This window comes from Simochromis diagramma, unplaced genomic scaffold (genome assembly GCF_900408965.1).
Source record: "Simochromis diagramma unplaced genomic scaffold, fSimDia1.1 OVJJ01000044.1, whole genome shotgun sequence".
Lineage (NCBI taxonomy): Eukaryota > Metazoa > Chordata > Actinopteri > Cichliformes > Cichlidae > Simochromis > Simochromis diagramma.
In genome coordinates, this window is record NW_024386942.1 from 451,866 (window position 1) to 513,063 (window position 61,198).

General features: G+C 43.3%; 1 protein-coding gene across 1 annotated transcript; it reads right to left on the minus strand.

The window, feature by feature from the left end:
- Positions 1-32,388: 32,388 nt before the first annotated feature.
- On the minus strand, positions 32,389-57,607 carry LOC120737298. The gene is made up of 4 exons (XM_040037912.1): positions 57,285-57,607; positions 35,155-35,180; positions 32,903-33,197; positions 32,389-32,392 (listed from the first exon to the last, which is right to left on the minus strand). Exons 1-4 carry the CDS (start codon positions 57,605-57,607, stop codon positions 32,389-32,391), a joined length of 648 nt encoding a protein of 215 aa, XP_039893846.1.
- Between the last annotated feature and the right edge of the window lie 3,591 nt (positions 57,608-61,198).

Here is a 61,198-nt window from a genome sequence, read left to right on the forward strand (position 1 = left end):
CCCCTCTGTTGGTCTTCCTTGGTCTCTTGTGCTCTGGGGGCCTCTGGATGTCTGGAGTTTTGATCTCCTCCATACCTGCTTCATACCCTGGAGGACGGGGCTGTGGCTCCCCACACTCCCTAGCAGATCGTTACATGGAGAAACCTTTGGAATGCAAGCATGCTGATCCACACAGGTATGCACACAGGTGTACACACGGGTATTCACAGACGCGGACTACAGCTTTCTTGGCTGCTGCCTCAAAGCACATTGTGCGCTGTCTATCTTGCGTGCTGCACAATATCGTTTATTATTTAGTATCTACTGATATCTACTGCTAGCTAGTTTATTGTGATGGTGCCGTTTTTTTTATTATGTTGCTCTTTGTTGTTTGCTTTCTCTTCTGTTTTTTTTCTCCATACAGGTGACCCAGGTGTTTTTTTGGTTTTTTTTCTCTTTCTTCCCCCCCTTCTCACCGTCTCTTCTCCCCTTTGGTTTTCTTTCTCTCCCTCTCTTTCTTTCATTCTTTCTCCCTGTCCTATCCCCCAGTCATGTCTGTCCCGTTTGTAGCAACTGAAAATAAAATAAATTCATAATTATAATAAAGGTCAATCAAATGGACCAATATGGCAAGGCCATGATGATCCACTTGGTAAAATAAATCCGCTTGGCATCTTTCTTGGCCTTAAGACAACAATTCTGATGGCTAAAGATCCAAACGGGACACAAAAAAAAAAAAAAAAAAAAAAAGGAGAAGGCAGGGGCAGAGAGAAACAAGGGATTGGGCAATAAAGAAGGAAGAGGAGAGGGAGAGGACAACACCACGCCCACATGTAACAACAGGTTAGTTATACAATACGGGATTATCAAGAATAGCTTTTGATAAAAGCAACAAATTAAATCTTTAGCTAAAAAAAATGGGCCTTAGGGTGGGCACTGAACAGCATCCGGGAACTGCTTAATCAGCCTCATGTCTAGTGCTAGTTCCCACTTTTAATGCAAACATAGGTTTTAAAGCTTTGTCAAAACCTTTTTTTACATTTACATCATTTTGTCTGTGAGGTTTCCTTCTTCACACCTGCAGCGAGGATGTGCCGACAGACTCCTGATTATGTCCAGGAGAGATGTTGAAAAGATGAGAAAGCTCCATCAAGGACACAGAAACTGTTAGTGCCCACTCGGTTCTGTGAAACAGTCAGAGTCAACACCAGGAAGTCCAAAATAACTACATCAGTTCTCATTTGTTCGTCTCAGTCCTGTGATAATTTTTCAAATCTGATCCTTACTGTGCTCTCCTTTGTTCTAAAGAAAACACAACACGGCTCCATTTACAGCAGAAAACATTTTCCTGATGAGTTTACAGGCTGACTTTAATGTGTTTCTGCACATGCTTGTCCTCTGGTCATGTGATCATGTGGTTTGTAGGAACGCTCCTCTTCCTCAGAGGATCCACCTGTGCTTGCTCTCCTCTCTCCTCCACCTGTTACAGTGAGGGAACGTCCTCCATGATGGAGGAGCTGCTGGAAAGTGCTGAGAGTTTCCTCCAGAGTGAGACCTCTGTCACAGTTCAGAGGATCTACGGCAGCAGAGACCTTCATGGACACTAAAAGTCTCAAACACACAACAACAACATCACACTGACTCCACTCTGACATCACTGATCAATAATCAAAGAACACACAGATCAAACTGATTGATCAGCCATCAGAGGAGTCGGATCAATGGAGCTGCTTCTGTTCCTGATGTCCCCTGTTTGATCCTGGACCTGAACTCTCCCTGCAGAGGAGACACAAGACAGTCAGAGACACACACACACACACACACACACACACACACACACACACACACACACACACACACACACACACACACAAACCTTTGACTTTAAGCAGCACAGTTTTATATCTAAATCGTCCTTTCCTCCTCACATCACACACATATTTCCCACTGTCTCCATCTGTGGGGTGTTTCAGGGTCAGACTGAGGTCTCCAGTTTTCAGCAGGTCTTCATTCATCTTCGTTCGGTCTCTGTAAACCTGGTGCTGTTCTTCAGGCTGGTCAGAGCCGTTCTGATACACGTGGACCTTCCTGTATTCAGGTTCATAGCGTTCCCACTCCACTTCAGCATCTTCAGGCAGGTTTTGTGTGGTTTTGAAGGGCAGCTGGACAGACTCCGCCCCCTCCTCCACCTCCACCTGACACACTGAGAGGACAACAAACACAACATGAGCTGTACAAAGTGTGATTGGTGTTCAGAGCAGCATCATGTGACTCTTGTTCTGCACTAAATGAAGCGATGGAGTGGCGCCTCCTTCAGGCAGAGAAACAGCTCATGGAGAGAAATAATTATTAGAGCAAAAACAAGAGTGGAGCTGCAAATAAGGCCGAGAGGAACGCTGCAGAAAACTGTTCATGTGTGAATTCATCACTTCATAGATTTCTTTGAGCACTAAAATCAGAGCTGCTTCTATTTCTAATATGACAGCTGTACATTAGAGCTGCAACACTTTAAATGTGAGCCATAAAAACATGATACTCTACAAGTGCATTCAGCTCTGACACTGTCACATCATGAAGGAGACGTGGAAATCACTTTGTTACACAAATCAAAGTCAAATCAATTCTATTGATGGAATATTGTGTGATCAATAGACTGATCAGTTTCTAATCTGTCATCTATCAGCTGGAAATCCAGCATGTCAAACAGACAGGCAGCAGATTAGGACCAAACACAAACACAGTGAGACTTTTTCTTCACAGCAGTTGCAGGTAAACTGCAGCAACAATGCGACTCAGACAGTTTCTCTGTAACTGCAGGGCTTCCTGCGCTGCTGTTAGTCAGACACGGATCAACAGGTTGTGGATAGAAAGCAGATTCCTTCAGCAGAGGATCCATATCACACTTGAAGCATGTCGTCGGGAAAACAATCAGTGAAAATGGGACACTTTGAGCCTCAAACTCTGAACATGACCTGCTGCAGACCAGCTGATGTGTTCAGTTACCATGGTGAGGAATTTCACAATAAAGCAGGCGTGCACTCTGTCTTTTCCCGGCCCGACGCTCTGGGACATTTTAGACAAGTTTCCTGGCAGAATACGATCCCGTCCGGAGGCCGACACCATCCTTATCCACATGGGCACAAACCGGACTCCAAACAGCGCTCCCACTTCCTCAAACTGGACTTTGTGTGTCTTTGTGAGGCTGTGAAACAAGCCCACCGTAGTGTTTGTATCTCCGGCCCCACTCCCACCTGTGGCTGTGGGGCGTTTGGGCGGCTGCTCGGCCTCCACACCTGGCTCTCCTCTGTGTGTGACTCCCACAGCCTGGGCTTTAGAGACAACTTCAGTGTTTTCTGGGACAGGAGGCATCTTTCTGCAGCAGATGGGCTCCACTTCAACCAATCAGGAGCCAGATCCTCTCTGCTAACAGATCATATGGAGTCCAGCAGGAAACACTCCATCAAGTACCTGTCCACACCTGCCCACACCTGCTGACCGCTCCGTCACTGACTGACGTCCCCCAGGTCCTAGTCCCTATCACCTCAGTTCCATTCTAAACACTAATACATGTTCAGCTGGACTCGGAGCCTCTGGAGACATTTTGGATGTTCCAGTCATAATAACTAACAGGACAGTTTGTGCAAGGTGGAGAAAATCTGCTGCATCATCCCACTGATGAAGCATTCAGCTCCACCCTACAGTTTCTCTGCTGCCTCCATCCACCTTGGTTCACTTTGCTCTTCTTAATGTTGGAGCTCTGAATAGTCAGGCTTTTATTCTGAAGGATTCTACAACTTCCCATCAGCTTGATTTGATGTTTTGAACAGAAACATGATGAAACCTGGAGAGGACTGTCTAGTCTGTGAACTCTGACCCCACATATGATTGTTTCAGTCAGCCCAGAGAAAGTGGCTGGGTGGGTGGAGCTTTGGCTTCAAATGCTCCCCTATTAAGGTGGATGAAGGGTGTAGTTTGGAGGTGCTGCTTGTTAAAGTGTGAAACACCTATCTGTGCAGGTATCTCCGCCCTCCTAAGACTCCATCAGAGTTGCAGCTGAACTCTCAGATGTTTCCTGCTCCATGGTTCTTATGTGTGATCACATGATCTGAGCTGCTGATTTTAAGATCCATGTTGATGATCTTACTGACTCATTTGAGTTCCTCAGTACAGTAAATTCATTGGTTTCAAACAGCGTGTTGTTGGCCTACATATAACTGTGGGCTTCAGTATGAACTCCAGGCTTTGAGCTGATGTGTTTCTATCTGATCATTGATGGATTCTGTTTGAGATCATTTTTCCAAGTGATCAGGCAGAAGCAGCTGTGTCAGTACGCTGACGCTCTTTTCATGAGGAAGCAGGAGAAACATGTTCATCAGTGTTTCTACCACCACTGGTGTTCCTCCTCCCTCACACACACAAACACTCTGAATGATCTGAACCTCCTTTGTACATCCACTTTAGATTCAACTGCACCTTTAAGATCAGGACTAAACGTGGTGCTCGCTCGCTGACCTGGATCCACAAAGACATTCACAGTCTGAAAAGACAATGCCGGAGGGCAGAAAGGAGACGGAAGAAGGTGAATCTTCAGCTGCGTCATCAAGAAATGAAAGCATGAACGACTGCTTTCAATGAACAGGTGAACGAGGCGAGGCTATTTCTCTCCTTTAATTCATTCTAATAAGCACAGCCCAGAGCTCTTTGGAGCTCAGTGGAGCGTCTTTGAAATCCTGCAAGTTTTCATCAGATTACGGCATCGAGTGAAGAACGTCTTCACTTTCTGAAGGATCAAATGAATGAGAGGAAATCCAAAACAGCAGCTCCTGATTCTTTTCTTGATGTCCCCGACCCCAGCCACCATATCTGATCTTCTTTTGTGCCAGTCTCTGTGGAGGAGCTTTGAAGGACTGTGGCACAACTGAAACGCTCATCAAGCTGTGTAGATATGATTCCTCCAAAGTTCCTGAGTGAAGTTTGGGATGTCCCTGCCCCTCGGCTGCTTCCAATAATGAACACTTGTCTGTCCTCTGGCTGTGTCCCAGAATACTTAAAGACAGCCTGTGTGCAAGCACTCATCAAAGATCCAGCCTCCATCCTTCTGACTACAACAATCACAGAGCCAGCTCAAAGTTTCCTTTTAGAGCAGAACTTTTGGAGAACACTGTCTGTCTGAAGCTTCTTGAAGCGTCACGTCCATGCTAGAACTCCACTTTGACTCTGACTGTGGATCCTGCTGAAGCTTCTCCAAATAGTGGAGAAATGAAGACAAGATCAGCAGAGCCAGCTCAACAATGTCTGCAGGTGCTAACAGGTCAATCTTTGAGACGCTGAATGTTCCCAGTTTGCTGCTGTGAAACTAGAAGTGATGACTATTATTGTAACAGTACTGCAGCTGGAACTGCTGACAGGGCTGGAGATGAACTGGATTCTGATTTCAGGGACAGTTTTGGCTTTCAGTCGTCATCAAAACACTTTGTTTCATTCATGTTGCTCTGAAGCTTTCCTTTCTTCTCATTGACGTGTTATGAACCAATCACAGCCCTTTCCTTTACAGCGCTCTGCTTTCAACATGTTGCCCCTTGAGGCAGACGTGTTTGTTTGCTCCGCTCTCAGATGCCAACTTGTTGTTTGTTTTTGCTTACTTTTTGCTTTGTTTGCACTTGATAAGTGCAGTGCACTATTAACATACCCGAGACAGGCACTACTTGACATCGGTAACACATACAATCCTCTGGACTTCACCCTTCCACTGCAACTTCAAGTCATTGTTCGCCGTGGCAGACACCGCCACCACCACTCCCTGAAACACCGAGCCCTAGTGACTCAGCTGACCCCAGGATAGCACTTTGGAAATGACAACATAAGCAACGCAAGAGGGGGAGGCGAGGGAATTAGAGAATGCTGCGCTCTTATTTTCACCGAGACCTGGCTCTCAGACAAAGTGTGCACCATTCAACTGCAGACCCATTCCATATACCGAGGAGACCGGACTGCAGCCTCCCGTAAGGGTATTGGGGGAGGTGTGTCTGCGTTGATTAATAAATCATGGTGTGGAGACGTACAGACTGTCCACAAGTACTGTTCGCCAGATATGGAGTTTTTAATGCTGAAATGCTGCCCCTACTATCTGCCGCGGGAGTTCTCAGCTGTGCTTCTGGCCATTGTTTACATCCTGCCGTGAGCTGACTCCACAGCAGCGCTCGGCAAACTATGACATCATCAGTGCATTAGAGACTACTCATTTAGATGCTGTTTTTATTGTTGCTGGTGACTTTAATAAATGCAACTTACAGACTGCACTCCCAAAATACCACCAATACGTGGCCATTGCTTCCCGTGACAAGAACACCCTGTCTACAGCATTCAGGGCTGCACCACATCTCTCTGTTCAAGTACCCGACTTTCAGGCAAAAACTGAAACAATCGAACCCTGTCACTAAACCTGTGAAACTCTGGACACCAGAGACTGAGAGCATCCTACAGGACTGCTTTGTCCAAACAGACTGGGATGTGTTTCAAACTGCAGCCAGCATGGAGAACTGCTGTACAAAGCTGCAAAGTCCGGACTGAGGAAAGCCATCACAGCGGAACAGAGGCAGTACAGAGAGAAGCTGGATGGCTTCTATTCTTCTGCTGACCGCAGGCGCATGTGGCAAGGCCTGCAGCACAGAGTTTAGGGCCAGCACCAGCACCAGCACCATCAGCTCTGCAGGCAGTCTGCTGGATGATCTCAATGCATTCTACATCCGCTTTGAGACATCCCAGATCCTCCAGACCACCCAACCCCCACCCCTGCCAGCAGTCTCAATAGACCAGGTGCACAAAGCCCTGAGGAGGATCAACCCTCAAAGGCAGCAGGACCAGGCAACATGGTGGGACGGGTTCTTAAAGCATTTGCAAATGAGCTGGCTGAGGTTCTTACCTCCATCTTCAACCTCTCCCAGAACACTGTCCCCACATGTTTAAGGTCACAACCATCATCCCTCTCCCCAAGAAAAGCCCAGCCACCTGCCTGAACAACTACAGAACAGTTGCACTCACTCCAATCATTGCAAAGTGCTTTGAGAGAGTGGTGCTGGCCTACATCCAGAGCAACATCACAGACACTCTGGATCCCCTGCAGTATGCCTACAGGCCCAATAGGTCCACATCAGACGCCATCACTGCTGCCCTTCACTATTCACTCACCTACCTAGAAAACACAGACTCATACATCAGGGTACTTTTTGTTGATTACAGCTCCGCCTTCGGAGGTTGCGTCCTCAGCCCCATCCTCTACACCCTGTACACTCACGACTGTGTCACCTCCAACAAAGATAACATTATTTTGAAGTTCGCATCACTGGAGGGGACAAAGCGGCTTATAGGAGAGAGGTGGTCAGTTTGGTGTCATGGTGTGAGGACGACAACCTCAAACTCCTGTAGAACGCTTACGTACAGCTGCTTCTGTCTCTGATTTCTGAGTATCTCTCAGCTTCAGCTGGGACTCCACCCAGGTGTTGGTTGGTTGACATTTGACAACATCTAATTGACTGGATCAAAGTGTCTCAGGAGCTTTAAAATTATTGATATCTATACGTTTACATTGATTTAGACTAAACTAACAAAACTATTGATTTGATCTGAACTCAAATCATGCCAGAGGCTTTTATTTTGAAGTTAGGATCATTTCAACTCAATTTTTAATGGTCTTCTTAGTCTGTTCATTTAAATGCTCAGTTGCTCCGCCTGACACTTTTTGCTTTTAGATCAAAACATCAAAGAATTTATTTTATTTGAATGAACTGAAAATAGATTCAAACTAAAAGCTTTTAGAGAATAAACTCCTGCATGACCTGTGACCTTTGACCTGTGTCTACAGCACTGACCTCTGACTTTCAGCTCCACTTGTTTCATCATCAGGATGTTTCCCTCCCTGCTGTAGACGGTGCAGGTGTAGGTCCAGTTGTGTCTATCTGTGGGGTATTTCAGGGTCAGACTGAGGTCTCCAGTTTTCAGCAGGTCTTCGTTCATCTTCGTTCGGTCTCTGTAAATCTCGTCCTGTTCTTCAGGCTGGTCAGAGCCGTTCTCATACACGTGGACCTTTGTATTGTTATCCTTCCACTCCACTTTAGCGTCTTCAGGCAGGTGAAGTGTGGTTTTGAGGGGCAGCTGGACAGACTTCACCCCTGACTCCACCTCCACCTGGGGGACTGAGAGGACAACAAAGCACAACATGAGCTTGGATGGAGACATTTGTGTTGACTCTAACAGGCTGAATGCTGCTGCTTCACTGGGAGAAGTACACTACACTGCATTAGAAAAACTGCTGCTTTCAAGTGCAGAGCAACAAGCTATTTGAACTGATCCAACTTTGTTAACACAGACAAAGATTTGTGGATCAGCTGCTGTTTGCTGCTATAGACTTTTGACCTGTATCTACAGCACTGACCTCTGACTTTCAGCTCCACTTGTTTCTTCAGCAGGATGTTTCCCTCCCTGCTGTAGACGGTGCAGGTGTAGGTGGAGTTATCTCCATCTGTGGGGTATTTCAGGGTCAGACTGAGGTCTCCAGGTTTCAGTAAATTTCTCTTCATCTTTGTTCGGTTCTTGTATTTATCGTCCTGTTCTTCAGGCTGGTCAGAGCCGTTCTCATACACGTGGACCTTCCTGTTGTATAACTCATAATTGTCCTTCCACTCCACTTTAGTGTCTTCAGGCAGGTGAAGTGTGGTGTTTAAGGGCAGCTGCACAGACTCCACCCCTGAATCCACCTCCACCTGGGGGACTGAGAGGACAACAAAGCACAACATGAGCTTGGATGGAGACATTTGTGTTGACTCTAACAGGCTGAATGCTGCTGCTTCACTGGGAGCTCACTGTTAGATAGAAAGTGGTCAGTGTGAAGAGGAGACGCAGCAGAAAGATGAAGACTGACAGGAAGAAAGCAGTGAACAGACTGTTGGAGCTGCTGTTAGTGGGACAGGACTTTATTCAGTCTCTGAGGACCAGATTTGACTTGATGAAGCAGAGAAACACAGTCTGAGTGTTTCTGTCACACTCACTTCATCACACAGCTCAGTTTGACAACATTTGGAAGAATTTGATAGAAGCCTTCCTTAGTAAAAGCACCAAGAAAACACCATGAAAACACCTCACTACACACAAAACTGCAGTACTGGCAAATTGTACATAAAGTATGAAAAGTCAAAGTACTTATTGTGCAGAAAAATGTTCCCATCAGTGTCTATGGATCAATATTACTGCTGCACATGTTTAAGGCTGAGCTCATTTCAAATCCTTTCTATTGTGTTGAATCTGCAGTAATGCATCATATTCTATAAAATCATATGTTTGTAGTGGCTGTCCTGTGAGGACCACGTCTCTCTAAACAAACAGCTGTTAATGAGCTCACAAACACAGGCCTACAGCTGGATTTGAAAAAGTCCATTCAATAGAAAATCAACAATCACAGCTGGACTCACTACTCCATTCATACAAAACTGCTCAAAGAAGTCCTGACATTAATTCATGCTTCAAATCATATGATCAACCTATCTCTAATAATTATGTACCACAGACCTTCAAGCTGACAGTAGGTAAAGCGTTACTTTAAAAAGGTCTTAGCTAATTATAGGCCAATCTTCAACCTTCCATTCATATCAAAATATCCTATTAGAGTGATTAGAACATGCTGTAGGTATTATGGGTACTGCACTGCAGTGGTTTGTATCATATCTATCTAATAGACTCCAAATTGTTTATGTAAATGGAGAGTCCTCTTCACACACTGAGGTTAATTATGGTGTTCCACAGGGTTCAGTGCTAGGACCAATTCTGTTTACATTATACATGCTTCATTTAGGCAGCATCATTAGAAGGCATAGCATACATTATGAGCTGTGGAGATGACACCCAACTCTATCATTGCTAAACTCTACATCCACATCACTAACAAACATTATTCTCTGCTAACCTTATCCATGTTTACAGCTCGTGGTTAAATGCCAAAAGGTCAACTCCACATCCCTCCCCCACAGTCTCCTGATTGGTCTGAATGTTCTTGATTGGCTCACTAACAGCCAATAAAATCTAATGTACAGAATTACAGTATTAGTTAGGAAACTGTACAAGCTGCTTTCAAGTGCAGAGCAACAAACTGTTTGAACTGATCCAACTTTATTAACACAGACAAAGATTTGTGCATCAGCTGCTGTTTGCTGCTATAGATATAATCCAGCTGATGTGGAGAACTACATGTGACACTGTGATGCAGCCATGAATCTGACTGATTTCTTTCCATTTTCAAAGGTTGATGCATCAGTTAAAGTCCTTAAAAAGCTCAGAAATAAAGAGAAAGGTTGGTTACAGCAAAGAGAGGCACTGGCAGCCTTTAAGACACTAAACAAGAGAAACAGATCAGAGAACATCAGACTGAATAAGTGGAATAAAGTGAAACAGAGAACTAACGCTCCCTAAGAATGGAGCTGTCAGAGGAAGAGAGCAGCAAACTGAAAGTCTCTGTTAGCTGCAGAGCTCTGAAACTTCACACAGCTTTGGATGATAACATGGAGAAAGGATGTGGAGATGTTCACACTTCTGCTAGAAATCATCTTCTAGTTATTGTGACTCAGATATGACTGATTATAGATGAGGACCAAAGAAGGTTTTTACTGAGATTTGAGCTGACTTAGCTTAGCCTGTGTTTTAGCCACATGCTAAACAAACACATGTTCAGAAACTAGAAGATGTTACCTTTCAGATGAAGTCTCACACATGAACTTTGCTCCTACAGTTCATCTGCTGAAGCTTTTACATTTGGCTGGAAATCAAATAAAAACCAAAACAGCCACAAACATCAGACATGCTAACACTGTAACATTATTGGATGGAGCCACTGAGACTGAACCACCATCATGAGTCTGACCTCTGACCGTTGACCTGTATCTACAGCACTGACCTCTGACTTTCAGCTCCACTTGTTTCTTCATCAGGATGTTTCCCTCCCTGCTGTAGACGGTGCAGGTGTAGGTGGAGTTGTCTCCATCTGTGGGGTGTTTCAGGGTCAGACTGAGGTCTCCAGGTTCCAGTAAGTTTCTCTTCGCCTTTGTTCGGTTCTTGTATTTATCGTCCTGTTCTTCAGGCTGGTCAGGGCCGTTCTCATACACGTGGACCTTCCTGTTGTTTGCATCCTTCCACTCCACTTTAGCATCTTTAGGCAGACAAACCGTGGCTTTGCAGATCAGCTGGACAGACTCCACTTCTGAATCCACCCCCACATGGTAAACTGAGAGGACAACAAAGCACAACATGAGCTGTAGTGAAGTTACTAATGTTCTCCTTATGACCTGTTACAGAGGACTTATTCCTGTGCTTGTCCTGTTAGACCTCAGTGTAGACCACAACATTTTACTACAAACACTAGAACACACCAGAGTTAATAAAGGAAATTCACTGCAGTGATTTGAATCATATCTGATAGATTCCAGTTTGTTCATGTAAATGAGGAGTTTCCTTCACAAACAAAAATTATTCATAGATGTGTATGATTGCTCTCCAGATGATACACATTCGATTTTCATGATTAATACCTGTCAAATCATTTACAGGCACGTTTTAAAGACACAAAGGCCTGGATCAACTCTAATTTACTGCTTCTAAATTCATCACATTGATCCAGGACCTGTACATAACTAGAACTAACACACACATATTAGTGTTTTTCAAATGAGGTCAGTGACCACTGTGTGATCGCTGCAGTTAGACAATTGAAGCTCCCAAAATCAAAGCCTCAAATAGTTTTTAAGAGATTTTAAGAATTTCTGTGAGCAAAATTTCTTTTATGATTTCTGGGACAACAACTGGAACAGAATCCACCTCATTACTGATGTAGAGCTGGCATGGAATATTTACAGAATGCTTAGTTTTGTCCTTGGAGTTCTGCAGAAATCATTAAACCTTCTAAAATTAAAAAAGGCCAAATCAGAGTTTTAGCTTTGAAAAATCATTAAACATCTTAATGATCCTAAAAAGTTCTGGAAAATAATAAAATCTTATTAAGGGGATATAGCCACCAAAATACCAGATTTTGTTTTAAAAGGCTAACGTACTTTACTGAAAAATTTTATATTTTAAGTGCTTTATACATTTTGTTTCTTCAGGGTCTTTATTTGAATCTTTACATCAGATTTCAAACAGCTTAATAAACAGGAGGCTCTCTCTGTAACAACTCAAACTCAGTCTGTGCTTCAGGCCTTCAGCTTTTCTCCTCTGAATCCAACAGATTTAAGGTCCACCGGACTGGATCCCAATGAATCTGCAGGACCAAATCAACCTGATCCTTATTTTCTTAAACTGGCTGCAGATTTTATAACAGAATCGCCAACTTGTAATTTTAGTTTTAGTCTTTTGAACACTGAACACTGAAATATGGAAATCTACCAATGTTCTCTCTTTGATGAAAAGAGGTGATGTTAATAACTACAGGCCCACATCTAAATACTGTGTTTAAGTTTACAAAAGCTTATTAATGAACAACCCCAAGAATTTTACAAATTAATTATTTCCCAACATCAGGATTCAGTAAACAACACAGCACAATAACTGCTGCTATTAAAGTGGTGAACGACATCATTAATGCAATGGACTGAAAAAACTACTGAGCTGTTCTTTATCTTGGTTTGTCGGAGGCTTTTGACACAGTTGTCCTGCCATTTTAGTAAACAGACTAAACAATATTGGTGTAGCTGTAAATGCTGTGAGTTGGTTATCAAATTATTTGTCAGCTAGAACACAGTGTGTCCAAAGGAGTTCCCCAGGGCTCCATATTAGAACCACTGCTCTTCTATGTACATAGATAAAAATGCTGCATTACATTTTTATTCAGATGAAGTGCAAAAACTTGAGTTTCTGCAGTCTGCCTTTGATGATGTTCAGTCCCATTTGACTCAAATTAAGTTGGCGTTAAATTCAGATAAGTTCAAGTTCAAGTGGCGAAGACACTTCCTAAGAACAAAACCAGTTAAAGGATTAAAAATAAAAAATAGTCACATCTTATAAATATCTAGGTATCATTATAGATCTGTCATGGTCGTGGGTCAGTGACCCAGATGCAGACCGTGACAAGATCATAATTTGTCATTTAAAGCTCACACTGAAAGGCTGCTGAGCTGAAATTTATACTAAGTTTTCTTTGAGGCATAAATGTTGTTTCTTCTCCAAATGAGTAAACACTTCATCTCTGTAACTTTTTACCTTTAGTGGATTACAGTGATCTGCTTCTATGAATGCACCTGGTCAATAGTTAAAGAGTTATTGGATTGAATAAAGAGGTTGGACACTTTCCATTATTGTGTTTTATATTTTATTACTGGCTGTGGAAGTCATGTATATCACTGTTCTCTGTATGCTGCTGCTAAATGTCCAACTCTGTATATCTGAAGATTTTCTCATTGGTTGATTTTTATCTATAAATCTCTGCTTGGGTTTGTTCTTTCTTATTTGTGTGTATATGTGTGTCCTTAGAGTCAGAACAGAATTGGGGGAAAAAGCTTTTGACTAAGTTGCCTCTGTCCTCTGTTGCCTCTGGAAAAATCTACAGAAGAAGTTTAAAGTCCATTTTAAAGAAGTGAGAGAATGGCTCCATTTGATCAGTGTGAATTTTGTTATTGCTGTTTTTATAATGACCTGTTATTTTATAAGATTCATGATTCATGTTTGTGTTGTGGTTTTTTTCTGTATTATTGTGGAATCTATGACTTGAACCTTGAGGTGACCGTTGTTATGATTTGCACTATGTAAAGAAAACTGAGTTCACAGATCAATGCAGTGAAGCACACACACTGTTTAGTAAAGTCATGTTGTGGAGCTGTTTCACTGATCAATGACTGAGTCTGAAGGAGGTTTTCTGACTTCTGGAACAAACCTGGAAGTTTCTCTTCAGCTCTCTGTATCAGCTGTTTGTAACTCTCAACTCTTTCAGCTTCTGGAACAAGTTTGTGTGAGCCACAGTCAAGGAGCCACCAGAGGACACCTGCTAACCATCGGCATTATGGGTAGTGTAGTAGGAGACACTCACCTGACATGAAATAGTGCCGGAAATAAAATAAAAGACCTCCAGAAACCACAAGAAGAACCAGGAGAACCAGGAAAGCTGTGGCCCAAGGAGGAAACTGTTCTGTGGAAAATTACAAAAACAACATGACCTTTGAACTCTGACCTCAGTCCTGCACTGTATCCTGGTTTTTATCTACACCTCTGACCTTTGACCTGCAGCACTACTTTCTGTCTCAGGATGTCTTTGTCCCTGTAGATGGTGCAGATGTATCCTCCACTGTCTCTCTCTGTGGGGTATTTCAGGGTCAGACTGAGGTCTCCAGTTCTCAGCAGGTCTTTGTTCATCTTTGTGCGACCACAGTAACGGTCGTCCTGGTTCTTAAGTTGGTCACTTCCATTTGAATACTCATGGACCATCATGATTTCTTGGTCAAATCTCGTCCACTTTACTCTGGTGTCCTCGGGCAGGTCAGGTGTTGTGTTGCATTGCAGGATGACAGACTCTGATCCTTCAACGACCTCCACCTCAACCTGTTGGTCTGAGAGGACAATAAACCAAAATATAAAAATTGCATCTGGAAAGTATTCCCAGTGCTTTATTTGTTCCACATTTTGTTATTCCAACATGGATTAGATTGAGTTTCACCTCACATTTCTACACACACAATACCTGGGGATTCCCATGATGCACTGAGTTTTTCCCCTTTCCAGACACCTTCCTCACTCACTATGTGTTAATGCAGAGAGGTTTATGTATTAACAGACCTCTCTGCATTGAATCATACTTGTTATTAACCTCTGTCTCTCTTCCACAGCATGTCTTTATCCTGTCTTCCTTCTCTCACACCAACCGGTCGCAGCAGATGGCCCCGCCCCTCCCTGAGCCTGGTTCTGCCGGAGGTTTCTTCCTGTTAAAAGGGAGTTTTTCCTTCCCACTGTCGCCAAAGTGCTTGCTCATAGGGGGTCATATGATTGTTGGGTTTTCTCTGTATGTATTATTGTAGGGTCTACCTTACAATATAAAGCGCCTTGAGGCGACTGTTGTTGTGGTTTGGCGCTGTATAAATAAAATTGAATTGAATTGAACAATACCTCACAATGACAGGGTACTGTTTAAATGATTGCAAATGTATTAAAAATAAAAAAATGAGAATAACATGTAATCACAAACTTTGCTCAGTGCTTTATTGAAGCAACTTTGGCAGCAATTACAGCCTTGAGTCTTTTCTCAGTATGGCAGCTATTTTTAGGCATTTTCTTTATTCTTCTTTGCTGACCCTCTTAAGCACCATCAGGCTGGATGGGGAGTGTCAGTGCAAAGGCATTGTCTAATCTCTCCAGAGATGTTTGATTGGGTTCCTGCCTGGGCTCTGGCTGGACCACTCAAGAACAAACACCACAAAGTGGTCCTAAAGCTCTCCTTTGTTATCTTGTCTCTATGTTCATTTTCCTGTTGGAAGATAAACCTTCACCCAGTCTAAGGTCCAAAGCACTCTGGAGCAGGTTGTAATCAAGGAGGTCTCTACACATTGGTGCATTTGGGAAAACCTTTAGTTCTTCCTCTGTAAAATGTCCCACAGCATGATGCTGCCACCACCAGTGGTGCCTGTTTTTTTCCAGACATGACACTTGGCATTCAGGCGAAAGAGTTCAATATTGGTTTCATCAGACCAGAGAATTTTCTTTCTCATGATCTGAGAGTCCTTCAGGGGCTTTTTGGCAAACTCGATTCAATGCATACTGTCTCAGAGGTCTGCAGACAATTCCTTGGACTTCAAGGCTCGATTTGTGTTCTGACATGTACTGTCCACCATGGGACCTTATACAGACAGGTGTGTGCCTGTCCAAATCATGTCCAATCAACTGCATCGACCACAGGTGGACTCCAATCAACAAACATCTGGCAGATTATCAAAGGGAACAAGATTCAACTGAGCTCAAGTTTTAGTGTCCCAGAAAAGGCTGCAAGTACTTCTGTCCATCTGTTAATTTTAGCTTTTTTAAATACACCTGGACAAATTTTAAGCAAATGTTTTTCCATATTCATTATGGGGATTTTGTGCAGGTAGAATTTGGAGGTGAAAAACTGATTCCATCCATTTTGGAATAAGGCTGTTACATAACAAAATGTGGGGAAAAAGGAAGGGCTGAGAGTATTTTCTGGATGTTCTGTAACTAAAGAAGCAGATTCAGTCACATTGATTTTAATCATAGAATCGATCTGATCTGAGCATCTGTGTTACTGACCTCTGACTCTGCTGTCAGTTAAAATAAATATCAATAATAAAGACATTAAAATCTCTATTCTGCATGATAAACTATCAGGACAGATTGTGAGCCAAAACTGTGCCAGGTCTTCACAGTACTACTGTTAGTAATCACACTTAAGTAACAGTCATGTTGTGTTATTGTCTGTCCGTATTAGGCCTGTCAGGTGCTGGTTTTCCTGCGCATGTAAGAATTTCTGGATCAAATCATCCAGATTTAGTAGATACACCAAAAATTTTACCAATAAGATTCTATTTTCTTCTTCTTTGGTGTTCATGTTTTTATTTTTCCAGTGTGGTTGCTTCTAGAAAACATTACCACTATTTTATCAGCTTTCAGAACTAGAAAGATCTTTTGTTACTCTTTAGTTTGACCTCTGACCTTCATAATCACAGGTGTTGGGTTTTGTACCTTTGACATGCAGCTGTATGTCTTTCAGTTTCAGTTCTGCCCTTTCATTTCTGATGGAGCAGGTGTAGTTGCCACTATCAGTCATTTGGGGTTTTCTCAGAGTGAGGCTGAAGTCTGAAGTGTCCAGAGCATCAGGCCTCATTGATGTGCGCCCTCTGTAACGCTGGTTTTGCCCTTTCAGATCATCTGTTTCCTCTCGTCGTAGGTGGACAGATTTGGGGTTGAGATCATTGCGAGTCCACAGCACTGTGGGATTTTCCTCAGGTATAATACCTGAGTACTTGCAAGGCAACAGGACAGATTTTTCCCCCTCATACACCTCCACCACCGGAGCCAGGGCATGCTGGGAAACTGGAAGGAGACGCAAGCACACACAACAAAAACATGTTTATGTATTTGCAGTGGATTTTCTCCTTGGGTTCATACAAAGTCGTTTCAGAAAGTGTATGTAACGTAATGTAATTATGAAAAGCATTCAAACATGTATCCTTCCTATCCAACAAACACTGAAAGGACATCAAAGATGTTAAAGAAAACTGATGGATGTCTGAACAACACTGAGGTGAAAGGAGGAAACCATCTCTTATTTATATCTACATTTGGTTGAAAAATGAACACAGATACAAGCAGATCTGAGCCCAGAAACCTTTTTATGAGACAACAGCGCTAATAATGACACCGCAGTCCATCAATTTTTAACACATAACCTCACCATGCAACAACATCAAATGAGGCAGAAACAGTCACACACAGAGAAAACAGTTTATTAGTAAATAAACATCTTAGTGTTACAATATAGAAAAGTGTCACCACTGACAATGTTACACACAACTGGCAACACAACCAATTTTCATCTGTATCATTGGACAAGTTTTTCTTTTTTTTTGCCATAGTCGTTAATCTTGTCAAACGTCACTACACTCTGGCAGGTTTGTGTTTCTATCAGTAAGAAACAGAGACGTCTGGAACACACAGATAGTTCATCTTAAACAGATATGAACTCAGCTGTAACCCTGTGAGCGCCCTGCATGAAGTCCCAGAGGGGGTTATAAGGAATAAAGTCAAGTAGAGTCAGTTTACATCCAGTAAACTCATGTTAGACTTTGTTGTCTAAAAGCACAAACAGCTGTGTCGTTGTGTTTGCATTCAAAGAGCGCTCTTACCGAGTACGAGGAGCAGGAGTGGCAGCAACATCTTCATCTCCAGTTAAAGTCCTGATAACAACAACACGCAGCTGCTGATGCACTAAAAGTTTGGTCCTCTTAAGTTAGACAGAGGAACACTGATAATTTCCTTTTGATCCTTCAAAATAAAATATTTTTTATAGCAAATGACTTTCACAATTAAACTCAGAGGAGAAACAACATGCAGCAAGGATGTGTAGTGCTGTTTGAGTCATGTGTCATATTTTGAAGACATAACTTTGTTTGTTTTTTCAGTTTTTATGTATTGAAGTAAAATAAAAAAACAGTGCTGAACACAGAGTCATAAAAAGAATATATATGCATTCTGATTGAGCTAAAAGTAAATCATACGATATTGACAATGAATCAGAGTTTTAAAACAGAAAAATAAGTAATAATTTTGTAATAATTGTTCTAGATTTTCAATATCAGTGTTTAAGTGACTCATCAGGAAGTTAGACCGTGACCGTTTGGATGTGGTGAAAAGAGGTAAAAAACATAACAGGAAAAGTGTTAGAAGTAAGAAGAGTGGGGTAAGAGTGAGAGGCGGAGGAAGGAGGGACAACCGTGGACAACCGTATAAAAACACTCCAAGTATAGAACCTACGCATGTGTTAACCACACCTTACACCACAGGGGAGGGACCATGCTGGAACACAGCTGGCTCCTCTAAATACAGAGGACTTACAGTGGTTTATAGTGTGGTTACTCACCTCTGTATGGTCAGTCTGCTGTTTCTGCGTTTGCCTTCTTTGCCCTCTTTTCCTCCCAGGAGCCAGTTTCAGCCTGACTTACCTGCTGAGATTGTTGGACATACAGACCGTGGACTTTCCTTTAAAGTTTTTTGAGTCCAGCCTGTAACTTCAGCTAAGACATTTTTTCTCAACCTGGACTCTGATCATCTATAGATTTGAACATTCTTTAAACCTCAAACAGATTTTATTTTCATCTCATTATATTTGTTATGTTCTGTATCACTTTGAATTTGTTTCCTCCTCCTATTGTGAACATGACTGAGACGTGTTTGAGTCTTCAGGTCAAGCTGTCCTTTGTTTCCTTTGTAAGACACAGGTAAGCAATAAGTGCCTGACTTAACCCAGAAGACGACGAAACCACTTAGATCTGTTTTTATGAATTACATGATGATTTGTGTTAATGCAGGAGTAATGTTCCATAATTAAATGAAGAATTCATTACGCCCTGATACCTTACTAACGCCTCATGGTGTGTATTTATAGTTGACGTGCATGCATTTTCTTTTGATAGCCTCCAAAGCATTGTGAGAGCTGAAGTTTCACAACTCTGAGCGTGTTCATTTAATAAATGTAATTTGCCCAAAAACATACAAACTGAGAAGAAACATGTAAATATGAAACCATGAATATAAATCTGAAATCAGTGTAACTACAGTACGATTTAGAATTAGTTCAACTTAGTCCGTTTCCTTGCAGTTTATTACTGATATCAAGTTTCACATAGACCAGTGCTTCTCAAACTTTTCACAATGAGTACCACCTCATAAAATATATGGCTCGTGAAGTATCACCCTACGGTGGCCCCTAGAGACAAAACACTTGCAAACTCCAAAACACAACAGAAGTGCTGCAGGACGCTAGGGGCAGTGTTGAGCTTTTTTTACCTAGTAACTACACAAGCCAGGAAGTACCAATGACCGGATTTGGGCTGTATCCCAATTCAGGGTCTGCAGCCTTAAAGGCCGCATTTTAAGGCCGATTACGTCACAGCGACACGACGAAGGCTGTCCCAATTCAAATGCTGCTCGAAATGCGGCCCTCAAATGCGTCCTTAATTTCCCTGAATTTTAAGGATGGGCCCAACATATCCCAGATTTTATAGCGCGGCGGTGGTGTGGATAATTTTGCCGAAAAAAACGCTGGAAGCGGAGCCGCCGGAGAGTAAACTTTCAGAAGTAAGTACTGAATATTATGTCACTTATTTATGCGCAAATGTTTTTATAATGAAGAACATTAAAACATTACTGTTGGCCACATGTTGGGAAAGTTATGTGACATTAGCGATGTTTGTACTAACTTGGTTTTAAAGCCTTTACTTCAAAATATACGCCGTTCAATAGTTGACTTTAATCTTACAGAGATGTGATGATTTTATGGATAATTAAAGTCAGTCATATATCCACAAACACAACAAGCTGAAAGTCAGTGATGCTGCTCGGTTTGCAGTCCTGAATATCACGGCACAAGCAGGATTCACTGCACTGTTAATGTTAGCTATGTTATATTGCTGCCTCTGTTCGGTGGTGTCGAGCCAAACGGACTTTAACATGTGTTTGAACGAGCTGACGGTTCACTCGTTAAGCTGAAAGAAAGATGCTTTAATCACAGCAGTCACACATGTGTCCACTGCACTATCTGGAACTCTTCTTGTTTCGTAATAACACAAACTAAATCCTCCTTCTCTGGTGCTGTTGTGTAGCAGTGTGTACACCTGAGACTGTCACCTGTCTGTCTGTCCTGCACTCTCTCTCTGTTTCTTTCTCTCTGATTGTGGAATAAAAGTATGAACATGTGTTTATAAGTTACACTTGTGTTTGAATCCTGCAGCTTATCACACATTTGATTTCCATGTGTGACGACTGCAAGTGTCCAGAGTGAGGACAGACTGAGGGACCCACTGCTGCACATCATCTGTGAGGCTTTGCACCCCTGATGATCCACCAGGACAAACTCAGCAGTGTGTGAGGAAGAGGAGGAGGAAGAGCCAGCAGCAGCTGACAGATGGAGAGAATAGACAGACTGTTCCCTGTTTGTGAAGGACTGCTAGGAAAGTTTAACATAACTGTCTGTGCTGAATCAGTCTTATTAGGTAATGTTCAAATAATGTTATCATCCCAGTGTTTTCAGTGTGGGAGAAAGTACTCAGGGCCTTCAAGTTACACACTATGAAAGGCAGCAACAAGTTTAATGTTCAGAAACCTAAAGTCTGTATCAGCAGCAGAATGGAGCTAAAATAAATGTTGGTTTCAGTTCTATGAAGCTTTGAGTATTTTGGATCAGTAGCTGCTGTGTTTGTTGCATCATATTGCTGTAACTGTTTATATGCTTTATATATTCTGAGCTAAGTTGATCTATAGTGTTACATCATATTCTATAAGGATGTTATGTGTTTGTAGACTTTCTGCCCAGTTTGACCCATTTAGCAGAAGTCAGCCTGTTTAAGGCTCTGATATCTATTCTGTATGACTTAAAGCAGTTATGACATGGTCTGATTTTCTCACCCAATAAAGGAATATTTCATATATCAGTCTACTCTTCATTCTATCAGAAACAGTTATCACAGCTTGTACATTTTCTTTTTATAAATATATGTAAGCAATGAGCCAAATTTAGTAATGCCAACATACTGAAGGAACAACATTTGTCTCTTATATATGATAAACCTATATATGCACTGTCAAAGATACTTGTCTTTGAGTGAAGATTTAAGGTGATAAGACATGTACAGTGGGGCAAAAAAGTATTTAGTCAGCCACCGATTGTGCAAGTTCCCCCACCTAAAATGATGACAGAGGTCAGTAATTTGCACCAGAGGTACACTTCAACTGTGAGAGACAGAATGTGAAAAAAAAATCCATGAATTCACATGGTAGGATTTGTAAAGAATTTATTCGTAAATCAGGGTGGAAAATAAGTATTTGGTCACCTCAAACAAGGAAAATCTCTGGCTCTCAGAGACCTGTAACGTCTTCTGTAAGAAGCTTTTCTGTCCCCCACTCGTTACCTGTATGAATGGCACCTGTTTGAACTCATCATCTTTATAAAAGACACCTGTCCACAGCCTCAAACAGTCAGACTCCAAACTCCGCCATGGCCAAGACCAAAGAGCTTTCGAAGGACACCAGGAAAAGTATTGTAGACCTGCACCAGACTGGGAAGAGTGAATCTACAATAGGCAAGCAGCTTGGTGTGAAAAAATCAACTGTGGGAGCAATCATCAGAAAATGGAAGACATACAAGACCACTGATAATCTCCCTCGATCTGGGGCTCCACGCAAGATCTCATCCTGTGGGGTCAAAATGATCATGAGAACGGTGAGCAAAGATCCCAGAACCACACGGGGGGACCTGGTAAATGACCTGCAGAGAGCTGGGACCAAAGTAACAAAGGTCACCATCAGTAACACACTACAACGGCAGGGAATCAAATCCCGCAGTGCCAGACGTGTTCCGCTGCTGAAGCCAGTGCATGTCCAGGCCCGTCTGAAGTTTGCCAGAGAGCACATGGATGATACAGCAGAGGATTGGGAGAATGCCATGTGGTCAGATGAAACCAAAGTAGAACTTTTTGGTATAAACTCAACTCGTCGTGTTTGGAGGAAGAAGAATACTGAGTTGCATCCCAAGAACACCATACCTACTGTGAAGCATGGGGGTGGAAACATCATGCTATGGGGCTGTTTTTCTGCCAAAGGAACAGGACGACTGATCCGTGTTAAGGACAGAATGAATGGGGCCATGTATCGTGAGATTTTGAGCCAAAACCTCCTTCCATCAGTGGGAACTTTGAAGATGAAACGAGGCTGGGTCTTCCAACATGACAATGATCCAAAACACACCGCCCGGGCAACAAAGGAGTGGCTCCGTAAGAAGCATTTGAAAGTCCTGGAGTGGCCTAGCCAGTCTCCAGACCTCAACCCCATAGAAAATCTGTGGCGGGAGTTGAAAGTCCGTGTTGCTAGGCGACAGCCCCAAAACATCACGGCTCTCGAGAAGATCTGCATGGAGGAATGGGCCAAAATACCAGCTACTGTGTGTGCAAACCTGGTAAAGACCTATAGTAAACATTTGACCTCTGTTATTGCCAACAAAGGTTATGTTACAAAGTATTGAGCTGTATTTTTGTTATTGACCAAATACTTATTTTCCACCCTGATTTACGAATAAATTCTTTACAAATCCTACCATGTGGATTCATGGATTTTTTTTTCACATTCTGTCTCTCACAGTTGAAGTGTACCTCTGGTGCAAATTACTGACCTCTGTCATCATTTTAGGTGGGGGAACTTGCACAATCGGTGGCTGACTAAATACTTTTTTGCCCCACTGTAAATAACTGCAACTTGAATCTGTACTGAGGCTCAGTATTAGACAGAGTTCATGTTCACTGCTGTAATAGCTAATAATGATTAATATAATAACTATAATATTGGCCATATTATATTTACATTACCAAAGTGATATGACTTTAGTCTCATGAACAACATTAGCTAATTGTTATTTACCAACTAATCTTAAATGACTGTTCAGTTCAGAAATGAAGCCCAACAATCATGTTTTACTGTCCTGTGGTCTCAGCCTCAGAGACTTATCAAACCACACAAAGCTCATGTAGAAACAAACAAACGAACAAAATATGTTCACCTTCATTTCTGTCAAACAAAGTTGTATGACACGTTTCCAGCGGTTAGTATCATGGTTGCTAGGCAACCTGGGAAGCGAGACGGAGACTAGACCGTCCCATACAGACAAACTTGCCGTTTATTTTGCAAATCGAGCTCAACACTGCCCCTAGCGTCCTGGAGCACGTCCGTTGCGTTTTGGAGTTTGCAAGTGTTTTGGAGTTTGTACGTGCTTTGTCTCTAGGGGCCACCGTACCATCCTTATGACCAACATTATAGTACAGTAGTATAGGCCAATTTAACACCACATACAGTTTACATGAGACAATTTTATTTCTTATATGAATGTTATTTATTTTAACTGTCATAAACAGGATGTGACATAATGATAATAACAACAACTGTACTGCATTAAAACATTCACAGCAGGTGGGATAACCAATAACCAATTTTTAAACAATGACCTGATGAATCCTGCGTCCGGGTTCAACCTACTCTGAGTTTTATAATAAGGCTGTTGTGTTTTTAACATGTTTTAATGCTTTGGATCTTGTTCTATTTAATCTAAACAAGCCCCTACTGTCACGGCCTGGGGGTTCAGCTGGTCGCTGATCAGCTGTCTCCCCCTCTTTCTCTCCCACGCCCTCGGAGGAAGAAACACCTGTGCCTCATCAGTGTGGTATTTAAGACTGGAAGCAACGGCTGTTCTTCGCTGGATCGTTGTGAGAATCGCGTCAGTGAAAGTCAAGCGCCCCAGCAAGTATTTTCCCATGCAGTGTGTGTTTAGCATTTAACAAGCGTCTCTTTGTGTACAGATTCCCTGGACTGTTTTCCTGGTGTGCGAGTGGATTCGTGCCTGGATTGTGTGGAGAGAAACGAGCGTGTTCCCCTGGATTTTCCCCGGACCCCTGCCCCCCTCACCTTTTGTACATAGCACTGCCCCGCACCCTTGTAAATAGCACTGCCCCGTATCTGTGTATATACACTCATTGGACATTGTTCTGTAATAAATTCTCTTGTGTACATCATCCCCGGAGTCCTGCGCGTGAGTCCACCTTGTACGTCGTGACACCTACAAAAGGTCAGTGATCACTGTCGGCCTCTCTCGGTTTTTATTACCACTGTTCATTTTAAAGCTCAGTTTTTAAACCCTTACGATGTAACTACAGCCCAGCCCATGCAGCAGTGTATTAATGGCTAACCTCATATTGTGGATGGATTAGCTCAGTCGTTCTCCTGACTGAAGTGTGATCCGTTTACAGCATCCTGCCATTTGATGCTTGATTACATTTGTCCCTGACCTTTGGGAACCCTCACGTTAGCTTTTATCTAGTGGAAAAAAAAGTTAGCGTTCACCCTCCAGCTTCACTGTGTTTATATTATGCTAACCATAGCTGTGTAGCTAGCTCCACATACCAGCTAGCCCAACTTCAGTAACACTACAAACACCACACTGTTTAGTTTTTCAATTCAATTCAATTTATCTATCGCCAAATCACAACAACAGTCGCTCAAGGTGATTTATATGTTTTCTGTCTTCATTTAACCTCGCTGGATCCACTGTCCACCTGCCGTGTGATGACCCTCCTCCAGGAACCCCCCATCCAAGGGAAATACACCACTCTCAAGGCGCTGCTTCTGCGGTGTTATTTCCTCTCCGACGCAGAGCGGGCCGAGAAACTCCTCTCTTTCTGGGGCCTGGATGATGGTACCGCTCTCGAGCTCATAGAGAGCGCGCTGTCTTTTTTAGGAATGGATGATTCTGGATTCCTCTTTACTCATGTCTTCCTCTGACAGTTATCGGCACCAGTGCGAGCTGGCCTCATCAACTCCCTGCTGCTGGCCTCGAAGGATTATCGCTCTTCTGGGTACTAGGAGCTTCAGCATCCAGGTGATAGTTCCGACGGCATCTCCCACCGATTCTCCTGGGGACTCCGACTCATCGATGGTGGTTGGGATCGCGGCACCGTGGAAAAGGGCTGTGTTTTTACCACCAGCGTTTTGGCTGCCTTGTAGTTTTAAGGCCTGGGGAAATGAGTCCGCCCAGCCAGCGCTCTGTAGCGGCCGTGACCGCTGGCGATAAGAAAAGGCTGCTCTTCATAGAGGACTCACATACGGGGAGATGTTTTCTGGATCCCAGAGGAGCCTCGGGAACCCTCGTGTCATCTTTGCATACCTCCACAATGGTATATTATTTCATCTTAATTTTGGGGGCCGGGGGGATATTTCCCACGTACCACCACTGGTACGCGTACCACGGTTTGAGAATGACTGTCATAGAGTTTATCTTCTTACACCAGCTGCTGTTAACTGTGAAGAAAGATTATGTCCAGCAGAGATGTGGAGAAGATGAGAGAGCTCCATCGAGGAAACAGAAACTGTTAGCATCCACTCGTCACCTCAGTCAGAGTCAGCATCAGGAAGTGCCAAACTAACTTCATCTGTTCTCATGTCTTCATCTCAGTCCTTACTGTGCTCAGCTTTGTTCTAAAGAAAATACAACACGGCTCCATTTACAGCAGAAAAACTCATGATGAGTTTACAGGCTGACTTTAATGTGTTTCTGCACATGCTTGTCCTCTGGTCATGTGATCATGTGGTTTGTAGGAACGCTCCTCTTCCTCAGAGGATCCACCTGTGCTTCCTCTCCTCTCTCCTCCACCTGTTACAGTGAGGGAACGTCCTCCATGATGGAGGAGCTGCTGGAAAGTGCTGAGAGTTTCCTCCAGAGTGAGACCTCTGTCACAGTTCAGAGGATCTACGGCAGCAGAGACCTTCATGCACACTAAAAGTCTCAAACACACAACAACAACATCACACTGACTCCACTCTGACATCACTGATCAATAATCAAAGAACACACAGATCAAACTGATTGATCAGCCATCAGAGGAGTCGGATCAATGGAGCTGCTTCTGTTCCTGATGTCCCCTGTTTGATCCTGGACCTGAACTCTCCCTGCAGAGGAGACACAAGACAGTCAGAGACACACACACACACACACACACACACACACACACACACACACAAACAAACCTTTGACTTTGAGCTGCACAGTTTTATATCTAAATCGTCCGTTCCTCCTGACTTCACATTCATATCTCCCACTGTCTCTCTCTGTGGGCTGTTTCAGGGTCAGACTGAGGTCTCCAGTTTTCAGCAGGTCTTCATTCATCTTTGTTCGGTCTCTGTAAACCACTTCCTGTTCTCCAGGCTGGTCAGAGCCGTTTTTATACACGTGGACCTTCCTGTATTCAGGTTCAAAGCGTTCCCACTCCACTTCAACATCTTCAGGCAAGTTTTGTGTGGTTTTGAAGGGCAGCTGGACAGACTCCGCCCCCTCCTCCACCTCCACCTGATGGACTGAGAGGACAACAAACACAACATGAGCTGTACAAAGTGTGATTGGTGTTCACAGAGCAGCATCATGTGACTCTTGTTCTGCACTAAATGAAGCGATGGAGTGGCGCCTCCTTCAGGCAGAGAAACAGCTCATGGAGAGAAATAATTATTAGAGCAAAAACAAGAGTGGAGCTGCAAATAAGGCCGAGAGGAACGCTGCAGAAAACTGTTCATGTGTGAATTCATCACTTCATAGATTTCTTTGAGCACTAAAATCAGAGCTGCTTCTATTTCTAATATGACAGCTGTACATTAGAGCTGCAACACTTTAAATGTGAGCCATAAAAACATGATACTCTACAAGTGCATTCAGCTCTGACACTGTCACATCATGAAGGAGACGTGGAAATCACTTTGTTACACAAATCAAAGTCCAATCAATTCTATTGATGGAATATTGTGTGATCAATAGACTGATCAGTTTCTAATCTGTCATCTATCAGCTGGAAATCCAGCATGTCAAACAGACAGGCAGCAGATTAGGACCAAACACAAACACATTGAGACTTTTTCTTCACAGCAGTTGCAGGTAAACTGCAGCAACAATGCGACTCAGACAGTTTCTCTGTAACTGCAGGGCTTCCTGCGCTGCTGTTAGTCAGATACGGATCAACAGGTTGTGGATAGAAAGCAGATTCCTTCAGCAGAGGATCCATATCACACGTGAAACAATCAGTGAAAATGGGACACTTTGAGCCTCAAACTCTGAACATGACCTGCTGCAGACCAGCTGATGTGTTCAGCATCAGTTACCATGGTGAGGAATTTCACAATAAAGGAGGCGTATGCTCGGTCTTTTCCCGGCCCGACGCTCTGGGACATTTTAGACAAGTTTCCTGGCAGAATACGATCCCGTCCGGAGGCCGACACCATCCTTATCCACATGGGCACAAACCGGATTCCAAACAGCGCTCCCACTTCCTCAAACTGGACTTTGTGTGTCTTTGTGAGGCTGTGAAACAAGCCCACCGCAGAGTTTGTATCTGCGGCCCCACTCCCACCTGTGGCCATGGGACGTTTGGGCGGCTGCTCGGCCTCCACACCTGGCTCTCCTCTGTGTGTGACGACCACAGCCTGGGCTTTAGAGACAACTTCAATGTTTTCTGGGACAGGAGGCATCTTTCTGCAGAAGACGGGCTCCACTTCAACCAATCAGGAGCCAGATCCTCTCTGCTAACAGATCATATGGAGTCCAGCAGGAAACACTCCATCAAGTACCTGTCCACACCTGCCCACACCTGCTGACCGCTCCGTCACTGACTGACGTCCCCCAGGTCCTAGTCCCTATCATCTCAGTTCCACTCTAAACACTAATACATGTTCAGCTGGACTCGGAGCCTCTGGAGACATTTTGGATGTTCCAGTCATGATAACTAACAGGACAGTTTGTGCAAGGTGGAGAAAATCTGCTGCATCATCCCACTGATGAAGCATTCAGCTCCACCCTACAGTTTCTCTGCTGCCTCCATCCACCTTGGTTCACTTTGCTCTTCTTAATGTTGGAGCTCTGAATAGTCAGGCTTTTATTCTGAAGGATTCTACAACTTCCCATCAGCTTGATTTGATGTTTTGAACAGAAACAGGATGAAATCTGGAGAGGACTGTCTAGTCTGTGAACTCTGACCCCACATATGATTGTTTCAGTCAGCCCAGAGGAAGTGGCTGGGTGGGTGGAGCTTTGGCTTCAAATGCTCCCCTATTAAGGTGGATGAAGGGTGTAGTTTGGAGGTGCTGCTTGTTAAAGTGTGAAACAGCTCCTATCTGTGCAGGTATCTCCGCCCTCCTAAGACTCCATCAGAGTTGCAGCTGAACTCTCAGATGTTTCCTGCTCCATGGTTCTTATGTGTGATCACATGATCTGAGCTGCTGATTTTAAGATCCATGTTGATGATCTTACTGACTCATTTGAGTTCCTCAGTACAGTAAATTCATTGGTTTCAAACAGCGTGTTGTTGGCCTACATATAACTGTGGGCTTCAGTATGAACTCCAGGCTTTGAGCTGATGTGTTTCTCTCTGATCATTGATGGATTCTGTTTGAGATCATTTTTCCAAGTGATCAGGCAAAAGCAGCTGTGTCAGTACGCTGACGCTCTTTTCACGAGGAAGCAGGAGAAACATGTTCATCAGTGTTTCTACCACCACTGGTGTTCCTCCTCCCTCACACACACAAACACTCTGAATGATCTGAACCTCCTTTGTACATCCACTTTAGATTCAACTGCACCTTTAAGATCAGGACTAAACGTGGTGCTCGCTCGCTGCCCTGGATCCACAAAGACATTCACAGTCTGAAAAGACAATGCCGGAGGGCAGAAAGGAGACGGAAGAAGGTGAATCTTCAGCTCCGTCATCAAGAAATGAAAGCATGAACGACTGCTTTCAATGAACAGGTGAAGGAGGCGAGGCTATTTCTCTCCTTTAATTCATTCTAATAAGCACAGCCCAGAGCTCTTTGGAGCTCAGTGGAGCGTCTTTGAAATCCTGCAAGTTTTCATCAGATTACGGCATCGAGTGAGGAACGTCTTCACTTTCTAAACTTTCTGAAGCATCAAATGAATGAGAGGAAATCCAAAACAGCAGCTCCTGATTCTTTTCTTGATGTCCCCGACCCCAGCCACAATATCTGATCTTCTTTTGTTCCAGTCTCTGTGGAGGAGCTTTGAAGGACTGTGGCACAACTGAAACGCTCATCAAGCTGTGTAGATATGATTCCTCCAAAGTTCCTGAGTGAAGTTTGGGATGTCCCTGCCCCTCGGCTGCTTCCAATAATGAACACTCGTCTGTCCTCTGGCTGTGTCCCAGAATACTTAAAGACAGCCTGTGTGCAAGCACTCATCAAAGATCCAGCCTCCATCCTTCTGACTACAACAATCACAGAGCCAGCTCAAAGTTTCCTTTTAGAGCAGAACTTTTGGAGAACACTGTCTGTCTGAAGCTTCTTGAAGCGTCACGTCCATGCTAGAACTCCACTTTGACTCTGACTGTGGATCCTGCTGAAGCTTCTCCAAATAGTGGAGAAATGAAGACAAGATCAGCAGAGCCAGCTCAACAATGTCTGCAGGTGCTAACAGGTCAATCTTTGAGACGCTGAATGTTCCCAGTTTGCTGCTGTGAAACTAGAAGTGATGACTATTATTGTAACAGCACTACAGCTGGAACTGCTGACAGGGCTGGAGATGAACTGGATTCTGATTTCAGGGACAGTTTTGGCTTTCAGTCGTCATCAAAACACTTTGTTTCATTCATGTTGCTCTGAAGCTTTCCTTTCTTCTCATTGACGTGTTCTGAACCAATCACAGCCCTTTCCTTTACAGCGCTCTGCTTTCAACATATTGCCCCTTGAGGCAGACGTGTTTGTTTGCTCCGCTCTCAGATGCCAACTTGTTGTTTGTTTTTGCTTACTTTTTGCTTTGTTTGCACTTGATAAGTGCAGTGCACTATTAACATACCCGAGACAGGCACTACTTGACATCAGTAACACATACAATCCTCTGGACTTCACCCTTCCACCGCAACTTCAAGTCATTGTTCGCCGTGGCAGACACCGCCACCACCACTCCCTGAAACACCGAGCCCTAGTGACTCAGCCGACCCCAGGATAGCACTTCGGAAATGACAACATAAGCAACGCAAGAGGGGGAGGCGGGGGAATTAGAGAATGCTGCGCTCTTATTTTCACTGAGACCTGGCTCAAGACAAAGTGTGCACCATTCAACTGCAGACCCATTCCATATACCAAGGAGCCTCCTTGGAGCCTACAGCCTCCGGTAAGGGTATTGGGGGAGGTGTGTGTGTGCGTTGATTAATAAATCATGGTGTGGAGACGTACAGACTGTCAACAAGTACTGTTCGCCAGATATGGAGTTTTTAATGCTGAAATGCTGCCCCTACTATCTGCCGCGGGAGTTCTCAGCTGTGCTTCTGGCCATTGTTTACATCCTGCCGTGAGCTGACTCCACAGCAGCGCTCGGCAAACTATGACATCATCAGTGCATTAGAGACTACTCATTTAGATGCTGTTTTTATTGTTGCTGGTGACTTTAATAAATGCAACTTACAGACTGCACTCCCAAAATACCACCAATACGTGGCCATTGCTTCCCGTGACAAGAACACCCTGTCTACAGCATTCAGGGCTGCACCACATCTCTCTGTTCAAGTACACAACTTTCAGGCAAAAACTGAAACAATCGAACCCTGTCACTAAACCTGTGAAACTCTGGACACCAGAGACTGAGAGCATCCTACAGGACCGCTTTGTCCAAACAGACTGGGATGTGTTTCAAACTGCAGCCAGCATGGAGAACTGCTGTACAAAGCTGCAAAGTCTTGACTGAGGAAAGCCATCACAGCGGAACAGAGGCAGTACAGAGAGAAGCTGGATGGCTTCTATTCTTCTGCTGACCGCAGGCGCATGTGGCAAGGCCTGCAGCACAGAGTATAGGGCCAGCACCAGCACCAGCACCATCAGCTGTCCAGGCAGTCTGCTGGATGATCTCAATGCATTCTACATCCGCTTTGAGACCTCCCAAATCCTCCAGACCCTCCAGACCACCCAACCCCCACCCCTGCCAGCAGTCTCAATAGACCAGGTGCACAAAGCCCTGAGGAGGATCAACCCTCAAAGGCAGCAGGACCAGGCAACATGGTGGGACGGGTTCTTAAAGCATTTGCAAATGAGCTGGCTGAGGTTCTTACCTCCATCTTCAACCTCTCCACAGAACACTGTCCCCACATGTTTAAGGTCACAACCATCATCCCTCTCCCCAAGAAAAGCCCAGGCCACCCTGCCTGAACAACTCGACAGACAGTTGCACTCACTCCACTCATTGCAAAGTGCTTTGAGAGAGTGGTGCTGGCCTACATCCAGAGCAACATCACAGACATGCTGGTTCCCCTGCAGTATGCCTACAGGCCAAATAGGTCCACATCAGACACCATCACTGCTGCCCTTCACTATTCACTCACCCACCTAGAAAACACAGACTCATACATCAGGGTACTTTTTGTTGATTACAGCTCCGCCTTCGGAGGTTGCGTCCTCAGCCCCATCCTCTACACCCTGTACACTCACGACTGTGTCACCTCCAACAAAGATAACATTATTTTGAAGTTCGCATCACTGGAGGGGACAAAGCGGCTTATAGGAGAGAGGTGGTCAGTTTGGTGTCATGGTGTGAGGACGACAACCTCAAACTCCTGTAGAACGCTTACATACAGCTGCTTCTGTCTCTGATTTCTGAGTATCTCTCAGCTTCAGCTGGGACTCCACCCAGGTGTTGGTTGGTTGACATTTGACAACATCTAATTGACTGGATCAAAGTGTCTCAGGAGCTTTAAAATTATTGATATCTATACGTTTACATTGATTTACACTAAACTAACAAAACTATTGATTTGATCTGAACTCAAATCATGCCAGAGGCTTTTATTTTGAAGTTAGGATCATTTCAACTCAATTTTTAATGGTCTTCTTAGTCTGTTCATTTAAATGCTCAGTTGCTCCGCCTGACACTTTTTGCTTTTAGATCAAAACATCAAAGAATTTATTTTATTTGAATGAACTGAAAATAGATTCAAACTAAAAGCTTTTAGAGAATAAACTCCTGCATGACCTGTGACCTTTGACCTGTATCTACAGCACTGACCTCTGACTTTCAGCTCCACTTGTTTCTTCAGCAGGATGTTTCCCTCCCTGCTGTAGACGGTGCAGGTGTAGGTCCAGTTGTCTCTATCTGCGGGGTGTTTCAGGGTCAGACTGAGGTCTCCAGTTTTCAGCAGGTCTTCATTCATCTTAGTTCGGTCTCTGTAAACCTGGTGCTGTTCTTCAGGCTGGTCAGAGCCGTTCTCATACACGTGGACCTTTGTATTGTTATCCTTCCACTCCACTTTAGTGTCTTCAGGCAGGTGAGGTGTGGTTTTGAGGGGCAGCTGGACAGACTCCACCCCTGACTCCACCTCCACCTGGGGCACTGAGAGGACAACAAAGCACAACATGAGCTTGGATGGAGACATTTGTGTTGACTCTAAACAGGCTGAATGCTGCTGCTTCACTGGGAGAAGTACACTACACTGCATTAGAAAAACTGCTGCTTTCAAGTGCAGAGCAACAAGCTATTTGAACTGATCCAACTTTGTTAACACAGACAAAGATTTGTGGATCAGCTGCTGTTTGCTGCTATAGGACCTTTGACCTGTATCTACAGCACTGACCTCTGACTTTCAGCTCCACTTGTTTCTTCAGCAGGATGTTTCCCTCCCCTCTGTAGGCGGTGCAGGTGTAGGTGGAGTTGTCTCCATCTGTGGGGTGTTTCAGGGTCAGACTGAGGTCTCCAGGTTCCAGTAAGTTTCTCTTCATCTTTGTTCGGTTCTTGTATTTATCGTCCTGTTCTTCAGGCTGGTCAGAGCCGTTCTCATACACGTGGACCTTCCTGTTGTTTCTGTCCTTCCACTCCACTTTAGCATATTTACGCAGGTGAAGTGTGGTTTTGATGGGCAGCTGGACAGACTCCACCCCTGAATCCACCTCCACCTGGGGGACTGAGAGGACAACAAAGTAAGAAACACAGTCTGAGTGTTTCTGTCACACTCACTTCATCACACAGCTCAGTTTGACAACATGTGGAAGAATTTGATAGAAGCCTTCCTTTAGTAAAAGCACCAAGAAAACACCATGAAAACACCTCACTACACACAAAACTGCAGTACTGGCAAATTGTACATAAAGTATGAAAAGTCAAAGTACTTATTGTGCAGAAAAATGTTCCCATCAGTGTCTATGGATCAATATTACTGCTGCACATGTTTAAGGCTGAGCTCATTTCAAATCCTTTCTATTGTGTTGAATCTGCAGTAATGCATCATATTCTAAAAATCATATGTTTGTAGTGGCTGTCCTGTGAGGACCACGTCTCTCTAAACAAACAGCTGTTAATGAGCTCACAAACACAGGCCTACGCTGGATTTGAAAAAGTCCATTCAATAGAAAATCAACATCACAGCTGGACTCACTACCCATTCATACAAAACTGCTCAAAGAAGTCCTGACATTAATTCACGCTTCAAATCATATGATCAACCTATCTCTAATAATTATGTACCACAGGCCTTCAAGCTGACAGTAGGTAAAGCGTTACTTTAAAAGCATCTCTAGACCCAGTGGTCCTTAGCTAATATAGGCCAATCTTCAACCTTCCATTCATATCAAAATATTCTATTAGAGTGATTAGAACATGCTGTAGGTATTATGGGTACTGCACTGCAGTGGTTTGTATCATATCTAATAGACTCCAGTTTGTTCATGTAAATGGAGAGTCCTCTTCACACACTGAGGTTAATTATGGTGTTCCACAGGGTTCAGTGCTAGGACCAATTTTGTTTACATTATACATGCTTCATTTAGGCAGTATCATCAGAAGGCATAGCATACATTATGAGCTGTGGAGATGACACCAAACTCTATCATTGCTAAACTCTACATCCACCTCACTAACAGACATTATTCTCTGCTAACTTTATCCATGTTTACAGCTCGTGGTTAAATGCCAAAAGGTCAACTCCACATCCCTCCCCCACAGTCTCCTGATTGGTCTGAATGTTCTTGATTGGCTCACTAACAGCCAATAAAATCTCATGTACAGAATTACAGTATTAGTTAGGAAACTGTACAAGCTGCTTTCAAGTGCAGAGCAACAAACTGTTTGAACTGATCCAACTTTATTAACACAGACAAAGATTTGTGCATCAGCTGCTGTTTGCTGCTATAGATATAATCCAGCTGATGTGGAGAACTACATGTGACACTGTGATGCAGCCATGAATCTGACTGATTTCTTTCCATTTTCAAAGGTTGATGCATCAGTTAAAGTCCTTAAAAAGCTCAGAAATAAAGAGAAAGGTTGGTTAAAGCAAAGAGAGGCACTGGCAGCATTGAAGACACTAAACAAGAGAAACAGATCAGAGAACATCAGACTGAATAAGTGGAATAAAGTGAAACAGAGAACTAACGCTCCCTAAGAATGGAGCTGTCAGAGGAAGAGAGCAGCAAACTGAAAGTCTCTGTTAGCTGCAGAGCTCTGAAACTTCACACAGCTTTGGATGATAACATGGAGAAAGGATGTGGAGATGTTCACACTTCTGCTAGAAATCATCTTCTAGTTATTGTGACTCAGATATGACTGATTATAGATGAGGACCAAAGAAGGTTTTTACTGAGATTTGAGCTGACTTAGCTTAGCCTGTGTTTTAGCCACATGCTAAACAAACACATGTTCAGAAACTAGAAGATGTTACCTTTCAGATGAAGTCTCACACATGAACTTTGCTCCTACAGTTCATCTGCTGAAGCTTTTACATTTGGCTGGAAATCAAATAAAAACCAAAACAGCCACAAACATCAGACATGCTAACACTGTAACATTATTGGATGGAGCCACTGAGACTGAACCACCATCATGAGTCTGACCTCTGACCTTCGACCTGTATCTACAGCACTGACCTCTGACTTTCAGCTCCACTTGTTTCCATCAGGATGTTTCCCTCCCTGCTGTAGACGGTGCAGGTGTAGGTGGAGTTGTCTCCATCTGTGGGGTGTTTCAGGGTCAGACTGAGGTCTCCAGGTTCCAGTAAGTTTCTCTTCATCTTTGTTCGGTTCTTGTATTTATCGTCCTGTTCTTCAGGCCGGTCAGAGCCGTTCTCATACACGTGGACCTTCCTGTTGTTTGCATCCTTCCACTCCACTTTAGCATCTTTAGGCAGGCAAACCGTGGCTTTGCAGATCAGCTGGACAGACTCCACCCCTGAATCCACCCCCACATGGGGGACTGAGAGGACAACAAAGCACAACATGAGCTGTAGTGAAGGTTACTAATGTTCTTCTTATGACCTGTTACAGAGGACTTATTTCTGTGCTTGTCCTGTTAGACCTCAGTGTAGACCACAACATTTTACTACAAACACTAGAACACACCAGAGTTAATAAAGGAAATTCACTGCAGTGATTTGAATCATATCTGATAGATTCCAGTTTGTTCATGTAAATGAGGAGTTTCCTTCACAAACAAAAATTATTCATAGATGTGTATGATTGCTCTCCAGATGATACACATTCGATTTTCATGAATAATACCTGTCAAATCATTTACAGGCACGTTTTAAAGACACAAAGGCCTGGATCAACTCTAATTTACTGCTTCTAAATTCATCACATTGATCCAGGACCTGTACATAACTAGAACTAACACACACATATTAGTGTTTTTCAAATGAGGTCAGTGACCACTGTGTGATCGCTACAGTCAGACAATTGAAGCTCCCAAAATCAAAGCCTCAAATAGTTTTTAAGAGATTTTAAGAATTTCTGTGAGCAAAATTTATTTTATGATTTCTGGGACAACAACTGGAACAGAATCCACCTCATTACTGATGTAGAGCTGGCATGGAATATTTACAGAATGCTTAGTTTTGTCCTTGGAGTTCTGCAGAAATCATTAAACCTTCTAAAATTAAAAAAGGCCAAATCAGAGTTTTAGCTTTGAAAAATCATTAAACATCTTAATGATCCTAAAAAGTTCTGGAAAATAATAAAATCTTATTAAGGGGATATAGCCACCAAAATACCAGATTTTGTTTTAAAAGGCTGACGTACTTTACTGAAAATTTTTAGATTTTAATATTTTAAGTGCTTTATACATTTTGTTTCTTCAGGGTCTTTATTTGAATCTTTACATCAGATTTCAAACAGCTTAATAAACAGGAGGCTCTCTCTGTAACAACTCAAACTCAGTCCTTCAGGCCTTCAGCTTTTCTCCTCTGACTCCAAGATTTAAGGTCCACCGGACTGATCCCAATGAATCTGCAGGACCAAATCAAACCTGATCCTTATTTTCTTAACTGGCTGCAGATTTTATAACAGAATCGCCAACTTGTAATTTTAGTTTTAGTCTTTTGAACACTGAACACTGAAATATGGAAATCTACCAATGTTCTCTCTTGATGAAAAGAGGTGATGTTATAACTACAGGCCCACATCTAAATACTGTGTTTAAGTTTACAAAAGCTTATTAATGAACAACCCCAAAATTTTAAAATTAATTATTTCCCATCAGGATTCAGTAAACAACACAGCACAATAACTGCTGCTATTAAAGTGGTGACACATCATTAATGCAATGGACTGAAAAAAATACTGAGCTGTTCTTTGTCTTGGTTTGTCGGAGGCTTTTGACACAGTTGTCCTGCCATTTTAGTAAACAGACTAAAGAAATTGGTGTAGCTGTAAATGCTGTGAGTTGGTTATCAAATTATTTGTCAGCTAGAACACAGTGTGTCCAAAGGAGTTCCCCAGGGCTCCATATTAGGACCACTGCTCTTCTGTGTACATAGATAAAAATGTTGCATTACATTTTTATTCAGATGAAGTGCAAAAACTTGAATTTGTGCAGTCTGCCTTTGATGATGTTCAGTCCCATTTGACTCAAATTAAGTTGGCGTTAAATTCAGATAAATTCAAGTTCAAGTGGCAAGACACTTCCTAAGAACAAAACCAGTTAAAGGATTAAAAATAAAAAATAGTGACATCTTATAAATATCTAGGTATCATTAAAGATCTGTCATGGTCGTGGGTCAGTGACCCAGATGCAGACCGTGACAAGATCATAATTTGTCATTAAAGCTCACACTGAAAGGCTGCTGAGCTGAAATTATACTAAGTTTTCTTTGAGGCATAAATGTGTTTCTTCTCCAAATGAGTAAACACTTCATCTCTGTAACTTTTTACCTTTAGTGGACAGTGATCTGCTTCTATGAATGCACCTGGTCAATAGTTAAAGAGTTATTGGATTGAATAAAGAGGTTGGACACTTTCCATTATTGTGTTTTAATTTTATTACTGGCTGTGGAAGTCATGTATATCACTGTTCTCTGTATGCTGCTGCTAAATGTCCAACTCTGTATATCTGAAGATTTTCTCATTGGTTGATTTTTCTATAAATCTCTGCTTGGGTTTGTTCTTTCTTAGTGTGTATATGTGTGTCCTTAGAGTCAGAACAGAATTGGGGGAAAAAGCTTTTGACTAAGTTGCCTCTGTCCCTGTTGCCTCTGGAAAAATCTACAGAAGAAGTTAAAGTCCTTTTAAAGAAGTGAGAGAATGGCTCCATTTGATCAGTGTGAATTTTGTTATTGCTGTTTTTATAATGACCTGTTATTTATAAGATTCATGATTCATGTTTGTGTTGTGGTTTTTTCTGTATTATTGTGGAATCTATGACTTGAACCTTGAGGTGACCGTTGTTATGATTTGCACTACATAGAAAACTGAGTTCACAGATCAAGCAGTGAAGCACACACACTGTTAGTAAAGTCATGTTGTGGAGCTGTTTCACTGATCAATGACTGAGTCTGAAGGAGGTTTTCTGACTTCTGGAACAAACCTGGAAGTTCTCAGCTCTCTGTATCAGCTGTTTGTAACTCTCAACTCTTTCAGCTTCTGGAACAAGTTGTGTGAGCCACAGTCAAGGAGCCACCAGAGGACACCTGATAACCATCGGCATTATGGGTAGTGTAGTAGGAGACACTCACCTGACATGAAATAGTGCCCGGAAATAAAATAAAAGACCTCCAGAACCCAAGAAGAACCAAGGAGAACCAGGGAAGCTGTGGCCCAAGGAGGCAACTGTTCTGTGGAAAATTACAAAACAACATGACCTTTGAACTCTGACCTCAGTCCTGCACTGTATCCTGGTTTTTATCTACATCTCTGACCTTTGACCTGCAGCACTACTTTCTGTCTCAGGATGTCTTTGTCCCTGGAGATGGTGCAGATGTATCCTCCACTGTCTCTCTCTGTGGGGTATTCCAGGGTCAGACTGAGGTCTCCAGTTCTCAGCAGGTCTTTGTTCATCTTTGTGCGACCACAGTAAAGTCGTCCGGTTCTTAAGTTGGTCACTTCCATTTGAATACTCGTGGACCATCATGATTTCTTGGTCAAATCTCGTCCACTTCACTGTGGTGTCCTCAGGCAGGTCAGGTGTTGTGTTGCATTGCAGGATGACAGACTCTGATCCTTCAACGACCTCCACCTCAACCTGTTGGTCTGAGAGGACAGTAAACCAAAATATAAAAATTGCATCTGGAAAGTATTCCCAGTGCTTTATTTGTTCCACATTTTGTTATTCCAACATGGATTAGATTGAGTTTCACCTCACATTTCTACACACAACAATACCTGGGGATTCCCATGATGCATTGAGTTTTTCCCTTTCCAGACACCTTCCTCCACTCACTATGTGTTAATGCAGAGAGGTCTATGTGTTAACAGACCTCTCTGCATTTCATACTTGTTATTAACCTCTGTCTCTCTCCACAGCATGTCTTCATCCTGTCTTCCTTCTCTCACACCAAACCGGTCGCAGCAGATGGCCCCGCCCCTCCCTGAGCCTGGTTCTGCCGGAGGTTTCTTCCTGTTAAAAGGGAGTTTTTTCCTTCCCACTGTCGCCAAAGTGCTTGCTCATAGGGGTCATAGATTGTTGGGTTTTCTCTGTATGTATTATTGTAGGGTCTACCTTACAATATAAAGAGCCTTGAGGCGACTGTTGTTGTGATTTGGCGCTGTATAAATAAAATTGAATTGAATTGAACAATACCTCACAATGACAGGGTACTGTTTAAATGATTGCAATGTTAAATAAAAAAATGAGAATAACATGTAATCACAAACTTTGCTCAGTGCTTTGTTGAAGCAACTTTGGCAGCAATTACAGCCTTCAGTCTTCTCTCAGTATGGCAGCTATTTTTAGGCATTTTCTTTATTCTTCTTTGCAGACCCTCTTAAGCACCATCAGGCTGGATGGGGAGTGTCAGTGCAAAGGCATTGTCTAATCTCTCCAGAGATGTTTGATTGGGTTCCTGCCTGGGCTCTGGCTGGACCACTCAAGACACACCACAAAGTGGTCCTAAAGCTCTCCTTTGTTATCTTGTCTCTATGTTCATTTTCCTGTTGGAAGATAACCTTCACCCAGTCTAAGGTCCAGAGCACGCTGGAGCAGGTTGTAATCAAGGAGGTCTCTACACATTGGTGTATTCGGGAAAACCTTTAGTTCTTCCTCTGTAAAATGTCCCACAGCATGATGCTGCCACCACCAGTGGTGCCTGTTTTTTTCCAGACACGACACTTGGCATTCAGGCCAAAGAGTTCAATATTGGTTTCATCAGACCAGAGAATTTTCTTTCTCATGATCTGAGAGTCCTTCAGGGGCTTTTTGGCAAACTCGATTCAATGCATACTGTCTCAGAGGTCTGCAGACAATTCCTTGGACTTCAAGGCTCGATTTGTGTTCTGACATGTACTGTCCACCATGGGACCTTATACAGACAGGTGTGTGCCTGTCCAAATCATGTCCAATCAACTGCATCGACCACAGGTGGACTCCAATCAACAACTCTGACATATTCTCAAAGGGAACAAGATTCAACTGAGCTCAACTTTTAGTGTCCCAGAAAAGGCTGCAAGTACTTCTGTCCATCTGTTAATTTTAGCTTTTTTAAATATACCTGGACAATTTTAAGCAAATGTTTTTCCGTATTCATTATGGGGATTTTGTGCAGGTAGAATTTGGAGGTGAAAAACTGATTCCATCCATTTTGGAATAAGACTGTTACATAACAAAATGTGGGGAAAAAGGAAGGGCTGAGAGTATTTCTGGATGTTCTGTAACTAAGAAGCAGATTCAGTCACACTGATTTTAATCATAGAATCGATCTGATCTGAGCATCTGTGTTACTGACCTCTGACTCTGCTGTCAGTTAAAAGATATCAATAATAAAGTCATTAAAATCTCTATTCTGCATGATAAACTATCAGGACAGATTGTGAGCCAAAACTGTGCCAGGTCTTCACAGTACTACTGTTAGTAATCAACTAAGTAACAGTCAGTTGTGTTATTGTCTGTCCGTATTAGGCCTGTCAGGTGCTGGTTTTCCTGCACATGTAAGAATTTCTGGATCAAGTTATCCAGATTTAGTAGACACCAAAAATTGTACCAATAAGATTCTATTTTCTTCTTCTTTGGTGTTCATGTTTTTATTTTTCCAGTGTGGTTTGCTTCTAGAAAACATTACCACTAGTTTTATCAGCTTTCAGAACTAGAAAGATCTTTTGTTACTCTTTAGTTTGACCTCTGACCTTCATAATCACAGGTGTTGGGTTTCTTACCTTTGACATGCAGCTGTATGTCTGTCAGTTTCCGTTCCTCTCTTTCATTCCGATGGAGCAGGTGTAGTTGCCACTATCAGTCATTTGGGGTTTTCTCAGAGTGAGGCTGAAGTCTGAACTGTCCAGAGCATCAGGCCTCATTGATGTGCGCCCCTCTGTAACGCTGGTTTTGCCCTTTCAGATCATCTGTTTCCTCTCGTCGTAGGTGGACAGATTTGGGGTTGAGATCATTGCGAGTCCACAGCACTGTGGGGGTTTTCAGGTATAATACCTGAGTACTCGTAAGGCAACAGGATAGATTTTCCCCCTCATACACCTCCACCACCGGAGCCAGGGCATGCTGGGAAACTGGAAGGAGACACAAGCACACACAACAAAAACATGTTTATGTATTTGCAGTGGATTTTCTCCTTGGGTTCATACAAAGTCGTTTCAGAAAGTGTATGTAACGTAATGTAATGAAAAGCATTCAAACATGTATCCTTCCTCTCCAACAAACACTGAAAGGACATCAAAGATGTTAAAGAAAACTGATGGATGTCTGAACAACACTGAGGTGAAAGGAGGAAACCATCTCTTATTTATATCTACATTTGGTTGAAAAATGAACACAGATACAAGCAGATCTGAGCCCAGAACCTTTTTGAGACAACAGCGCTAATAATGACAACCGCAGTCCATCAATTTTAACACATAACCTCACCATGCAACAACATCAAATGAGGCAGAAACAGTCACACACAGAGAAAACAGTTTATTAGTAAATAAACATCTTAGTGTTACAATAGAAAAAGTGTCACCACTGACAATGTTACACACAACTGGCAACACAACCGATTTTCATCTGTATCATGGACAAGTTTTTCTTTTTTTTTGCCATAGTCGTTAATCTTGTCAAACGTCACTACACTCTGGCAGGTTTGTGTTTCTATCAGTAAGAAACAGAGACGTCGGAACACACAGATAGTTCATCTTAAAGATATGAACTCAGCTGTAACCCTGTGAGCGCCCTGCATGAAGTCCCAGAGGGGGTTATAAGGAATAAAGTCAAGTAGAGTCAGTTTACATCCAGTAAACTCATGTTAGACTTTGTTGTCTAAAAGCACAAACAGCTGTGTTTGTTGTGTTTGCATTCAAAGAGCGCTCTTACCGAGTACGAGAGCAGGAGTGGCAGCAACATCTTCATCTCCAGTTAAAGTCCTGATAACAACAACACGCAGCTGCTGCTGCACTAAAGGTTTGGTCCTCTTAAGTTAGACAGAGAAAACCTGATAATTTCCTTTTGATCCTTCAAAATAAAAATTTTTTATAGCAAATGACTTTCACAATTAAACTCAGAGGAGAAACAACATGCAGCAAGGATGTGTAGTGCTGTTTGAGTCATGTGTCATATTTTGAAGACATAACTTTGTTTGTTTCTTCAGTGTTTTTATGTATTAAAGTAAAATAAAAAAACAGTGCTGAACACAGAGTCATAAAAAGAATATATATGCATTCTGATTGAGCTAAAAGTAAATCATACGATATTGACAATGAATCAGAGTTTTAAAACAGAAAAATAAGTAATAATTCTGTAATAATTGTTCTAGATTTTCAATAGCAGTGTTTAAGTGACTCATCAGGAAGTTAGACCGTGACCGTTTGGATGTGGTGAAAAGAGGTAAAGAACATAACAGGAAAAGTGTTAGAGTAGAAGAGTGGGGTAAGAGTGAGAGGCGGAGGAAGGAGGGAGAAGCGTGGACAACCGTATAAAAACACTGTAAGTATAGAACCTACCGATGTGTTAACCACACCTTACACCACAGGGGAGGGACCATGCTGGAACACAGCTGGCTCCTCTAAATACAGAGGACTTACAGTGGTTATAGTGTGGTACTCACCTCTGTAGGTCAGTCTGCTGTTTCTCTGCGTTTGCCTTCTTTGCCCTCTTTTCCTCCCAGGAGCCAGTTTCAGCCGACTTACCTGCTGAGATTGTTTGGACATACAGACCGTGGACTTTCCTTTAAAGTTTTTTGAGTCCAGCCTGTAACTTCAGCTAAGACATTTTTTCTCAACCTGGACTCTGATCATCTATAGATTTGAACATTCTTTAAACCTCAAACAGATTTTATTTTCATCTCATTATATTTGTTATGTTCTGTATCACTTTGAATGTGTTTCCTCCTCCTATTGTGAACATGACTGAGACGTGTTTGAGTCTTCAGGTCAAGCTGTCCTTTGTTTCCTTTGTAAGACACAGGTAAGCAATAAGTGCCTGACTTAACCCAGAAGACGACGAAACCACTTAGATCTGTTTTTATGAATTACATGATGATTTGTGTTAATGCAGGAGTAATGTTCCATATTAAATGAAGAATTCAATTCGCCCTGATACCTTACTACGCCTCATGGTGTGTATTTATAGTTGACGTGCATGCATTTTCTTTTGATAGCCTCCAAAGCATTGTGGGAGCTGAAGTTTCACAACTCTGAGCATGTTCATTAATAAATGTAATTTGCCCAAACAAACAAACTGAGAAGAAACATGTAAATATGAAACCATGAATATAATCTGAAATCAGTGTAACTACAGTACGATTAGAATTAGTTCAACTTAGTCCGTTTCCTTGCAGTTTATTACTGATATCAAGTTTCACATAGACCAGTGCTTCTCAAACTTTTCACAATGAGTACCACCTCATAAAATATATGGCTCGTGAAGTACCACCCTACGGTGGCCCCTAGAGACAAACACTTGCAAACTCCAAAACACAACGGAAGTGCTGCAGGACGCTAGGGGCAGTGTTGAGCTTTTGTTACCGTAACTACACAAGCCAGGAAGTACCAATGACCGGATTTGGGCTGTATCCCAATTCAGGGTCTGCAGCCTTAAAGGCTGCATTTTAAGGCCGATTACGTCACAGCGACACGACGAAGGCTGTCCCAATTCAAATGCTGCTCGAAATGCGGCCCTCAATGCGTCCTTAATTTCCCTGAATTTTAAGGATGGGCCCAACATATCCCAGATCATAGCGCGGCGGTGGTGTGGATAATTTTGCCGAAAAAAACGCTGGAAGCGGAGCCGCCGGAGAGTAAACTTTCAGAAGTAAGTACTGAATATTATGTCACTTATTTATGCGCAAATGTTTTTTAATGAAGAACATTAAAATTACTGTTGGCCACATGTCGGGAAAGTTATGTGACATTAGCGATGTTTGTACTAACTTGGTTTTAAAGCCTTTACTTCAAAATATACGGCCGTTCAATAGTTGACTTTAATCTTACAGAGATGTGATGATTTTATGGATAATTAAAGTCAGTCATCCCAAACACAACAAGCTGAAAGTCAGTGATGCTGCTCGGTTTGCAGTCCTGAATATCACGGCACAAGCAGGATTCACTGCACTGTTATGTTAGCTATGTTATATTGGCTGCCCTGTTCGGTGGTGTCGAGCCAAACGGACTTTACATGTGTTTGAACGAGCTGACGGTTCACTCGTTAAGCTGAAAGAAAGATGCTTTAATCACAGCAGTCACACATGTGTCCACTGCTATCTGGAACTCTTCTTGTTTCGTATAACACAACTAAATCCTCCTCTGGTGCTGTTGTGTAGCAGTGTGTACACCTGAGACTGTCACCTGTCTGTCTGTCCTGCATCTCTCTCTCTGTTTCTTTCTCTCTGATTGTGGAATAAAAGTATGAACATGTGTTTATAAGTTACACTTGTGTTTGAATCCTGCAGCTTATCACACATTTGATTTCCATGTGTGACGACTGCAAGTGTCCAGAGTGAGGACAGACTGAGGGACCCACTGCTGCACATCATCGTGAGGCTTTGCACCCCTGATGATCCCAGGACAACTCAGCAGTGTGTGAGGAAGGAGAGGAAGAGCCAGCAGCAGCTGACAGATGGAGAGAATAGACAGACTGTTCCCTGTTTGTGAAGGACTGCTAGGAAAGTTTAACATAACTGTCTGTGCTGAATCAGTATTAGGTAATGTTCAAATAATGTTATCATCCCAGTGTTTTCAGTGTGGGAGAAAGTACTCAGGGCCTTCAAGTTACACACTATGAAAGGCAGCAACAAGTTTAATGTTCAGAAACCTAAAGTCTGTATCAGCAGCAGAATGGAGCTAAAATAAATGTTGGTTTCAGTTCTATGAAGCTTGAGTATTTTGGATCAGTAGCTGCTGTGTTTGTTGCATCATGCTGTAACTGTTTATATGCTTTATATATTCTGAGCTAAGTTGATCTATAGTGTTACATCATATTCTATAAGGATGTTATGTGTTTGTAGACTTTCTGCCCAGTTTGACCCATTTAGCAGAAGTCAGCCTGTTTAAGGCTCTGATCTATTCTGTATGACTTAAAGCAGTTGACATGGTCTGATTTTCTCACCCAATAAAGGAATATTTCATATATCAGTCTACTCTTCATTCTATCAGAAACTTTATCACAGCTTGTACATTTTCTTTTTATAAATATATTAAGCAATGAGCCAAATTTAGTAATGCCAACATACTGAAGGAACAACATTTGTCTCTTATATGATAAACCTATATATGCACTGTCAAAGATACTTGTCTTTGAGTGAAGATTTAAGGTGATAAGACATGTACAGTGGGGCAAAAAAGTATTTAGTCAGCCACCGATTGTGCAAGTTCCCCACCTAAAATGATGACAGAGGTCAGTAATTTGCACCAGAGGTACACTTCAACTGTGAGAGACAGAATGTGAAAAAAAAATCCATGAATTCACATGGTAGGATTTGTAAAGATTTATTCGTAAATCAGGGTGGAAAATAAGTATTTGGTCACCTCAAACAAGGAAAATCTCTGGCTCTCAGAGACCTGTAACGTCTTCTGTAAGCTTTTCTGTCCCCCACTCGTTACCTGTATGAATGGCACCTGTTTGAACTCATCATCTTTATAAAAGACACCTGTCCACAGCCTCAAACAGTCAGACTCCAAACTCCGCCATGGCCAAGACCAAAGAGCTTTCGAAGGACACCAGGAAAAGTATTGTAGACCTGCACCAGACTGGGGAGTGAATCTACAATAGGCAAGCAGCTTGGTGTGAAAAATCAACTGTGGGAGCAATCATCAGAAAATGGAAGACATACAAGACCACTGATAATCTCCCTCGATCTGGGGCTCCACGCAAGATCTCATCCTGTTGGGTCAAAATGATCATGAGAACGGTGAGCAAAGATCCCAGAACCACACGGGGGGACCTGGTAAATGACCTGCAGAGAGCTGGGACCAAAGTAACAAAGGTCACCATCAGTAACACACTACAACGGCAGGGAATCAAATCCCGCAGTGCCAGACGTGTTCCGCTGCTGAAGCCAGTGCATGTCCAGGCCCGTCTGAAGTTTGCCAGAGAGCACATGGATGATACAGCAGAGGATTGGGAGAATGCCATGTGGTCAGATGAAACCAAAGTAGAACTTTTTGGTATAAACTCAACTCGTCGTGTTTGGAGGAAGAAGAATACTGAGTTGCATCCCAAGAACACCATACCTACTGTGAAGCATGGGGGTGGAAACATCATGCTATGGGGCTGTTTTCTGCCAAAGGAACAGGACGACTGATCCGTGTTAAGGACAGAATGAATGGGGCCATGTATCGTGAGATTTTGAGCCAAAACCTCCTTCCATCAGTGGGAACTTTGAAGATGAAACGAGGCTGGGTCTTCCAACATGACAATGATCCAAAACACACCGCCCGGGCAACAAAGGAGTGGCTCCGTAAGAAGCATTGAAAGTCCTGGAGTGGCCTAGCCAGTCTCCAGACCTCAACCCCATAGAAAATCTGTGGCGGGAGTTGAAAGTCCGTGTTGCTAGGCGACAGCCCCAAAACATCACGGCTCTCGAGAAGATCTGCATGGAGGAATGGGCCAAAATACCAGCTACTGTGTGTGCAAACCTGGTAAAGACCTATAGTAAACATTTGACCTCTGTTTTGCCAACAAAGGTTATGTTACAAAGTATTGAGCTGTATTTTTGTTATTGACCAAATACTTATTTTCCACCCTGATTTACGAATAAATTCTTTACAAATCCTACCATGTGGATTCATGGATTTTTTTTTCACATTCTGTCTCTCACAGTTGAAGTGTACCTCTGGTGCAAATTACTGACCTCTGTCATCATTTTAGGTGGGGGAACTTGCACAATCGGTGGCTGACTAAATACTTTTTGCCCCACTGTAAATAACTGCAACTTGAATCTGTACTGAGGCTCAGTATTAGACAGAGTTCATGTTCACTGCTGTAATAGCTAATAATGATTATATAACATAAAATATTGGCCATATTAATTTACATTACCAAAGTGATATGACTTTAGTCTCATGAACAACATTAGCTAATTGTTATTTACCAACTAATCTTAAATGACTGTTCAGTTCAGAATGAAGCCCAACAATCATGTTTTACTGTCCTGTGGTCTCAGCCTCAGAGACTTATCAAACCACACAAAGCTCATGTAGAAACAAACAAACGAACAAAATATGTTCACCTTCATTTCTGTCAAACAAAGTTGTATGACACGTTTCCAGCGGTTAGTATCATGGTTGCTAGGCAACCTGGGAAGCGAGACGGAGACTAGACCGTCCCATACAGACAAACTTGCCGTTATTTTGCAAATCGAGCTCAACACTGCCCCTAGCGTCCTGGAGCACGTCCGTTGCGTTTGGAGTTTGCAAGTGTTTTGGAGTTTGTACGTGCTTTGTCTCTAGGGGCCACCGTACCATCCTTATGACCAACATTATAGTACAGTAGTATAGGCCAATTTAACACCACATACAGTTTACATGAGACAATTTATATGAATGTTATTTTTTTAACTGTCATAAACAGGATGTGACATAATGATAATAACAACACTGTACTGCATTAAAACATTCACAGCAGGTGGGATAACCAATAACCAATTTTTAAACAATGACCTGATGAATCCTGCGTCCGGGTTCAACCTACCTGAGTTTTATAAGGCTGTTGTGTTTTAACATGTTAATGCTTGGATCTTGTTCTATTTAATCTAAACAAGCCCCTACTGTCACGGCCTGGGGGTTCAGCTGGTCGCTGATCAGCTGTCTCCCCTCTTTCTCTCCCACGCCCTCGGAGGAAGAAAACACCTGTGCCTCATCAGTGTGGTATTTAAGACTGGAAGCAACGGCTGTTCTTCGCTGGATCGTTGTGAGAATCGCGTCAGTGAAAGTCAAGCGCCCCAGTATTTTCCCATGCAGTGTGTGTTAGCATTTAACAAGCGTCTCTTTGTGTACAGATTCCCTGGACTGTTTTCCTGGTGTGCGAGTGGATTCGTGCCTGGATTGTGTGGAGAGAAAACGAGCGTGTTCCCCTGGATTTTCCCCGGACCCTGCCCCCCTCACCTTTTGTACATAGCACTGCCCCGCACCCTTGTAAATAGCACTGCCCCGTATCTGTGTATATACACTCATTGGACATTGTTCTGTAATAAATTCTCTTGTGTACATCATCCCCGGAGTCCTGCGCGTGAGTCCACCTTGTACGTCGTGACCCTACCAAGGTCAGTGATCACTGTCGGCCTCTCTCGGGTTTTATTACCACTGTTCATTTTAAAGCTCAGTTTTTTAAACCCTTACGATGTAACTACAGCCCAGCCCATGCAGCAGTGTATTAATGGCTAACCTCATATTGTGGATGGATTAGCTCAGTCGTTCTCCTGACTGAAGTGTGATCCGTTTTACAGCATCCTGCCATTTGATGCTTGATTACATTTGTCCCTGACCTTTGGGAACCCTCACGTTAGCTTTTATCTAGTGGAAAAAAAAGTTAGCGTTCACCCTCCAGCTTCACTGTGTTTATATTATGCTAACCATAGCTGTGTAGCTACCCACCACATACCAGCTAGCCCAACTTCAGTAACACTACAAACACCACTGCTGTTTAGTTTTTCAATTCAATTCAATTTATCTATCGCCAAATCACAACAACAGTCGCTCAAGGTGATTTATATGTTTTCTGTCTTCATTTAACCTCGCTGGATCCACTGTCCACCTGCCGTGTGATGACCCTCCTCCAGGAACCCCCCATCCAAGGGAAATACACCACTCTCAAGGCGCTGCTTCTGCGGTGTTATTTCCTCTCCGACGCAGAGCGGGCCGAGAAACTCCTCTCTTTCTCGGGCCTGGATGATGGTACCGCTCTCGAGCTCATAGAGAGCACGCTGTCCTTGTTAGGAATGGATGTATGCTGGATTCCTCTTACTCATGTCTTCCTCTGACATTTATCGGCACCAGTGCGAGCTGGCCTCATCAAACTCCCTGCTGCTGGCCTCGAAGGATTATCGCTCTTCTGGGGTACTAGGAGCTTCAGCATCCAGGTGATAGTTCCGACGGCATCTCCCACCGATTCTCCTGGGGACTCCGACTCATTGATGGTGGTTGGGATCGCGGCACCGTGGAAAAGGGCTGTGTTTTTACCACCAGCGTTTTGGCTGCCTTGTAGTTTTAAGCCTGGGGAAATGAGTCGCCCAGCCAGCGCTCTTGTAGCGGCCGTGACCGCTGGCGATAAGAAAAGGCTGCTCTTCATAGAGGACTCACATACGGGAGATGTTTTCTGGATCCCAGAGGAGCCTCGGGAACCCTCGTGTCATCTTTGCATACCTCCACAATGGTATATTATTTATTCTTAATTTTGGGGGCCGGGGGGATATTTCCCACGTACCACCACTGGTACGCGTACCACGGTTTGAGAATGACTGTCATAGAGTTTATCTTCTTACACCAGCTGCTGTTAACTGTGAAGAAAGATTATGTCCAGCAGAGATGTGGAGAAGATGAGAGAGCTCCATCGAGGAAACAGAAACTGTTAGCATCCACTCGTCACCTCAGTCAGAGTCAGCATCAGGAAGTCCAAACTAACTTCATCTGTTCTCATGTCTTCATCTCAGTCCTTACTGTGCTCAGCTTTGTTCTAAAGAAAATACAACACGGCTCCATTTACAGCAGAAAAACTCATGATGAGTTTACAGGCTGACTTTAATGTGTTTCTGCACATGCTTGTCCTCTGGTCATGTGATCATGTGGTTTGTAGGAACGCTCCTCTTCCTCAGAGGATCCACCTGTGCTTCCTCTCCTCTCTCCTCCACCTGTTACAGTGAGGGAACGTCCTCCATGATGGAGGAGCTGCTGGAAAGTGCTGAGAGTTTCCTCCAGAGTGAGACCTCTGTCACAGTTCAGAGGATCTACGGCAGCAGAGACCTTCATGGACACTAAAAGTCTCAAACACACAACAACATCACACTGACTCCACTCTGACATCACTGATCAATAATCAAAGAACACACAGATCAAACTGATTGATCAGCCATCAGAGGAGTCGGATCAATGGAGCTGCTTCTGTTCCTGATGTCCCCTGTTTGATCCTGGACCTAAACTCTCCCTGCAGAGGAGACACAAGACAGTCAGAGACACACACACACACAGACACACACACAGACATAGACAAACAAACCTTTGACTTTGAGCAGCACAGTTTTATATCTAAATCGTCCTTTCCTCCTCACTTCACACACATATCTCCCACTGTCTCTCTCTGTGGGGTGTTTCAGGGTCAGACTGAGGTCTCCAGTTTTCAGCAGGTCTTCATTCATCTTCGTTTGGTCTCTGTAAACCACTTCCTGTTCTCCAGGCTGGTCAGAGCCGTTTTTATACACGTGGACCTTCCTGTATTCAGGTTCAAAGTGTTCCCACTCCACTTCAACATCTTCAGGCAAGTTTTGTGTGGTTTTGAAGGGCAGCTGGACAGACTCCGCCCCCTCCTCCACCTCCACCTGACACACTGAGAGGACAACAAACACAACATGAGCTGTACAAAGTGTGATTGGTGTTCAGAGCAGCATCATGTGACTCTTGTTCTGCACTAAATGAAGCGATGGAGTGGCGCCTCCTTCAGGCAGAGAAACAGCTCATGGAGAGAAATAATTATTAGAGCAAAAACAAGAGTGGAGCTGCAAATAAGGCCGAGAGGAACGCTGCAGAAAACTGTTCATGTGTGAATTCATCACTTCATAGATTTCTTTGAGCACTAAAATCAGAGCTGCTTCTATTTCTAATATGACAGCTGTACATTAGAGCTGCAACACTTTAAATGTGAGCCATAAAAACATGATACTCTACAAGTGCATTCAGCTCTGACACTGTCACATCATGAAGGAGACGTGGAAATCACTTTGTTACACAATCAAAGTCAAATCAATTCTATTGATGGAATATTGTGTGATCAATAGACTGATCAGTTTCTAATCTGTCATCTATCAGCTGGAAATCCAGCATGTCAAACAGACAGGCAGCAGATTAGGACCAAACACAAACACAGTGAGACTTTTTCTTCACAGCAGTTGCAGGTAAACTGCAGCAACAATGCGACTCAGACAGTTTCTCTGTAACTGCAGGGCTTCCTGCGCTGCTGTTAGTCAGATACGGATCAACAGGTTGTGGATAGAAAGCAGATTCCTTCAGCAGAGGATCCATATCACACTTGAAGCATGTCGTCGGGAAACAATCAGTGAAAATGGGACACTTTGAGCCGATTTGAGCCTCAAACTCTGAACATAACCTGCTGCAGACCAGCTGATGTGTTCAGTTACCATGGTGAGGAATTTCACAATAAAGGAGGCGTACGCTCGGTCTTTTCCCGGCCCGACGCTCTGGGACATTTTAGACAAGTTTCCTGGCAGAATACGATCCCGTCCGGAGGCCGACACCATCCTTATCCACATGGGCACCAACCGGACTCCAAACAGCGCTCCCACTTCCTCAAACTGGACTTTGTGTGTCTTTGTGAGGCTGTGAAACAAGCCCACCGTAGTGTTTGTATCTGCGGCCCCACTCCCACCTGTGGCCGTGGGGCGTTTGGGCGGCTGCTCGGCCTCCACACCTGGCTCTCCTCTGTGTGTGACTCCCACAGCCTGGGCTTTAGAGACAACTTCAAAGTTTTCTGGGACAGGAGGCATCTTTCTGCAGCAGATGGGCTCCACTTCAACCAATCAGGAGCCAGATCCTCTCTGCTAACATATCATATGGAGTCCAGCAGGAAACACTCCATCAAGTACCTGTCCACACCTGCCCACACCTGCTGACCGCTCCGTCACTGACTGACGTCCCCCAGGTCCTAGTCCCTATCAGCTCAGTTCCACTCTAAACACTAATACATGTTCAGCTGGACTCGGAGCCTCTGGAGACATTTTGGATGTTCCAGTCATAATAACTAACAGGACAGTTTGTGCAAGGTGGAGAAAATCTGCTGCATCATCCATTGATGAAGCATTCAGCTCCACCCTACAGTTTCTCTGCTGCCTCCATCCACCTTGGTTCACTTTGCTCTTCTTAATGTTGGAGCTCTGAATAGTCAGGCTTTTATTTCTGAAGGATTCTACAACTTCCCATCAGCTTGATTTGATGTTTTGAACATAAACATGATGAAACCTGGAGAGGGACTGTCTAGTCTGTGAACTCTGACCCCACATATGATTGTTTCAGTCAGCCCAGAGAAAGTGGCTGGGTGGGTGGAGCTTTGGCTTCAAATGCTCCCCTATTAAGGTGGATGAAGGGTTGTAGTTTGGAGGTGCTGCTTGTTAAAGTGTGAAACACCTATCTGTGCAGGTATCTCCGCCCTCCTAAGACTCCATCCGAGTTGGAGCTGAACTCTCAGATGTTTCCTGCTCCATGGTTCTTATGTGTGATCACATGATCTGAGCTGCTGATTTTAAGATCCATGTTGATGATCTTACTGACTCATTTGAGTTCCTCAGTACAGTAAATTCATTGGTTTCAAACAGCGTGTTGTTGGCCTACATATAACTGTGGGCTTCAGTATGAACTCCAGGCTTTGAGCTGATGTGTTTCTATCTGATCATTGATGGATTCTGTTTGAGATCATTTTTCCAAGTGATCAGGCAAAAGCAGCTGTGTCAGTACGCTGACGCTCTTTTCATGAGGAAGCAGGAGAAACATGTTCATCAGTGTTTCTACCACCACTGGTGTTCCTCCTCCCTCACACACACAAACACTCTGAATGATCTGAACCTCCTTTGTACATCCACTTTAGATTCAACTGCACCTTTAAGATCAGGACTAAACGTGGTGCTCGCTCGCTGCCCTGGATCCACAAAGACATTCACAGTCTGAAAAGACAATGCCGGAGGGCAGAAAGGAGACCGGAAAGAAGGTGAATCTTCAGCTGCGTCATCAAGAGATGAAAGCATGAACGACTGCTTTCAATGAACAGGTGAAGGAGGCGAGGCTATTTCTCTCCTTTAATTCATTCTAATAAGCACAGCCCAGAGCTCTTTGGAGCTCAGTGGAGCGTCTTTGAAATCCTGCAAGTTTTCATCAGATTACGGCATCGAGTGAAGAACGTCTTCACTTTCTGAACTTTCTGAAGGATCAAATGAATGAGAGGAAATCCAAAACAGCAGCTCCTGATTCTTTTCTTGATGTCCCCGACCCCAGCCACCATATCTGATCTTCTTTTGTGCCAGTCTCTGTGGAGGAGCTTTGAAGGACTGTGGCACAACTGAAACGCTCATCAAGCTGTGTAGATATGATTCCTCCAAAGTTCCTGAGTGAAGTTTGGGATGTCCCTGCCCCTCGGCTGCTTCCAATAATGAACACTCGTCTGTCCTCTGGCTGTTGTCCCAGAATACTTAAAGACAGCCTGTGTGCAAGCACTCATCAAAGATCCAGCCTCCATCCTTCTGACTACAACAATCACAGAGCCAGCTCAAAGTTTTCCTTTTAGAGCAGAACTTTTGGAGAACACTGTCTGTCTGAAGCTTCTTGAAGCGTCACGTCCATGCTAGAACTCCACTTTGACTCTGACTGTGGATCCTGCTGAAGCTTCTCCAAATAGTGGAGAAATGAAGACAAGATCAGCAGAGCCAGCTCAACAATGTCTGCAGGTGCTAACAGGTCAATCTTTGAGACGCTGAATGTTCCCAGTTTGCTGCTGTGAAACTAGAAGTGATGACTATTATTGTAACAGCACTACAGCTGGAACTGCTGACAGGGCTGGAGATGAACTGGATTCTGATTTCAGGGACAGTTTTGGCTTTCAGTCGTCATCAAAACACTTGTTTCATTCATGTTGCTCTGAAGCTTTCCTTTCTTCTCATTGACGTGTTATGAACCAATCACAGCCCTTTCCTTTACAGCGCTCTGCTTTCAACATGTTGCCCCTTGAGGCAGACGTGTTTGTTTGTTCCACACTCAGATGCCAACTTGTTGTTTGTTTTTGCTTACTTTTTTGCTTTGTTTGCACTTGATAAGTGCAGTGCACTATTATCATACCCGAGACAGGCACTACTTGACATCGGTAACACATACAATCCTCTGGACTTCACCCTTCCACCGCAACTTCAAGTCATTGTTCGCCGCGGCAGCCACCGCCACCACCACTCCCTTAAACACCAAGCCCTAGTGACTCAGCTGACCCCAGGATAGCACTTCGGAAACGACAACATAAGCAACGCAAGAGGGGGAGGCGGGGGGAATTAGAGAATGCTGCGCTCTTATTTTCACCGAGACCTGGCTCTCAGACAAAGAGTGCACCATTCAACTGCAGACCCATTCATATACCGAGGAGACCGGACTGCAGCCTCCGGTAAGGGTATTGGGGAGGTGTGTGTGCGTTGATTAATAAATCATGGTGTGGAGACATACAGACTGTCCACAAGTACTGTTCGCCAGATATGGAGTTTTTAATGCTGAAATGCTGCCCCTACTATCTGCCGCGGGAGTTCTCAGCTGTGCTTATGGCCATTGTTTACATCCTGCCGTGAGCTGACTCCACAGCAGCGCTCGGCAAACTATGACATCATCAGTGCATTAGAGACTACTCATTTAGATGCTGTTTTATTGTTGCTGGTGACTTTAATAAATGCAACTTACAGACTGCACTCCCAAAATACCACCAATACGTGGCCATTGCTTCCCGTGACAAGAACACCCTGTCTACAGCATTCAGGGCTGCACCACATCTCTCTGTTCAAGTACCCGACTTTCAGGCAAAAACTGAAACAATCGAACCCTGTCACTAAACCTGTGAAACTCTGGACACCAGAGACTGAGAGCATCCTACAGGACTGCTTTGTCCAAACAGACTGGGATGTGTTTCAAACTGCAGCCAGCATGGAGAACTGCTGTACAAAGCTGCAAAGTCCGGACTGAGGAAAGCCATCACAGCGGAACAGAGGCAGTACAGAGAGAAGCTGGATGGCTTCTATTCTTCTGCTGACCCCAGGCGCATGTGGCAAGGCCTGCAGCACAGAGTATAGGGCCACCACCAGCACCATCAGCTCTTCAGGCAGTCTGCTGGATGATCTCAATGCATTCTACACCCGCTTTGAGACATCCCAGATCCTCAGACCCTCCAGACCACCCAACCCCCACCCCTGCCAGCAGTCTCAATAGACCAGGTGCACAAAGCCCTGAGGAGGATCAACCCTCAAAGGCAGCAGGACCAGGCAACATGGTGGGACGGGTTCTTAAAGCATTGTGCAAATGAGCTGGCTGAGGTTCTTACCTCCATCTTCAACCTCTCCCAGAACACTGTCCCCACATGTTTAAGGTCACAACCATCATCCCCTCTCCCAAGAAAAGCCCAGCCACCTGCCTGAACAACTACAGAAACAGTTGCACTCACTCCACTCATTGCAAAGTGCATTGAGGAGAGTGGTGCTGGCCTACATCCAGAGCAACCATCACAGACACACTGGTTCCCCTGCAGTATGCCTACAGGCCCAATAGGTCCACATCAGACACCATCACTGCTGCCCTTCACTATTCACTCACCCACCTAGAAAACACAGACTCATACATCAGGGTACTTTTTGTTGATTACAGCTCCGCCTTCGGAGGTTGCGTCCTCAGCCCCATCCTCTACACCCTGTACACTCACGACTGTGTCACCTCCAACAAAGATAACATTATTTTGAAGTTCGCATCACTGGAGGGGACAAGTGGCTTATAGGAGAGAGGTGGTCACTTTGGTGTCATGGTGTGAGGACGACAACCTAAAACTCAACACTGACAACACAAAGGAGATGATATTGGGCATGAGGAAGAAGAGGAGGCCTCACCAGCCACTGTTTATCCGGGGCCTTGGAGTGGAGAGGGTGAGCAGCTTTAGGTATCTGGGCGTCTACATCTCTGAGGACCTCACCGGGACACTGAACACCACACAGCTGGTCAAGAAGGCTCAGCAGCGGCTGTATTTCCTGAGGAGGCTGAGGAAATTTGGTATGTCGGCCAAGATCCTCAGCAGGTTCTACAGCTGCACTGTGGAGAGCACACTGACCAGCTGCATCACTGCATGGTATTGCAGCACTACTGCTATGGACCAAACGCCTGCAGAGAGTGATAGCAACTGCGGAGAAGATCACCAGGACTCCGCTGCCCTATCTGCAGAGCATCTACCATTGAGTCCAGAGGAGAGCTGCCTCCATCCTCAAAGACCCCACACCCCCCCAACACCCACGTTCACACTTCTGCCCTCGAGACAAAGGTTTAGAAGCGTGAAATCCAGAACATCCAGACTCAACACTCCTTCTTCCCCACTGCCATCAGACTCTTGAACAGTTGACCTATTTTTGAACAGTAATAATAACGTTTTTTGCACATCAGGTCATCCTGCATATTAACCACCATATTAAGCTACAGCTCTTTGCACACATCTATGTTTCACATTTCCATATTTTGTCTCCTCTTTCTGTCATTATTTATTTATTTGTACTATTTGTATTTATATGTTCATTCTTAATGTATATGTTAACCGGACATCTGTAGACAGCAGAGAAAGGATTTCATTGCCACAGAGAAATGCCCCTTTTCTCTTGTTACACATGACAATAAACACTTTGAATCCTGAATGAGAAATATCTAGAGACATCAGTAATATCAGGTTTGTGTAAGCAGTCCTGTAGAACGCTTACATACAGCTGCTTCTGTCTCTGATCTCTGAGTATCTATCAGCTTCAGCTGGTGAACTCACCCAGGTGTTGGTTGGTTGACATGTGAACAACATCCAATGACTGGTCAAAGTGTTTTCAAGGATCTCAGCAGCTTTAAACATGATATTATACATTTAGACTTGATTTAGACTAAAACTAACAAAAACTATTGATTTGATCTGAACTCACATCATGCCAGAGGCTTTTATTTTGAGGTAGGATCATTTTAATGGTCTTCTTAGTTCATTAATAAAAACCACAGTGCTCCGACTGGCATTTTTGGCTTGTTAGATCAAAACATCAAAGAATTTATTTTATTTGAATGAACTGAAAATAGATTCAAAACTAAAAGCTTTTAGAGAATAAAACTCCTGCCATGACCTCGACCTTTGACCTGTATCTACAGCACTGACCTCTGACTTTCAGCTCCACTATGTTCTTTTCAGCAGGATGTTTCCCTCCCTGCTGTAGACGGTACAGGTGTAGGTCCAGTTGTCCCAGTCTGTGGGGTATTTCAGGGTCAGACTGAGGTCTCCAGTTTTCAGCAGGTCTTCATTCATCTTCGTTCGGTCTCTGAAAACCTGGTGCTGTTCTTCAGGCTGGTCAGGGTCGTTCTCATACACGTGGACCTTTGCATTGTTATCCTTCCACTCCACTTTAGCGTCTTCAGGCAGGTGAAGTGTTGGTTTTGAGGGGCAGCTGGACAGACTCCACCTCTGAATCCACCTCCACCTGCGGGACTGAAGGACAACAAAGCACAACATGACCTTGGATGGAGACATTTGTGTTGACTCTAACAGGCTGAATGCTGCTGCTTCACTGGGAGAAGAAACTACACTGCATTAGCAAACTGCTGCTTTCAAGTGCAGAGCAACAAGCTATTTGAACTGATCCAACTTATTAACACAGACAAAGATTGTGCATCAGCTGCTGTTTGCTGCTATAGGACCTTGCCCTGTATCTACAGCACTGACCTCTGACTTTCAGCTCCACTGTGTCTTCAGCAGGTTTCCCTCCCCTCTGTAGACGGTGCAGGTGTAGGTGGTTGTCTCCATCTGTGGGGCGATTCAGGGTCAGCTGAGTCTCCAGGTTCCAGTAAGTTTCTCTTCATCTTTGTTCGGTTCTTGTATTTATCGTCCTGTTCTTCAGGCTGGTCAGAGCCGTTCTCATACATGTGGACCTTCCTGTTGTTTTTGTCCTTCCACTCCACTTTAGCGTCTTTAGGCAGGTGAAGTGTGGTTTTGATGGGCAGCTGGACAGACTCCACCCCTGAATCCACCTCCACCTGGGGGACTGAGAGGACAACAAAGTAAGAAACACAGTCTGAGTGTTTCTGTCACACTCACTTCATCACACAGCTCAGTTTGACAACATTTGGAAGAATTTGATAGAAGCCTTCCTTTAGTAAAAGCACCAAGAAAACACCATGAAAACACCTCACTACACACAAAACTGCAGTACTGGCAAATTGTACATAAAGTATGAAAAGTCAAAGTACTTATTGTGCAGAAAAATGTTCCCATCAGTGTCTATGGATCAATATTACTGCTGCACATGTTTAAGGCTGAGCTCATTTCAAATCCTTTCTATTGTGTTGAATCTGCAGTAATGCATCATATTCTATAAAATCATATGTTTGTAGTGGCTGTCCTGTGAGGACCACGTCTCTCTAAACAAACAGCTGTTAATGAGCTCACAAACACAGGCCTACAGCTGGATTTGAAAAAGTCCATTCAATAGAAAATCAACAATCACAGCTGGACTCACTACTCCATTCATACAAAACTGCTCAAAGAAGTCCTGACATTAATTCACGCTTCAAATCATATGATCAACCTATCTCTAATAATTATGTACCACAGGCCTTCAAGCTGACAGTAGGTAAAGCGTTACTTTAAAAGCATCTCTAGACCCAGTGGTCTTAGCTAATTATAGGCCAATCTTCAACCTTCCATTCATATCAAAATATTCTATTAGAGTGATTAGAACATGCTGTAGGTATTATGGGTACTGCACTGCAGTGGTTTGTATCATATCTAATAGACTCCAGTTTGTTCATGTAAATGGAGAGTCCTCTTCACACACTGAGGTTAATTATGGTGTTCCACAGGGTTCAGTGCTAGGACCAATTTTGTTTACATTATACATGCTTCATTTAGGCAGTATCATCAGAAGGCATAGCATACATTATGAGCTGTGGAGATGACACCAAACTCTATCATTGCTAAACTCTACATCCACCTCACTAACAGACATTATTCTCTGCTAACTTTATCCATGTTTACAGCTCGTGGTTAAATGCCAAAAGGTCAACTCCACATCCCTCCCCCACAGTCTCCTGATTGGTCTGAATGTTCTTGATTGGCTCACTAACAGCCAATAAAATCTCATGTACAGAATTACAGTATTAGTTAGGAAACTGTACAAGCTGCTTTCAAGTGCAGAGCAACAAACTGTTGAACTGATCCAACTTTATTAACACAGACAAAGATTTGTGCATCAGCTGCTGTTTGCTGCTATAGATATAATCCATCTGATGTGGAGAACTACATGTGACACTTTGATGCAGCCATGAATCTGACTGATTTCTTTCCATTTTCAAAGGTTGATGCATCAGTTAAAGTCCTTAAAAAGCTCAGAAATAAAGAGAAAGGTTGGTTAAAGCAAAGAGAGGCACTGGCAGCATTTAAGACACTAAACAAGAGAAACAGATCAGAGAACATCAGACTGAATAAGTGGAATAAAGTGAAACAGAGAACTAACGCTCCCTAAGAATGGAGCTGTCAGAGGAAGAGAGCAGCAAACTGAAAGTCTCTGTTAGCTGCAGAGCTCTGAAACTTCACACAGCTTTGGATGATAACATGGAGAAAGGATGTGGAGATTTTCACACTTCTGCTAAAAATCATCTTCTAGTTATTGTGACTCAGATATGACTGATTATAGATGAGGACCAAAGAAGGTTTTTACTGAGATTTGAGCTGACTTAGCTTAGCCTGTGTTTCAGCCACATGCTAAACAAACACATGTTCCGAAACTAGAAGATGTTACCTTTCAGATGAAGTCTCACACATGAACTTTGCTCCTACAGTTCATCTGCTGAAGCTTTTACATTTGGCTGGAAATCAAATAAAAACCAAAACAGCCACAAACATCAGACATGCTAACACTGTAACATTATTGGATGGAGCCACTGAGACTGAACCACCATCATGAGTCTGACCTCTGACCTGTATCTACAGCACTGACCTCTGACTTTTAGCTCCACTTGTTTCTTCAGCAGGATGTTTCCCTCCCAGCTGTAGACGGTGCAGGTGTAGGTGTCTGTGTCTCCATCTGTGGGGTGTTTCAGGGTCAGACTGAGGTCTCCAGGTTCCAGTAAGTTTCTCTTCATCTTTGTTCGGTTCTTGTATTTATCGTCCTGTTCTTTAGGCCGGTCAGAGCCGTTCTCATACACATGGACCTTCCTGTTGTTTGCATCCTTCCACTCCACTTTAGCATCTTTAGGCAGACAAACTGGTTTGCAGATCAGCTGGACAGACTCCACCCCTGAATCCACCCCCACCTTATAAACTGAGAGGACAACAAAGCACAACATGAGCTGTAGTGAAGGTTACTAATGTTCTCCTTATGACCTGTTACAGAGGACTTATTTGTGCTTGTCCTGTTAGACCTCAGTGTAGACCACAACATTTTACTACAAACACTAGAACACACCAGAGTTATAAAGGAAATTCACTGCAGTGATTTGAATCATATCTGATAGATTCCAGTTTGTTCATGTAAATGAGGAGTTTCCTTCACAAACAAAAATTATTCATAGATGTGTATGATTGCTCTCCAGATGATACACATTCGATTTTCATGATTAATAACCTGTCAAATCATTTACAGGCACGTTTTAAAGACACAAAGGCCTGGATCAACTCTAATTTACTGCTTCTAAATTCATCACATTGATCCAGGACCTGTACATAACTAGAACTAACACACACATATTAGTGTTTTTCAAATGAGGTCAGTGACCACTGTGTGATCGCTGCAGTCAGACAATTGAAGCTCCCAAAATCAAAGCCTCAAATAGTTTTTAAGAGATTTTAAGAATTTCTGTGAGCAAAATTTCTTTTATGATTTCTGGGACAACAACTGGAACAGAATCCACCTCATTACTGATGTAGAGCTGGCATGGAATATTTACAGAATGCTTAGTTTTGTCCTTGGAGTTCTGCAGAAATCATTAAACCTTCTAAAAAAAAAGGCCAAATCAGAGTTTTAGCTTTGAAAAATCATTAAACATCTTAATGATCCTAAAAAGTTCTGGAAAATAATAAAATCTTATTAAGGGGATATAGCCACCA

Excerpts from the sequence above, each read along its gene's own strand:
- LOC120737298 (XM_040037912.1), bottom strand. The coding sequence starts at position 57,607 with ATGTTGTGCTTTGTTGTCCTTCAGTCCCGCAGGTGGAGGTGGATTCAG. Across the intron at positions 35,181-57,284 it reads GAGGGAAACATCCTGCTGAA|GAAACAAGTGGAGCTGAAAG; the intron begins AAGAACATAGTG and ends AACATCCTGATG. Across the intron at positions 33,198-35,154 it reads AGTGGAGCTGAAAGTCAGAG|TCCCCCAGGTGGAGGTGGAT; the intron begins GTCAGTGCTGTA and ends TTGTCCTCTCAG.